Below are 72,089 nucleotides of genomic sequence, written 5' to 3' on the forward strand. Positions count from 1 at the left end.
TACCTTTTGAAATTCTAAGTTTTTACTGCCCCACCTAAAAAAAGTAAAACCACTTACAAGCCCTTTGTTATATAAAAAAGATAAACTCCCTGCCTTTCCTAACGGTGACTAAAAGATACCGATAATCGCCAATTCAAAACTTTGCCAAAAACACCGCTTTATCGTAAGAAAATATACGAGCAGCTGGAAAACCCCCACCCCGTTAGATGCTGGAGAGCTGCAATGGAATGTGACCAATCCAAACGACTTTAGCGGAATTGAACTATTTCTTCGCGAAGAAGCCGCGAAAGGCGAAAAAAAAAAAAACATCGTGACATCCATTCTCAAATCCATCTCTCAGTGAAGTATCAAGGCAGATTGCACCTGGAACTTCTGATCAACGCGGGTAGTGTAAGTTGCAAATTTAACTTAATCCCTACTAGGCTAACTCGAAGAAAGAAACTTCTCTCCGTTATTTCGAACTCTGATCAATTTCGTTGGGTTTGCCTATTATCTTTTAGGCGCTTAGCACCGGTTAATTTGAACACGGTTTTTTCCAACTTTTCGCTCTTTGGAAATATTTCTATCTCCTTTGACCTGCAACGTACTCATCCCTTTTATTTCGAGCTCTAAGGGTAGAATTAAATTTATAAAGCGATGCTACACAATAAAAGGGCTCACTAAATAAGATGTACATATGTTAGGAGGCTGGTTATGTACGGATCAGCGAATGTACATGTGCTTCAGTGCAAAGTTGTGGAAAAATGCTTCAAACTATTAAATATTTTTCTATTCCTCGGTGTTATAAAGAGTAGTACGAGACACCGTGCAATGCTAATTTTTTTAGTATATACTTAGGATTGATCCATAAAGAGGCAATGTCAAGCGCGAATTTAATCTTTAATCTTTAATCTTTCAGACAAATTCCAAATTACATTACATTGAACAAGTCAATCCAATGAATTTGAGGAAAGCTTAACTCAGAATAAGAGATTCCTTAATATAAGCCGCCTTAGTTGATCATTGTATGATTGTCTACCGAGTTAATTACGTAGGATCCAACATTAAATTATTCGCGGAAAAATGCAAACGTCAAAATCTTCCTCTTTATCTAAGACTCAAGACATCTAAGAGTAAGCAATAAATAAGCAATACATTTCCTATAGAACTAAAGAGAAAAAGAAAGGGCATTGTATTCTAAAACCTAGATCCAACACCTACAACCTCAGTTGTTGCAGGAAAAAGTGCCTTCCCACACAAAAACATGTCTTTAGTGATAAGTATTTTTTAAAAAATACAAATAGGACTTCAACGTCTACGATCAAAGTCCACTTGCTTGTGTCTGGCTGGCTGGCTGCCAGCCCCTAAGACTGCAGGGCATTGCCGGCCAAGGCTGTCCTGCAAAGAAAATGAGCAGTTTTAACTGAGAAATGTGCCTCTCTCTGTGACCCACCCCACCCCCCTGGGGTTAGCTCCTGGCAGCCGCGCTTGGTATCAGCGGGTAGCCAGGTCCCAGGGCTATCTTCCCCCACCCTCCTTGACGGAAGCCCCCCAGGCTTTTCAAGCACCGCAAAGGCCTCCCTGCCGGCTATCGCCGGCAGGCAGGCGCGAAAGTTTTGCCCCAAATTTGACACGGTTTTCATAAATTCAGACATATATATATATATATATATATATATATATATATATATATATATATATATATATACATATATATATACATATATAAAACGTTTGATAAAGCAAGGACGGACAACTTCTGACGGTAAAAAAAGTTAAAAAGTTAAAAATTTAATAGAAAAACGTTTTGGTCTTAGACCTTCATCTGGTAACTGATGAAGGTCTAAGACCGAAACGTTTTTCTATTAAGTTTTTAACTTTTTAACTTTTTTTACCGTCAGAAGTTGTCCGTCCTTGCTTTATCAAACGTTTTTAAATTCAGTTTTGGGGTGAGGCTTGGACTGTGAATCTTCATTGATCCTCCTGACGCAGTGGCATTCTTTGTTGGCTTGAGGCATTTTATAACCGTTTATATATATATATATATATATATATATATATATATATATATAAAATCGTTACCGGAACTCTCAGGCCAACAAAGGTGTCACAGCGTCAGGAGGATCAGTAAAGATTCCCAGTCCAAACCTCGCAGCATAAACGAACGTAGAAAGTTAAAAAATTGTGAGGACGGACAACTTCTGACGTAAAAAAGATTAAAAAATTTAATAAAAAACGTTTCGGTCAGAGACCTTCTTCAGTTATTACAACTTTTGAATAAAAACGAGCTTTAAATAAGATTAAGGTGCTAGTGATTACGTAATTACAAGTGACAATTAATAAAAGTACAAAATCACGTGAAAGAGCAAAAAGTGGTGTTAATTAACAAAGAACAAAAAACAAAATCAACAAAGCGCAAAAATATTGAATAAGTCAAAAACAAACTATTATGGAAATAATCGGCAGATAAAAGCTAAAAACTAAAAGACCAAACTGGCTTAAACAAATAAAATAACCGAAGAGGCAACGCGGCAAGCATTGGAAAAAGTAAAACCCTCCCCTACATATAACTGAAAACATCAACTGTAACAAAATCCCAAAACGAGGCCTTTGAAGCCTGAAAGGGCAAATTAGCAACAAAATCCCTGGAGGGGCCCTTAAATAATATTAATCATAATAAGATCCCCTGACAGGGCATTTGAGTCCAATCAACACCTAAAAGGCTGACAAAATCCAAGAAAAGGGCCTTTGAACGATCAATCAATAACGTACAATATAGGAGAGGATTTAATTAATTATAACAAATTCTATTTTTCGAATGAAATTCCTTTCTTTTATTTAAGCCATGGGGTGCCAAAGAGAACAGCTGAGCACTCCAATAAGCCTCTTTTGTAATTAGAAGCCTATCGATCTCCTCAGAGTTGTTTTGGGTCTGTACCTGATCAATACATTGGAACGAAAAGTCATCTAGAGTGTGTGGGATTTTGTTGAAATGTATTGCTACTTCACAAGTTGTTTTGTTTGTGAGCATAGTAGACTTATGATTACGAAACCTAATTCTAAAATCGGTAGTGGTGGATCCCACGTATTGCAAGCGACATTTCTTGCAAGAAGCCAAATAAATTACATTTTTTGAATCACAAGAAAGCCTGGAATGAATGGTGTAGTTTTTGCCCGTCTGAAAACTAAGAAATGATTTGGATTCAACAAAGAAATTTCGACACAGGTCGCATCTATTTCTATCACATTTGAAGCAACAATTGTTTTGATGAATTATTTGTCCTCTTCGACAGTTTTGAAACGATATGGTGCTAATCAACTGAAGATACGACTTGGCATTTTATCTGATGAGTGCCGCACAGGTTGTGCGGTACGAAACTAGTTAGTAATAAAATGCCAAGTCGTATCTTCAGTTGATAGGACTGTCTTCTAATATTTATGCTCTAGTTTTTCTATTGAGCACTCTGACAGCAGTTCTGCAAATCAAATAATATTCTTTATATATATATAGATATAGATAGATAGATAGACAGACAGACAGACAGACAGACAGATAGATAGATAGATAGATAGATAGATAGATAGATAGATAGATAGATTGTTGCACTTACAGGAGTAAATGTAAAATCTACCAACTAGTAAACAATGATTGAATAACAAGGTGCTTTTCACTCCTTTGAGACCTAAACATTGGCAAAAAGTTAAAACTTGTGAGGCTGGTATTAAATCAACAGAGACGAAAAATTGTTGAACGCTATTGCAAAAGGCTTCTGTGATCTGGGATTCCCAGAAAAGATGAAACAACGTGTCTTGTGCTGCTTGACAAAAACAACAAAGATTTGATTCCGAAAATTTAATTTTAAATAGAAAAGAGTTTGTTGCTATTCTCCTGTATAGAAATTTGAACTGGAAGTTCCTTAATTTCGTGCTTAAGGTTACCGTATACCTTCAGGGGTGTCTCGCGTCCAAGCGATGCAGCGCGTCCGGTTTAAGCTGTAGATACCTAAGCCCCTATATCAAATTAAAGCTTATAGAGCTGGCTATCAAACCATACCAAACCTTTTGAAATAAAATGAATTGCCAATTTTTTCACGGCCACTAAATGCAAGCGTCCTAATCATCTTTTGGAAGCTACAAGTCAAAGCGAATTTTGTTTTTCGCCAATTTATATTTTTCCTCGGTTTCAGGACAAAAAGCGCTAAAAAAGCGTGTCTGCGTTTTTCCATATTCAATTGTAGTAAAAAGTTACAGAACATTTTCGAAATAGGATTTAAAAAATGTGAAGTGATCGTACAAAAATCGCTCTCGGAGAAAAAATATTTCGAAATAAACAATTCGCAGACACGTTTTTGTTTTTTATATGTTAATCTAGCTACTGTCCAAATTTGAGGGCAAACAAACAAATTCCGTTTGAGTTGTAACTCTGTAAAGTGTCTGCTTCAAGCGAAAAAATTTATCCGAGAAAACAGCGCTAAGAAAAATATCTTGCTTCGCAAACAAACCCCGCCCACAAACGCCTTCAACTGGGTTCTCAGATCACTGAGCCAATCAGCGCTTGGAAAATTTACTACCAATTAACTCGCGGTGAAATTTACGCGTGAATCTGCAAAAAAACCTAGCCGTTTCGCAATGCGCTCAAGGCGGAGAGATAATTTTTCTGCAGCTGGGTTTTTCTTGAAGCTGGTTTGGCAAAATGGGGAAGACGAAAAAGGATACGAACGCTAGAGTAGCTGGGCGACGAGAAGAAACAAAAGAAAGCGCGGCAGAGCAAATGTGCATGGATAATATTCCAGTGGATCTCGATGAGTTAGACGATTCATCGGTATCGATCTCAACAAAAGAGTCACTGTAAACATCGCTGTTATCGCTGTCGAGTTCCCAAATTTTGCACAACCTTTCTCTTCTCTTGACTCGATCTTTTTGCCCGCTTGATACGTCCGTCGCTTCACCCGCGAGGCCAACTTTCGCTTCTTCACTCATTGATGTATTTTCATTCATTCTTCGCTTTTTCGAACTGGTAAACGGAGTTTTCCGTGGTCCATGTTTACTTATAACTTAACAGAATTGCATCTAATACGAAAAATGCTTGGATTAACAATGCTGATTAACTGAGTAGCCAGCCAATTCGTGGTATCCATATCGGTAATACTCCCGCGAAAGGTAGTCTCGGTTGATTGCATACACGTTATAGGGCTGTCAATCAAGAGGGAACTTTTACTTCCGGCCATAACGTAAAACATCCATTTCTCCGCCAATATTAGGTTTTTTTCAATTTTGTTTTCAGAAATTAGAGATTACTCTTCGACCATTAGTTTGAACCAAAAATCCAAATTTGAAGAAAATTGCCGATCTGAAGGTATACTGTAACCTTAATGTACATATCCTAGGTAGTAGATAAATTGACTCCCAGTCTAAACTTTCCACATCGTCGAGTTCACAGTCTCTAATCCATTTCTTTTGGCTTTTTTCTGGGGGAGTACATTTTTTGGTGATGAGGATTTGGTAAACTGCCTGACTTGGTTTGTTGGACGAGTTTAACTTAAGCAGTACATTTTCTGGAATTTTTTCTCCTGGCAATGTCAATTTCAGAGATCTCGTAGCACTCCTGGTAGCCGAGGTTACTCCACACAGTTCAATAAGTTCTTGGATGAAATCATCTTTTAAATGAAGTTTTTTGGCATCTTTTGGTGCCAAATTACCGGTGGTTCCAAGCCTTACGGACCCTTTTAGACTTTTTCCCCGCCCCCACTAACTGTCCACTAACTCCACTAACTGTCTCCGAGAATGACGTCTATCATGATTGTCTTGAATTGACTCCATGTTTACTAAGAAATTTAGCTAAATTTATAACCCGATAGTGAAAAAGTATTCAAGGTACACCAACCTCTATTAGGCTGCCAACCTCTATTAAGCGGCCACCTCCCATTTCCCCGAAGGTAGCCCACTATATTATATGTAAACCAAAAATAATTGCACAGCGCGAAAAGACCTAGGTACGAGTTTAGCGTTAAAGTATTTACGCAGGGCGTGTAGGTAGCGGTTGTCTAGTAAAAGATGACAACACGGGCAATGGTTGACTATTAATTCTTTTAATTGCTTAATTTAATATCTTCCTACTCAACAAGATTGTGTGCTCCCTGTGGTTCCAAGCCTTACGGACCCTTAGGTATTAGCTATTAGGATAGAAAAAACAGAACAATGGCGTTTAGCCCTGGATGAAAGTAAAGTTATCGGCGTCATCTTTGTCGATTTTCAAAAAGCGTTTGATTGCGTAAATCATTCAGTTCTCGCAAGAAAACTTCACTCTATAGGCATCACTGGTTCTTTTTACGACTGGCTTTTAAACTATCTTCATAATCGTAAACAATTTGTGTCTTTAAATGGTTCAAACTCAGATCATATGGAAATCGTTACTTGTGTGCCCCAAGGATCCTTACTTGGTCCCAGACTTTACAGTATCTACTCAAATGATCTACCCAGAACCACAGTGAATGCCTCTGTTGAAATGTTTGCAGACGACACCACAGCCCTCTGCATTGGAAACACTGTTGATGAAGTATTAATTAACATACATAAGTCAATTGCCGATTTAAACAATTGGGCCAAGAATAACTTCATGACCATTCATTCCGCAAAAACTGACCTAATGTTGTTGTCCAAAAAAACTTTTATTGGACCCTTACCAAACATTTGTCTAGGACCTAATGAGCTGTCCTTTGTCTCCAAAACTACATGTCTGGGTGTTCAATTGGACAACAAGCTATTTTGGTCACCACACGTAAAATCTCTGAGCAAGCGTTTCTCGGCAAGACTAAATAAACTTAAGCGTTTAAATGGTCTCGACAAACACATCTTAGAATCAATTTAATTTAAAGGTATAATTCCAAGTGTTACTTATTCAATTACACTGTGGGGATCTACAAAGTCACTTCAATCCCTCGAACAAATTCACAATAGAGCAGCGACGTTTATCTTTAACATTAAGGAAACCGTTCTAGACACCGAAGTATTAAAAATGGCAAATTGGAAATCGTTAGACCACCTTTACAAGAAAAGAATTGCAAATATTATCTATCAAGCGTTTTACAAGAAAGCTCCAGATGGCATAAACTCTCTATTTACAAGACACTCTTCACTGAGAAATCATAGAGACAACCTGAAACTCTTAATTCAACGACCCAATACTGACTTTCTCCGTTATTCATTTTCACATCGTGCGTCAATTCTTTGGAATAACCTGCCCCTACACTTAAAAAACAAACCGAATTTAAGCTCTTTTAAATTTGCACTTAAAGAAAATTCTGATTTTTTAGACAAAATTACCTTTAACGGACTATCTGGAACGAATAAAGACACAGTTAATTATGTATACTAAAATTTTATTATAATTAATTTTTCAGTATAATTACTTTAATTACTTTATTTTCATTCATTCCTCACGTTATTGTAAAGATTTTAGTTTTAGATTTATTGTAAATTGTTATTTAGAATGTAATATACTAATTGTAGGTCCACATCAGCTTTTAGCTGCCAATTTTATCGACCTACTTATTAAAAAAAAAAAAATTGTCCTACCCCTAGCCCCTTAAATGGGATGACAGCATTGCGTGACGAACAAACAACGAACCGCTGCAAGCAAGGATTCAAGCAGCAATAGATCAAATGATGATGAAACGTGATATTCTGGTGCAGTGCGAAGCAAGCAACTATCTACAAATCACTTAGCCGTTTTTGACTTAGATGCAGTGGTGATCATATGTGTCGAAACAGGGTCATAGATTTACGGTATTCGACCATTAAGGTGGCCGAACACAGTTTTCGCGCGCGCTTTTGCTGATGCAAAACATGCCTTCAATAGAGCGATCATTTTATTTACTCAACACCCGCACTATATGCGCTATTTTTCTCCATTATTGAACGCAGTGTACTGATGCCTTTAGTCTTTTATTACAAAGCTATGTTAGAAAAGGTAACGACGCAAAGAACCCAGCAATTCTCAGCTTTTTGTTTGTTACCGAAAGAACCCAGTTAAATGCAGCGCATGCGCAGTTGCTCGAAAAATTGAGACCGATTGCTTTTGCAGAAACTTGCCGATTTCTAACGATCCAGTCGTTAGAATTTCAAGAAATTTGGCAAAAAAAATAATTCAGAAACCACGCGAATGATCTATCGCAAAAAATCTGAATTTTGACATAGGGAATTTTTAATAATACAGAACATGCAGTGAAAACGATTTACGGCGAATTACGAAAGTCGCCTATGTCAAAATTTTATTAGAACAGTGTTGACAGAAGGGATTTAATGTCAATTCATAGTGGGCAAATGATGAAAAAAATCTAACGACTGAATTTTTTTTAAATAAACAAAAACCATTTTTTAAGCCTTGTTTTTAACCAGCCCCGTTGCCATGGCAACAGCACTCACCTTAGCCAAAATGTGAGAATAAACCCTTCTGTGGTTAACGTTGACTCTTGCAAAAAACGGGCGCCAAAGCATAAATATCTTTAAAGTTATGGTGAATTAGGCAGAGGCTCTTGAAAACTGTGTTCGGCCACCTTAAATAAGTTGACAGTTGGCGATGTACATCGGACGTTGTGTAAACAAAAGCAAACTTCTGCTTTATGTGCGACGAACGGTGACGGAAACACGTCAAATCGGCTTTTGGACCTGCCTTTTACAGCAAATAAGGTTAGAACATTTCGAAATTATCAGCTCTGTGTCTATTTCAACTTAATATAGCTCAAGACATGTGGCGCGTGCTAAAATATATGTCTCACCCGTAAATTGAAATTTGACGACGGATGGTCAAATATCTGCATTTTTAACGGACTTTGAAAAGCTGTCGCGTCGCTCACAATCATTTGCCCAAAGAAATTTTTACAGGAATCTGTAGACCATCCTTCTGCGATTCAACCACCAGAAGCTTAATCCATTTGAAGGTTTCGCACATGGTGAAAATCAATTATTTTTACGAAGTACTTTTAAGCGAATGAAGAACATGTCTTCGAAATTTAATTATTTTGCACCCAACAAAAACCGCTACATTCCCTACAATCAACCCAGTACACAATTGAACATTGCACAAAAAGTATTTGAGTGTTTTAAAGACGGAAGAATTATGTGGTTTTGCATGCGAGGCTCTCAAACTTGTTTAATAAAATGGTGCGTCAAATGACGATTTTAACGGAATTTGGTAATTTGCATATTTCTTTGAAATAAAAGGATATTTTGCCAATAAAACTATCCAGTAGTTTTTGTCATGCCCTAGCCTATATACCGTAAAAATATGAGCGAAATCGAATTTTCGACCTTTGCCGAGTTATTTTCCATATTTATGGACAGGGACTCTTAAGCTTATCAAAATCAGGTATTTGGGAATTTTTTTTCCAAGTTTATGTGCATTTCACATCCCACTCAGAGTTCAGATCAATCGACTAAAATAAACAAGACAAGTATAGAGAGCACAACTTTAATCTAAACTTAACTCGATGTCGGTTGAACGTGGACTACTCAACATGAAAAACTTCAGTGCTATAAACTGCAAAGCTGTGAATGAAGGTCCTGCTTGATTGAACGTTGGATCTCACAGGAGATCTAATCAGCCAAACTTGAAAAGTAAAACGATAATAAGTCAAAGACTACTGCAAGGCTGACACAACGTCATATATTTAAAACAATTATGCGCCTGTCACATTAAACCCCCACCCCGGGGAAACATGGGGCATTAGCCACAGAGCAAAGCCAAAGAAGGATAATGCCCTACATACAGGGGACGAAGAAACTCCTTGTCTACACCCACATTATTACTTTCAGAAGTGTGATTGACATTTATTTTTGAATACTTCAACGTTTGGACAACACATTTTCACATGGAACAAGTGCCAAATTTTCTAGCTTCATTCAGGATACCATAAAAGGACATAAAGTAGTTCGTTATGTCTTCAACTTTTCCGGCAGGAAATGCACAGCCATTATCCTTCTGGCACATTCTTTAGATCAATCCCTGCACACGAAAAATAGTACAGCTTCCCACTGCAATGCAAACTGTTGTGTCCTATCATGTTTTCCTCAGGATTTGGTTGTCCACAGGGACAGAGAATGTCATCTCCTAAATCATCATCTGGATTCTATAAAATGAATTAGGAAACAGGGCACTTTGTTACCACGATGGTTTCTTTTCGAGCCCAATTTAGTGAACCTAAACACTCTTAAGTCTTCAGTACTGGCTAGCAAAAGAATAGGTCACACATTAAGGATTGAAGTTTAACTGCAAATATAAACTCACCATCACAAAATGAAGATGATCCATTAGTACTGTAATCTTCTGCAGTCTGTATCTCCACAACTGGAACTTAAATGAAAAACAAAAAACAGTTCAACATTGTCACTTGATAGTTTATACAAGACCCATACACTGGAATGACAACAATGTTTGGATGTTTAATTGGATACTTACCATTGTTTGCTACTCTTGTTGCTGCTGCCTTTTTTGCTCCTTGCACTCTTCTTTTTCTGATGCCATCCAGGTGCTTTAACCACATAGCAGTTTCCTTTACTACCAGATTTGTCTTCTTTGCTAGGTGCTCTATTTGCTCTGTATCTCCTAGTGTCATTTCCAGATTTTACAGCCTGATTAAATGCATTTTGAATAACCACGGAAGGGGCTTCTGCTTGGACTTTTGTGTTTCCATTCTCTTGAATGTACTTCCAGGCTTCTAGCAGCTTGAGGTAGTGTCCTGATTGGCAACGGACAAGGCAACAAGGCAAAGGACTAAAATATACTAATTCCCCACCCCATAGGGCAAAGCAAAGGCCAACACATACTACCTCTTTGGGAAGGCAACACAAAAACATAGGCACGCAAGGCGTGCAAGAGTTATTTTTTTGTGAACTATAAGTCTCGGAGATAGCAGCATTCATGGAACTGTTTACAGTAATGATTTGGTTGATTTGACAAGTTTTTTGGTTGCGATGTACAGCAAGAAAGAAACTGGGAGTTTATGATGTACATACAATGTTACATTGGTAATGGTAAGATAACTAAATAGTAAGCCATAAAATGTTTGACTGAAGAAACTACAGTAATCTGACACGTCTCTAGATTAATGTAGATACCATCTTATTTTTCTAACAGGCAATTTTATTCGTTCTTTGATACAACCCACACTGTGATTGGTCGGACACTCGCACATGCATAACTCCCTCACTCACCGATCACGTAGCCCTTCCCCCCGGCGGGGGGACTCCCTTATATGGGCTATATAGGTCTGTGCGGCCCCGAAGGGTATGGTTTTTCAGCCGTTTTGGTCATAAATAGGGTATCGATTTTAGCTGATTTTGGCCATTTTGGTCATAAATAGGGTATGGTTTTTGCACTCTAGCCTTGATATGAGTATGCTTTAAGAAGAAGCCACTTTTTCATCATTATCGAAAAGAAAATCAACAAAAGCCCTTCACAAATTTATATGTTTACGGTAATTTAACATTGATTTGAACTAGGGAGCTAATTACAACGCAGGTCTGAAACAGGGTTTTGATTTGAGGGTCAGGTCGTAAATAGGGTTTCGAATTTTTGGTCAGGTCATAAATAGGGTAACGAATATCGCAGATTTTGGTCATAAATAGGGTAAAGGTTTTGGTACACGGGCCACACACTCCCGACCAATTTTTCTGGGAGTACCCCCTCGGGAGCCCTTACAGCCCCCAAGAGGAATTTTTGCTCAAAAATACTCAAGTAAGAGAACTTTTCGCATTTTATATGAGTCGTAAGTTTACCCTTTTTACACAACACTACTTCACCGAAAATTGAAAGAAAGAGAAAAAAAACCTCTCTGGCACTTTGAAAGTCTAATTTAATTGGATTGCACTTTAACTTGGTGCCACACAGTCTTCAAAGAACATTTGAACAGTTTTCATACTTTTTACCTTTAAAAAATATCGGACTGAAAAGAATGTCATAAAATGCCCATCAAATAAAAATATTAAACTGCTACTGCAGAGACGTAAAAACCGTCCAGAAATAAAAGCTTCTTTTTTGTTTAATATCCTGGGAACAATAGCCGATAACTTGTAAGCTCTAATTGAATTTACTCCCACATGAAAAACAAAAGTGTCGAGTTACCATTTGTAACTAAAAATAGCAAACATCTCGTGGGAACAAGTGGTGACGATTAGTCAGCTCTAATTGAATTTACCACCTTGTGAAAAACAAGAATGTCAAATTACCCATTGTAACTAAAAAATAAAAATATCTCGCTATATTTGCATGCAATAAGAACAAAGCAATCGTTACCTGTACTTACTATTGTAAACGTTAGAACTGCTTCAAATCTAAATAGTCTCGTCTCCTCTAAAACATGTCCTAAGAACTAGAACCGACGATTCGTGACCTCTAATTGAATTAACTGCTTGTGAAAAACAAAAGTATCAAGTTACCTTTTGTAATTAAAAATAAAAATATCTCGTGCCATTTGCCTACTACTAACTCATGAACTGCTTCAAAACTCAAGACTCATCTCGTCCATAACTAACCACCATTACACTGAAAATTATGCACTCTAAAACAACCCAATGTACGTAACTGTCACACTTCCGTCCAAACCGACTAAAAATCGCAAACCGGCAACATAAACTTCACTCTTTATTTTTCAATTACCAAAGTCCTTGTGTTTATACATACCTTGTGTTTCTCATGTACCATTTACCTTTACAACAAGAAATTTGATTGGCTGTTCATAGTAGATCCAATCTGATTGGTGTGACATACATACATCTCTCACTCACTCACTCACTCACTCACTCACCCACTGACCCGTCCATAACATACCCGACGCGCCAACTAAGAGGTATTTTTTTTACAAAAAAATAACTCAAAAATGAATTAATCCCCACCCCCTCAGCCAAGGCAAAGAGTCAAAGACCCCACAAAGCCCCACCCATGGCCCATGATTCCCTGGGGTAGGGGGGGGGAGTGGGGGTTTACAGTGACAGGTGCATTAATATTTCTGCTGGCCTCAGGTTTAGATGTTACTTAATTATAAATATAGGCACGCAATACGTGCAAGAGTTATTTTTTTGTGAAGTCTCAGAGATAGGAGCATTCATGGAACTGTTTACAATAACGATTTGGTTAATTTGACAAGTGTTTTTGGTTGCAATGTACAGCAAGAAAGAAACTGGGAATTTCTGATGTACCTACAATGTTACATCGGTAATGGTAAGATAGCTGAATAGTAAGCCATAAAATGTTTGAATGAACAAACTACAGTAATCTGACATGTCTCCAGATTAATGTAGATACCATCTTATTTTTCTCTTTGATTCATTCTTTGATTCGTTCTTTGATAACGCCTACACTGTAATTGGTGTGACACGTGCATATGCATAACTCCCTCACTCACCGATCACATAGCCCTTCCAACCCCCAAGAGGAATTTTTTCTTAAAAATACTCAAGTTAAATAAGAGACCTTTTCGCATTTTATACAAGTTGTAAGTTTACCCTTTTTACACAACAACACAACACAACACTACTTCACCGAAAATAGAAAGAGAAAAAAGACCTCTCTGACACATTGAAAGTCTGATTTAATTAAATTGCACTTTTAATTGGTGCCATGCAGTCTTCAAAGAACATTTGAGCAGTTTTGATACTTTTTACCTTTAAAAATATCGGACTGAAAAGAATGTCATAAAATGCCCATCAAATAAAAATAAACTGCTACTGCAGACGTAAAAACCGTCTAGAAATGAAAGCTTTTTTTTGTTTAATATCCTGTGAACAATGGCCGATAACTTGTCAGCTCTAATTGAATTTACTCCCATATAAAAACCAAAAGTGTTGAGTTACCATTTGTACCTAAAGATAGCAAATCTCGTGGGAAAGAGTGGTGACGACTCGTCAGCTCTAACTGAATTTACTCCCATGTGAAAAACAAGTGTCAAATTACCCTTTGCAACTAAAAAATAAAAATATCTCATTATATTTACATGCAACAAGAACAAAACAATCGTCAGCTGCACTTACTATTGTAAACCTTAGACCTTTTTCTAATCTAAATAGTCTTGTTTCCTCTAAAACATGTCCTAAGAACTAGAAGCGACCATTCGTGAGTGAGTGAGTGAGTGATACATTTGCATATCAGAGTCCCCGCAACAAACACATTTCTATGCTTCGCATGTCCACGAGCTTACGGACAGTGCCTACTTTTGTTAGTGCGCACACGTTCTGCGCATCAGGCAATGCATGGTTGAAGTGCCACGCACACACTGGGTTGCATTGACACAATCAACTACACTACCAAGTACACAACTAAAATGAAAGAAAGATTTTCCTGTTGTGACCAAATCAAGTTTAATGAACCTGTACTTAAACTAAAAACACCAGACTAGAAGCATATCGCTAACCTCTAACTGTTAATGTCTACCAGCTGAAAAACTAGCTGTTATCTGTCGAAAATTATACTGAAATCCAACTGTGAACATGAACCTGCAGATAGTGTAGTGCGCACTGTCAGAGACCTAAAAGCCTGTTGCAATGATTTTGTTATTAAAAACATATCAAAAATGGTTTTTATGTTACCATTTACCATGTACCTTTAAGATCTTTATAAATGTGTTTGCTTCTCAGACTTTGTATGTGAAGGCTAATTCTAAGAAAATCTGTGAAGAAATGTCCTTTCCTTCTTTTTTCAGAAAAATGCTGATAGCATTTTTGTTGAATCATCAAGGATTGCTTTGGAATGTGCACTGCGTTGTGACTGTAGCGCTAAGAAAACAGTTAAATTTTAAAAGCGCGGTTATAAGATCTAACGGATCTTCTTGTTCTTTGTGGATTCCAATAGCCCTTGCAAAGATCTACTTTTTCCGCGGGGTCTTAACCTGGCGCAAAAACCTTTGTATTCAGTAGGCACCGTTAAAAAGGAAATTTTCGTTCAGTGGAAACGGCAAAAATCTGCTGGTGCACACTGGTGCATTATGTTCGCCGTGCAGGAAAACATCTAAGCTTTTGATTCATTGCACTTTTGGGCCAAGTACCAGTACCTGAAAGCCGTGAGCGACCAAAAGTTTCGACCTGACTAGACAAAGACAAAAATGAGAGAATTTTACCTTGTTCGAGAAATGCCATAAGTTACCTTGACAAACTCTAAATGCAAGAACTTCAATACCAAAATCTGACTTAGCTACCTTCAAACTTTCCAAATATAACATTTTGGTATAGAAAAGGTGAGCGAAACCCGAGAAAACGATGAACAGATATAACGCAAAATACCGCTCGTATCAAAACAATCTTCCGCCATGTTGGAAAGCTGGCAATAAAATGCATTGCGGTCCTAGTGTGCAACCCACCTGTGACTACCCAGGTGGGGGCTAGTAAGTGACGTCATACTTTGTTGACGATCATCCAAATATGGTTATGTAATTTTCCAAAACTGACACAGTTTTTGTCTTCTGCACCAATGAAAGGCATGATACTCTATGTTAGGGGTGGTCGATCTATATTTCCAGGGTGCTTATTCTGTTCACACGTGCCTGATCGTCTACACTCAGCCCTTCCCTTTCACGAAGTTATTCTGGCTAGAATTAGCTTGTTAATTCGTCGATTTGTTTGCGCAGCTATGGCTAGACCTAAATGTTTTTTCGATATTACTATTGGTGGTAAACCAGCTGGTCGTATCGTCTTCGAGGTAAGCACACTTTCCTTTGGTTGTCGTTCATATGACAGTTGCACACACCCAGCGTGCTTTTTTCTTCGACAAGTTTTTGCATTGTACTTGTTCGCATATGTGCTATACCTTTACTGTTAGTTGATACTTTCTTTTGTTGTTTACAGCTCAGAGCAGATGTAGTTCCAAAGACTGCAGGTCTGTATAAAGCTTGCTCAGCTTAGTTTTGTACAAATATAACGTACATTCGTTCAAGTCGGCGAGTGACAAGCAAACACATCTTCGCATATGTGGTTTGAGCAAAAGTTTTGCTAGAACTTCCATTAAAGTGCCACTAACCCCAAACATTTTTATTCCTTTAATAAAAGCTACTAGTTTTCCTGATTACTTCAGCGAAAAAATTCTCTCGACTTATAAAGTCCCTGCGCTTCTACAGGCGTTTGAATATGTAATTTCTGTGTTCACGACCCCGCAAAGTGGAATCTGGATCGGGCTAGTAGTGACGTCACTTCGGGAACCGGGCTAAAACACTCGAGAGACTTTTGACTGAGATTCGAGGGCTGTCAAAACATTTTTGGGTTATTTGTGATTCATATTTTGTCAAAACTGGACAAGATTTTTTAGCGAAAGAACTGTATCATCTAGCATTTACAATTTGGAGTCTAGCTACGATTTGGACGGCTGCGATATATATTTTTTCCATTTTGAAGTGCGGGATCGCCGCATTGTAATTTAGGCCAGGATCAAGATCAACACTATGCCCGTCCATTTGGGTCATAAAAGGTACAAATAATGGTTGAAAATGGCTAACTGAGAGCTCTTTAAGAGTTATAAAGATGTCAGTGCACCTGAAGAGTTGGTAATTTGACTTTACGGAATGTGCAGATTTCGGAGTGTCAAAACATCTTTAGATTCAGCACTAATTTCCACCAGAATACAAGTTCATATGCAATGCAATCGTAGTCTACTCCTACCTACTTCTCCAGATCAGTGATTGAAAATAGTTTTAACATAAGAGATAAGCAGAGATGTCAGCCAAAAATATCCAAAGTTGAGGTAACTTTTCGCTTGTTATTAATTGTCAACCGACTGTAGTATATGAAAATTTGCATATTTTGCACTAGTAAATCGTGGAAAATTCTTTGACAAGATCTTGAAAAGAGGTTCAGTATAGCATCACTTAAATGAATACACTTCTACTTCACTGTTATTTTGAATGATATGTCCATTTTACGTACGCTAATAACCTGGGAGTTCTCGACTTGTTAGTTTACGTTTCGGTTGACTGACAAGCGCATTCATCTTTCAGCACAATCTCCATTGGTAACTATAGAGTGGAATCTTATTCATTTGTTTCACTTTCCGTGTATATTTATAAATGCTTGATCCATTCTAAGCTTGTAATTTAGATATATTTTGTTCCTCAAAGACTAAGCTCAAAGAACAAAACAATTATCTATTCGGAATGGTCACTGAGAAACACGGCCAGATTACGACCTCTGGCGTGCGTGTGTTTTCATTAAAATCCACAAATACATAGCTAGTTCACCAGTTTGAAGCCTCGGCAATCTTAATCACCTCATTGTAGGACGTAGGTTTTGTTTACTATTCATTTAGAAAAGTCTCTATTTCAAGTACAAAAAAACGCAATGTGTTTAATTTACTGTGTGATTTCCTCACCTATAGTTTCATCTGAGACTCAGAGGATCGTTTGCGCTGGAATAGTCAGATGGCTTCCAGCTTATCCCAAATTCGTGTCTTACACACAGGGCTGGAAATAACAGTCGGTCATCAGACATTGTCCGACCAAATTTTGAATATGTCCGGTCAATGTCACATTATGATCAGACATGATGTCTGCACATTTCACCAACACCTATTGTCCATTCATAAAATTTGGTTATATAAATTGTTAAAAAGGCTCAAAGTGGTGACCGGTACGGTCGCCAATGCGGCTAAAATTTCATCTTTGGCGACCAAAAATTCTGGTTTAGTCGACTACCGAAAAGACATCTGCGTTCACAGGCTACCATAATGGCGACTACATTTCTCTGTGTTGATGATCAACAATGGTTATTTTCTCAGTTATTATGTCCTTCCAGAAATACATAGTGAAAGATCTTTACTTCTATAACATTCAACATAAGAAAAGAAAGCAGTCTGTCCTTTTGCTTTGCTATAAAGGATTTCCTCACATCGGGAAACTTGCAAATGGATGCTCATGTTTGAAATCACCCCATAATGCATTGCAAACCCTTGAACATTAAGTACGTCATGTATGCCTACCGATTGTGTCTTTTGTAATGCATACACAAAATTAGCGACCAAGAAAGTCTTAAAAATTTTTTCTTTACAAATGTTATGCTTTGAGTTCTTTTCTGAATAAAATTCCACTTGATTTTTATCACTCAATCGCCAAATGGCTACTTGAGCATTTTTTTTAAATTTGGATCTTTGACTCTGACAGTTTGAGCCATATCCAGGAGCCCATTATGGACTTCTGCCATATCATAAAGCAGAAGTGTTCATCTTTCCTGTACTTGCCAAATAAAGTACTTTTCAGAAATCGCCCTATTATGCATTACGTGGATTGCAATATGCTGTTAGCCCTTCATGTATGTACCCTAGAGTCAACTTTGGTCAGGAGCCCATCACTAGGAGCCTGCAACTCCCATACTAAGCCTATGTCACAGTATTTTTACAGACCGGTCTATTTTAAGGCTTCTTTTCCCTTGAAAAAAGTCAGTTCCTGTCTAAATGAGCACGCATTGGTAAGAGGAAAAAATGGAGGCCTCAGGTGGACATGACGACCTAATCTTCCAGTGAAATTATAAAGTCCGTGCTTGTGATTGGTCACTGAAGTTCCTGCGGGGGCTGAATTCGTGGTAAATTCAAACGAAAAAAAGATCAGTCTGTGAAAACACCGGGACAGCAATAATTGAGGAAGTTACACACACCTAGTGATGGGCTCCTACGTAGAAAACTAGGTTTGCTTGAAGAACATATAATCAGGAGATAACCAGGAGAGATTGGTGCAGTCATTTTGTAGATAAAGTCATCTAGTTAATCATAAATGATAAATAAATCACATTTAAATACAGTTTTGAATGATTTGTATTGAAAATCTTTACAGTATGCCAATAATTTTTTATGCTAATTAATTATGCTAATCAATTATGAAAATTAATGTCCGGTCAAATTGATAAGATGTCCGACCAAAATGAAGATTTGAAAGGACACATGTCCTGTTAAAGAAGAAAAATTATTTCCAGTGCTGATGCAGTACCTTGGCAATGTTAAGCTTTCCACTAGAGGTAGAGAAGAATGTACAGACCATGACGATCTCTAGGTTTTTACAGAAGTGGCAAACCCAAGGTTAAAGAAATCCTCGATGGCTCCCCTGCTGTAGCTTTGCACCAATCAGCCCACTTTGGGCTTTTTCTCATTTCTGGTTGAGTTTCGAGATAGAGGAATACTCTATCATACGCATCCTGTATTGCTACAGCCTCCAACAACACATCTTTGCATTCTGCAATGAATTTGACACGCACTGTCACAAGTTCACATATATTCTTGTCAGAAACAAAATATTGTTATTCCCGAAATGATGTCAGAAGCCAACTCGTCCCATTCTCCACTATTCCTTGGTCATGAACATGGAAAAGGGCAATTTTACAAACTTTGAAAATTCATACAAAATTAACGAAGGTAGCTATAACGATAATTTTTTCGCAGTGGTGATCAGGAGAAAAAGGAAATTTATATCAGCGAAAAAAAAAACATTTTTGTGGTTAGTGGCACTTTAAGTAACTTGGTAATTTTATTTGGTAGTAATGTTTTTAACAAACTCTTTTTAACACATCCAGTACAATCTTCATTACAGGAATGGGAGGGTGCATTTTTCTGTTGACAAGTTCATAAGAAGTGGGAGCATTTTTGTGTTTCTATCAAGTTTTAGTGGATAATGCAAATTTTATGCTGCAATCTGATTGGCTGAACCATTGTACGCTATCAGCCATTAGTGTGCAGTGGCTGTAGCTCGCTTGCAAAATGACTACATTTGCATACTTCCTGAAATAACAGAGGAGGATTTAGGAACAATGATTTCCAAGAAGATTAAAATTAAAAAAACGTGGTTGGATTTTATTATACCCGGCAACTCTAAAGGCATAGTAAGTTTTATGACACCGCGGTCTGTGGTCCACACAGTTGATGAGACAACAAAACAAATGCTACCACTGTCCATGGTGTTTAGTCCTGCGGTACAAATCTTTTTAAAAGGAAAGAACCAAATCATTATGGCACAAAAGCAGTAAGATCAGTTAACTTGTACAGCATTGACAGACTCTATCATTGAGTTATTTTTTTGTAAAAAAAAATACCTCTTAGTCGGCGCGTCGGGTATGTTATGGACGGGTCAATGGATGAGTGAGTGAGAGATGTATGTATGTCACACCAATCAGATTGGATCTACTATAAACAGGCAATCAAATTTCTTGTTGTAAAGGTAAATGGTATGTGAGAAGATTTGATCCCGACACAGTTTAGAACGGCCATATTTATTCTTCTATAAAAGAGGAGGAAGTATTCATATATTGAGCTTACTTCGACATTTTCTGTGGGTTAGGCTGAGGATTTTAGTTGCGAACAAGATGAGCCTTGAGGTTTGGAACAGTTCGTGTGTTAGTAGTATGCAAATGCAATGAGATATTTTTATTTTTAGTTACAAAGGTAACTTGATACTTTTGTTTTTCTCAAGGAGTAAATTCAATTAGAGGTCACGAGTCGTTGCTTCTAGTTTTTAGGACATGTTTTAGAGGAAACGAGACTATTTAGATTTGAAACAGTTCTAATGTTTACAATAGTAAGTGTAGGTGACGATTGTCTTGTTCTTGTTGCATGCAAATATAACGAGATGCTTTTATTTTTTAGTTACAAAGGGTAATTTGACACTCTTGTTTTTCACAAGGGAGTAAATTCAATTAGAGCTGACAAATCATCACCACTCTTTCCCACGAGATGTTTGCGATCTTTAGTTACAAATGGTAACTTAACACTTGTTTTTCATATGGGAGTAAATTCAGTTAGAGCTGACAAGTTATCGGCTATTGTTCCCAGAATTATAAACAAAAAAAGCTTTCATTTCTGGACGGTTTTTACGTCTCTTCAGTAGCAGTTTATTTTTATTTGATGGGCGTTTTATGACATTCTTTTCAGTCCGATATTTTTAAAGGCAAAAAGTATCAAAACTGCTCAAATGTTCTTTGAAGACTACGTGGCACCAAGTTAAAGAGCAATTTAATTAAATCAGACTTTCAATGTGTTGGAGAGGTTTTTTTCTGTTTCTTTCTATTTTCGGTGAAGTAGTGTTGTTGTGTTGTGTTGTGTTGTGTAAAAGGGTAAACTTACGACACGCATAAAATACGAAAAGGTCTCTTAACTTGAGTATTTTTGAGCAAAAATTCCTCTTGGGGGTTGGAAGGGCTATGTGATCGGTGAATGAGGGAGTTATGCATGTGCACGTGTCACACCAATCACAATGTGGGTTTTATCAAAGAACGAATCAAAGAAAAAAATAAGATGGTATCTACATTAATCTGGAGACATGTCAGATTACTGTAGTTTGTTCAGTCAAACATTTTATGGCTTACTATTTAGCTATCTTACCATTACCGATGTGACATCGTATGTACATCATAAATTCCCAGTTTTTTTCTTGCTGTACATCGCAACCAAAAAAACTTAAAATTAACCAAATCATTACTGTAAACAGCTCCATGAATGTTCCTATCTCCGAGACTTCACACACACAAAAAATAACTCTTGCACGCCTTGCGTGCCTATGTTTTATCTCTGAAGTAGTGTTCCGCAGAAAGCCTTATTGTAAATTAGCAATTCCCTGGGGTCCTCCTCCTAGTAGGAGTTTTGCAGGCATGCACAGTAAGACCTGTTGTTTGACAACGAGGTTGCGAGTTGTCGGCCATGTTGAAAAATGTACACATTTATCTCCTTGGAAATAAAAATGTTGTATGTTGTAAAGACTGAACTTTTTTGCTGACCTTCAAACCTGGGACATACGGAACAAGTAGGCTCATAACCCAGTTGTTTATGAGAAGCTTTCAAAAATGGTAACGGTGGTGCAATACATGGGTACATCTTTGTGAAATCATTTAACATGCATCAACTATGGACCGTGTGTTGCAGTAGCAAGGAAATGTAGATCTATGCCTCATTATTTAGAATTTGTTGACTACGGACTGTCGACCACAGTGACAGAGAAATGTAGATCTTTACACTGTTTTTTTAAATTTATCAACTACAGACCACGTCAGACCTCAAGCTGTAATGATAACTAGCTATTTTTCTTCTCAGTTTTTTTTTTCTTTGCCCCTTGTCGTCACTGTATTTCTTAATTGTGTAAGTCGAGTAACTGTATTTGTTAGTAATGTAAGTCGTTTAGTTATTGTAATTTAAATAGTGTAAATAATTAGAGCAATATAATGTAAATAGAGTTAGTGTTGTAAGTAAGCATTGGTTTCCCTTGTGTTATTGCAAATAAATAAATAAATAAATAAAAAATAAAAAAAAACCACAGACCACCAATTAGCAGAGAATCAAAATACTTACATTATACTTTCAAGTTAATTGACCACAGACCGCTAAAAAGCCTTAAAATGTAGGTCACTTTGTCGTCCAAAAACTGTCAAAATTTTGATTTGTGTGCATGCTCAAGCAAAAATGTCATAAAATGCGTTGCCCACAGAACAGGTCCCCATCTGTTTTGATCCAAAATTTTGTACACATGATGAGGTTTCCTCCCATCATCCCCAGAATGAGGAACATGTCTTGCACTGGTTAGGTAATGACTAAAGAGATTAAATTAACCTAAACATTTCTGTTTTCAGAAAACTTCCGTGCATTATGTACTGGTGAGAAAGGATTTGGTTTCAAGGGTAGTTCATTCCATCGTATCATCCCAAAGTTTATGTGCCAGGTAAAGTACCTAGATATGAGTGCTATATTGCCAGATTCGTAACAAAAGTAATGAGAAAGTATCGTAGGTACTCATAGATAAGCCGCACCCTGAGTTTGGCCATCTAAATTGCAGAAAAAACAGTTATTGAAAGAAATCAAAATTATTCACAACTGGAGTCTTGAGAAAGATTCCTTACATATACATTTCTTGATTTATTGAATGTAAACCTGTGTAAACTTGCTAACAATGAAGTTAGTCCTGCTATAGTATGGACATGATGTCTACCAACTTCGACATGTGGTATTTTTGAACCAGTGTTTTTTCCATTCCTGTCAGTTTTTTAGAATTTTACATGCAACGACCGGGTCGAAATTAACTTTTTTAGGCGGGTGCCAACTGGCAACTGGAATTTTTTTTCAGTCGCCATGTGGAAAAATGTGGTCACCAAAAAGTGTCAATAAAATTTTTCCTTCACAGCGAAACACAAACCAAAATTTTTGGTCGCCAGATGGAAAATTCTGGTTGCCAATTTTTCTTTTAAGAATCAGAACAAAGATAACGCATTTGGGGCGGCAATGATTGCGATTTTTCCGCTAACAATAAGATTAAATACAAATGCTGATTAATTATACACCTACCACTGAAAAACCACGACAAACGAATCAAATGCCGGCCATATATAGAGCAGAACGCTACGATAAGATAGAGACCTGGATGCTAAATATGATTTGCCCGATAGGGGCCTGGTACGAGTCATTTGTACCACATTGTCCTTGTCATGTGTTCTCGTCATTCTTAAGTGAGAATGCTTGATTATATTGAATATATATCTCTGTTAAAGTGCACCTAACCCCCAAATTTTTTTTTCACTAAAACAAATCTAGACTTTATTTGAAGCATTTGGGCAAAGAAATTTTTGAATTTGGTTGAATCCTCGATTTTCTATGCCCTTTCAAAGTCGCGATTAAGTGTTTCACGACCACGTTTTAGGGAGTCTGGGGCGGCGGTACCTGATGACGTCTACCCAGGAACCAAACACAATAGCGCCTCAGTCAACTCACTGTATTTGCTCGAGAAAATAGAATGCAAAACTAATCGTTCCGATGTATTTTGGGACTAAAACGTCCAAGTTTTGTCTCAGAATCATTTCTTTTTCGTCACTGGAGTCAGAGTTAAGTTTCGATTCGGAAGGCTCCGAAATAAACTTCGATCGAGCACGTTCGACAACTGTGAACTCACTGCTTAGAGCTTTGAGAACAATTTGCAATATTTCAAGCGACGACGGGGAAGATGTCTTTGCGGACGAGCTGCTTGTATATTAGGAATGGAAAGTTAGATACGAAGTGGAGGAGCAGGCAAACAAACAGCAGCAAAGAAAACTCAAGGACTGCTTTGGATGGTAATTTCGTCAACTAAATATAAGATTCCCATGCGTGTTTATAGCCCGTTTACATTTGTCCTTACCGAGAATGTATTTTGTCAAGGTTCTGTTAAATCCAGTTTGTGTTTTACTTTCAGTTGAATGCTTCATGTTTATAAGAGCGACGTACGTGTTGCAGTTTTCGAGACTTGATGACCTCCAAAACATTGGCTTCGATCGATTGAAAATCGTATTGTTTGGACCTGTATTTTTGAAGCTGCGGGAAGCAAGGCGGAAGGAAACATTTCATACAATTACCGATTTCACATTGTCACACGTTTTAAGTCGTAACTCCAAATAACCAATGTAAATTGTTCTCAAAGTTTGCAGTGAAATTCGTCGGATAAGCGAAAAGGATGTGTTCCCTAAGCGGTCCGCAGATAATGTTACGCGGTCATATTTTCGACGCTATTGCACAGAATCTTTGTCACACTGCTGATTTCCAAACCTTCGAAAAACTCTGTGAGTCTAACAATTTTGTTATCGTGTAATTCTAGAGGATTAATCTTCGACTTTCATCTAAATCGAAAGAGAAATAAGTGTTGGTTGGCGGCGTACAGTTGCGATCTATTTACGTATCAGTATAACGCTTCTTGATCATGACCGGATCACACAACTTTGCCGGTTATGTTATAAATACTGCGGGATTGGAAGGTATAGGTTGTCGGTGGTATTTCTACAAATTGCTGGTTAGCTTTAAGCAGAAAATTATGAAAACAGCGTTCGAAAGTCTGCGGAACAAATTCCAGTGAGAGTTCTTCAATGGTTCTCACAGATTCAGTTCGCTTGTTTTGGTTCGACAAAATCAACCATCGTTTACGTCTTTATTGCACCATTAGCCGATCATCGCCAGTAAATTGTACAGTATACCTTTCTTTAAATCTGGAATATTGCTGCAACAGCCGATAGCACCTCTGGAAGGCATTTCTGCGCACTTTTCGAATGTGTATTGCACCATCCTGAAGGAGATGAGAGGAAATGAGATATCCAACCTTCCTGGGTAGACGTCACAAGAGCCGCTGGACCCATTCTCCTCAAACTCGGTCGTGAAACAAAATGGCGGTGTTTTGGAGCTATTTTCGAGATTTTGTCGTGGCACAGAAAATCGAGGATTTAACGGAATCCAAAAATTTTTTCGCAGAACTATTTCAAATAATAAGTAGATTCATTCTGGCGAAAAAAAATTTGGGGGGTTAGGTGCACTTTAAATGGATAAATTCCTATTTAATATACGCAGTTTCGTGCAACTGCCAAATGTTTCAAGTCAACTTTATACCTTCTCTTGTCTCTACCTTTTGGAGAAGAAATGTACCCGACTGAAAAACTGCCGTTTGTTTCTTTGCTCTATGTTCAAAATGATCTTTCCTTTCATATTGTGTCAAGACAATCAACAGATCGCCAAGTGGAATATCGAAATCTTCCACTAATTTCTTCACGGATGTTCCATCTCCACTTTGTAATAAATTACAGAAAGATTTCAGAACATCTTTGGACACCACATCGCCTAAATGAATATTCATGGCAAAAGAATGCACATGGCCTCTTGCACCCGCAACAAGTATGTTATGGGAAACCACTGAAAAAACATGGCAGCGAAGCTTCACCTTGATCGTAGCTGTGAAACGTTGTGGTAGATTAATAATAACAGGAAAATCGGTTTTATACTTCAAAAGCAGCGAAAGGTAAAAAGTAAGTGACCAATTGATGGGCAGCTTTGAATTTTATTTTAATCGATTTGGCTGAAAATCAAAGTTTGTGTAATTATCGTGGCTTGAAATAGTTAATCGCCCACTGGTGACCAGTTGTGAAATTCTGGTTGCCAGTGCAAAATTTTTAGTTGCATTGGTGACCAGGAAAGCGCAATTTCAGACCCTGAACAACAAGAACGCTTTTGTTCCTTTGTTCATAGCTTAGTGGTCAGGCATTTCACCGGGAGATGGAGTACTGGACATGAGTAGCATTCGAAGCTTTCTTTGATCTCAACTAAGTGCAACTATGTAAACAGCTTTGAGGCAGAATGGAGAGTCCTTCCGAGCGACGTTTAGCTGCCCTAGAATGGCGACCTTAAACTGGTTAACAGATAATTTAACTAAAGTTTAATGCTGTTTAGCAGCAAGAAATGTAAGCTTAAGCTTATGAACAAAAACAGCTGTTTTAGCCACTGATGATGCATACTCTGATGTTATTAGTTTTATGAAGTTCTTGTCAGTGAAGAGATAGAAAACATGTATCTTGTTTCTGTCAAGTTGGGGAGAAGGAGAAATGCTGTGGGAACATGTGCAGGCAGGCAGGCAAGTGTTTCCACAGCTTTTTCAAGTTCTCCCAAACTTCCACAAGTGTTTCTATAACTTGATAGAAACATGAAGAACATGGTTTCTATTTATTTCAGAAATTTTTGTGGCGAAAAAAGGAAAGCAACTTATTTACTTTGATCATTAAATGTAAATTCTCTTTGCTTGTGCTACCATTATGCTCGTGCTAGTTGTGAGTTTCTTTCTTTTGGCTACGTTCCAATCTGCTATACAAACTTATAAACTTTTGATGAAAAGTGTTAATCTATGCAAACCTATGACAGGCTGTAAGGCTTGCTACCTAATGGGCTCCCGGTCACCTGAGGCGACTAAAGTTTTTCTCAAGGGCTCCTGAACATGGAGTTTTCATTCCCATCTAATCTGTCTGATAACTTCAATCTTTTGCAACCAGGATTTATATGCAATTCCTAATTGTAACTTTGTTCCACCAGCATAGAAATTCCCAGTAAAGAGCCTGCTGACCATCCCCAATCATAGTATATTTGTTCGGTAAATTTCTGGTTTCCTGGCTATAAACGCACATTATATTCTGACCGGCCGGAATGTTTCTCATGAAATCAGTCAAAAAGTCATTCACACAATAAATTAAACTGAAAACAACAGCCACTCTGGTCCTGTTTTGCTTTTATCACTAGAAATATGGGCCAAAACATGGCAACAAAGTCTCTCTCTGCTAACAAAACAGCTGAAAACAGCGATATTTGAAAATCGCCCTATAATGCATTGCAAGCTCAGTATTGAATAAATAATTATACATCATGTATGCCAATGGATTTTGTCTCTGTTGATACCGCACTGATTCCAGTTGCAAAATAACTACACTTTAATTTGATAACAAATATTTTTGGAATATTTGGAGTTATGATGCAACTGACATTCTATTTGCAATAGATAAAAGATAAATTTGTCTAATTTGTTGGGCATCTTAGATGTATTGAATGAATTTCTTTAGTTTCCAAAAGGATTATTTCCGGCAAAAAAGTTGAAATATTCAAGTAACTAGCCAGCAAACGGAAACATCGTCAGCATCGTCTAATCAGCATGGAGCAAACAGCGTGACTGTTGCTCCTTGGCACACAAAATCCCGGCCATGGAATCCCGGCTACGGATGCTGGTCGCTTCGAAAGCTGCACTTCTCAAAAATTATGTGGCAATTAGTGCTTGGATTTTTGACTGGATCTTCGATGGAATGCCACGAAAAGAAGTGTCAACCTTTCAGTTTGTTTGGTGTTCAATTTGGAAGCCAGGCAATTCTAATTTCTGGGTGAAAATCGGCTTGGTGCTGTAGCGGTCGGACATGAGCTTTCCAGCCTTGTCTCCTTTTTATAACATGTAGTAACAGTCAGTGCAAAACCCACCAAATCGCTCAAATTTGCCATTTTAAGCTGCAGAAACGACAATACACAACAACTGAGGTAGATTCACGTTTACCGGTATTTTGAGCTTTAACATGGACATTACTCGATATTAGTTTATGATATGACTCCTTTGCCTTTTCATATGGGAGTCCCCCGGGTTTCAAAATGTCTAATGGGAAGTGAAGGAGTGATGGAGTGAAATCGTTCCACCACTACAACTTGGAAAATAATATTTTCTAAGTTTAAAAAGGTGTCCTTCGATTCCTGTAAACTTTTTAGTAACTCTGCTGACCAGTATATAGAGCAGTGGCTGTCAGTTGCGCCCAAGTTGGAAGCCCTGTGTGATTGATCTAAACCCAAGTTGCATTTAAGCATATATACGATATATAGGGAAAGACTTCAAGGTTCATCCTCCTCGATTTGATTGTAAGTGAAAGTCTTCATTGTTTTTCCTTCGCAATCTTGTATCACTAGTGATACCTTAAGGCTCAAATAAGGCTAACAGACACAGAGTTTGAGATTGATTGTTGTGCTGGACGAATTCTTGAATTATTAGAAGCTTCAAATGATTATTCATCAGAAGGCAAATGCTGTAATTTTGGTAAGTGTTTTTTTAAGCATCAGAAAGGCAAAGGCTTTGTTTCGGTAACCTCTTTTTTTATATCCGTGAATAAGAAAAATCAAAGGCCCCCTGAGCCAGCTCATGGATGAATAGTTGACTTTTGCCTCTGTGGCAAAATGAGTCTTTGTGCAAAACTATTCGAATGAAAATGCATGTCACCTGTACATTCATTCTCTTGAAATTCAAGTCATTTCATGTACAATGTTTTGCACGAGCATTCGTTCTCAAAAAGAGGCAAACAGCAACTTTGAAGTGAAATCAAAGTCTGCATATGAGCCAGGTGGCCCATCAGGTCAGCACTTATCCTGGTTTCTGTAGCATGAAGTGATTAGGAGTATTTCTACTACCCCCGGATGGGATGCCAGTCCATTGCAGGGTTACCCTGCAATATTAAATTTGCCAGTACTTATTTATACACCTGAGTGGAAAGAAACACTGTGAGAGTTAAGTGTCTTGCTCAAGAACACAATAAAATGTTCCCAGCCAGGGCTTGAACCCAGACTGTTCGAAATAGAAAAGAAATACAAAAATCAAATAACATGTTGATAACACAGACAGCTTAAAAATTTTAAAATGGATAATAATTAATTTTGATTGGAACTGGAACGTTGATATCATACTAACTTGTACATGATGTAGGGTCAAAGAATAACAACAGTCTGTTTCAATATGAAATCATTGAATGAGAGTTCACCATATTTACCAGTCAGTCCAAAATTGAGTCAGTAGTGCATTTTGGGTCAAGGTAAATTGGTTATGGTCCTTGTTCAGTTAACATTATGAAACAGCTGTAGAACAATGATTACTATTATGCAAAAATTACAATACATGATTTTGAATTTATTTTTGGACATCAACTTGAGAATGCCAAGACTGCCAAGATTATTTTGCCCAATTTCACTTAAGTGAGACATGGATATTAGCAAAAACTTGTTTATTTTAAGCTAAGTCAAACATAAACAATTTGATTGTAGCTTGTGGGTAAACAGGAAATCTATTGAAAAAAATAAGTATTTCCTTCAATATTATAAGAATGATTTCAGACAATTTTGTGTCAATCATGAACCTGAAGTGAAGGGAATGTTTTTATTTACAATTTATAAGGTTTTTTTCTATAGAACTATGTCCATAGAGAAGAGGAAGGGAAGTAACAAAGTTTTATACAAGGAGGCTCTGGCCCAACGTCAAAGACCTATCCATTTTACAGTGTTTTTAACAGGAAAGGCTTTCCTTTCATATACATGTAGCTTTTAGCCTGAAACCCCTTTCACAAACCTAATGTGGCCCACTAGATCTTATTTCTGGGATAAATAATCAATTAATGTTTGAAATCACTGTCCTGTTAAGTCTTATAATACCTCCAGCCTAAAAAAAAGTGCACCTTTAGTCAACTGTAGGAAGAAGTCCCCCAGCTTGGTGCAAAACAATAATAAGGGTACTACATATTGTAGTGCATGCAAATAAAATAATAATTATTTTCTTTCTTGGAAACAAACATCACGGTATTTTATTCCTATATATCTTGGTAATTGTTTGTGCTAGTATCACTAGCAATGCAGTAATATTCAAAAGGATTGCAGATATGTCTCTGCTGATAGATTTTTGCAACGATTACAGAACATACTTATGTTGACAAGTATCACGCATTCTCTTCTTCATGATTCAAGTTTTGATGTCAATTTGTTTAAATCTCTCATTTCTGGGAGCAAAAAAAAAAAACTCTACATCACCAGCCACCATGCGTCGGGCTTTTTGACGCAATTGGACAGCAAAAAAATAGATCTACACAATCTCTTGGACTTAATTTGTTCATCCATCACTAAAATATTGCAGTGTATATTTACTTAATCGTACATGTAGGTTGCCTTGCATATCATCCGTGAAGGAATTTTCACTCTGGTCGAACTGCATGGAGTACAAAAGAAATGGAGTGTGAACAACAACAAAACTAAAAGATAAGGCAATTTGAATTTTTTTTTTCTCCCAAGTATTTAAAAACAAGCTTACAAATTTTGAGCTAGCGATACTAACAGAGGCAGAATTTCAATGTGTGCGTACAAAATAAAACAGTAAAGAAACAATGACACCAAAACCTAACAAGAATTTAAGCTTACCTTGAACTACACAACGAGAGAAAGCGAGTGGAAACCATCAAATTCTCTTGCCAAGGAAAAAGCTAATCACGATCTCACTTTCTGGCTTTGTCTTCCCGGGTGTCCTTTATCAATTCTTTGACCTCACCGACCGTGTTGTTGTGAACGATACATGACCACAGTCATAAATACCTCTAACAGCTTTCATCTAGGTGCGAGCAAAAGCCGATAAGCAAAAAACAACATATTTACGAAAGAAAATCACATGAAACCAAAATGGCCGACTTCAATCTTCAAGGTGTTCAATAAACTCGTATCCAGGCTCTCAATTATCGGGCAAAAATGTACGCCTTTCTAGCCCCCCCTCGTCAAAGAACCTTGCGTCACGACTGAACTCTTGGACAAAAACAATACTTAGCAAGGGAGGTAGGAGAAAATTGTTTAATCCAGGGTTAATGAATAAATTAATTAGAATGGAGTGAGTGAGTGAGTGCCATGCGACTGCCTGCTAAGCTCATGGATGTTATGTAATAGCATCCATGAGCAAAAATGAGAAAAAAATTTTTTAAAAAATGTTGTGCCCCGTAGGATTCAAACTCGCAACCTTTCTCTTGTCGGGCGATCATCTTCTCCACTGCACCAGATGGACATCTGAAGACATTTGAAGAAGCTAGTCATAAAAGGGGATAAGTGACGATTTTGGTTGCTTTTCTTTTTTCTTGCTCCAAATTAGCTGAATTTTTGCATGTGGTCTTCAATGTAATAGAAAAACGTGTTCCTGTATTTTTGCCGCTGGTTTTGGCTTCGCTTTATAAAGACGCCGCTAGGAAAACCGAGTGGTTTTTTTGCATACGCAATATCCTGAAAACGAAGCAAGGTTTAGCGCAAAAACTACGGGACATTGCTAAACATACCTAAACAAAACTCTATGCGAAATTTGGAACGTTTTCGACAAAGTTCACTTTTGATTAAAATACCTAACGCCCTTTTCCCGCCGAGGCTGCAAATAAATGAAGCCGGGCCTTTGTTATGATAAACAGAGCCGATCCTTTGTTATAATAACCAAGCCAAGCCTTTGTTATAAGTCGAAGTCTCGCCTCGGTTTATCATAACAAAGGATCGGCCCGCCGCGACCGCAGGGACTTTGATCTCACTTAGAAAGCAGCAAAATGTCAATTTCACGCAACGTATAAGCTCAAAAATGTTGATTTTAGGTCAAAAAAGGTTTAAATGTTGATTTCACGTTAACGCGTGACGGCAAGGATGTTGGTTTCACTTAGAAACCAGCAAACTGTCAATTTTACGCAGCGCATAAGCTCAATGATGTTGATTTCAGGTCTAAGTAGGTTAAAATGTTGATTTCGCGTTAACGCGTGACGGCAAGGAGGTTGATTTCTCTTAGAAACCAGCAAAATGTCAATTCCACGCAACGTATAAGCTCAAAAATGTTGCTTTTAGGTCAAAAAAGGTTTAAATGTTGATTTCACGTTGACGCGTGACGGCAAGGATGTTCGTTTCACTTAGAAACCAGCAAAATGTCAATTTCACGCAGCGCATAAGCTCGATGATGTTGATTTTAGGTCTAAATAGGTTAAAATGTTAATTTGACGTTAACGCGTGACGGCAAGGATGTTGGTTTCACTTAGAAAACAGCAAAATGGTAGGAGCCCATGATGGGCTCCTGAAAACGGTAATTTCACGCAACGTATAAGCTCAAAAATGCTGATTTCAGGTCAAAGAAAGGTGTAAATAAAAATAAAATGAAACAAATAAACATTTCAATAAACACTTTTTCAAATACGGCAACGTCTTCAATGGCTAAAAAATCACGAGATAAAACATAGTTTTCGACAAACGCGATCGTAACTTGATGTCACGCACCGCCATAACTTCCAAGTTCAAAATGCGCTGGTACCTCTTATGCCTGATGAGGATAACAACTTTGGCGGCTGTTTAGTTTTGGATTTAAGAATTTGATGACTCCACGTTTTTCACGCTCTATAAATAGGGCTGACAGATTAACAGATTAACCCTTCTGCGCAACGTACGGGTCTCCATACATCTGCATGTCCCCTGATCCCAGAAGCTCAAAACACTACAAATCATGCCGATTTGAAATAAAATCAACGCAAACTGGATCACAGATCTGTTACAATCGATCGCCACTTGCTGGCCATTATTATGTTTAAATCTAGTTACCAGTTCGAGAAACGTCCGCAGAACGTAATCGCAATGCATGCCGGGAAGGGTCTTTACACCTCGTGCGCAGGAAGACATGGCGGTCGATACAAGACAAATTTTATAAGTCTAAAACCAGTTCTCGCTTTCCAAACTTTGACGCTAGCAACGCTTGGCAAATGGGCCACAACTCACCAGAGGGTATTTTTCTTGGGCAAGAACTGCTCTTGGACTTTGCTACCTGGCTCGACCTGACTTCGAACGCGGATAACACGATTACGGTATATCAGCTGCCTTCGAAGTTTCAGAACACATTTTGATTCTTTAAAACGTGCTGATGACTTACGGGTTTATCGAGGCTTTATGATGCCTCTCAACCACCAGGTAGGCACACAAGGTACTTTAAAACAATGCTTAAGATATTAGTTGACAGAGCTCTAATGCGGCACATCTCTTTTTTGTTTGATGGCATTTCGTTTGACGCTCGATCGATTCACGTGTTGTGTTCACGTCACAATAACCGGTGTAAACAATCCGTTCCCAGATTTCCGCTCTATATGCTGTGGGATTTGGTTTTGACTTCATACACTATAAACAGTCTGCCTGTTTGCTGTTCAACAAATAAACTCCTAAAGACATGGCTAGGAAAAGCCAAGTTTTTTGCCTACGTTTTAACTCGAAAACAAAGCAAAAACCAGGGACAAAAAATACAGAACCACATTTTTCTATTACATTGAAGACCACATGCAAAACTTCAACTAATTTGGAGCAAGAAAAAAGAAAGGCAACCAAAATCGTCACTTATCCCCTTTTATGACTAGCTTCTTCATTTGGTGAAACATCTTCATTATATTGCTCTCTACAAGCACACTAGGTTGTTAGAACAGCATGCTTGTGAGTCACGTGATAGTCCTATGAGTTGGTGGCTGATTCCAGCTTATTTTTCAAATAAGTCGTCGCTGAGCTCATTCAAGTGGAGGTGAATTATTGTCTTTCTGGAATTGTTTCTCATTTTTGCATTTGTGGATCTCTGTAGATGTTTGACAATGGCATTATTCGTCATGAACTCAGTGGAGCTGGAGTAGCAGGAGACTGTACGACTCTGTCATTTCAAACGACTATGAATGGACTCGCATTATTTAATACAAAAACTCCATTCTCAGCCTATCAGAAATCATTATCTGAGTTCAATGGCTCACAGCCACTTTGATTCATAAATCATTTAGACAGTATAGAAATTATGTTTTGTGTTTGTGTTTTTTTCCCTTTAAACTTGACCTTTTATAATTCATTTTCTGAGTTCAGTGGCTCACAGCTACTTTGATAGAAGTATAGTAAATAGCAGAGAAGAGGATTCACTTCCCTCACTTGGTCAATTCTAGTCGACTTCTTTTCTGATCCGCTGACCAGTGCATATCACGGTATCATTTCAAAATTCGTTGATTTGCCACCAGACCTCTGTTGTTCATTTGATCGTGTTGTTTCTGGGCGCAAGGAAGTCTCCTTAGACAGGTGTTTTCACGATTCGATATTGAACTATTTAAAGGTCAGGTAACAGTAAAAACACTGCTTTTAAAGCACGAGAAGTTTGTATTTGTTTAACACCATGCTTGTTATTGTAAATGCCTTTTCTGCCATGTCAGAAGACTTAAAAATCAGACGTTTTCCAGGGAGCATACCTCGGGTCCCTCTGGTTAGTTCACACTAAAGAATTTTGTTTAAGCTCCCCAGCTCTAAACGTTGCTGCCTGGCCCTGTATCTTTGAGTACGGCTTATCCTCTAGTGTTTACAGTACTGCGATCAATTTTGTGATCATTAACAAGAGCATTAACTGTTATTCTGAAATGCTAAGTAAGCGAGATCATCTTTCAGTGAAGTTTAATGATAACTGGTAGGATGTTCTTTTTACATTGCTGGATTATTTCCATAGGGCGGAGACTTCACCAGAGGAAATGGGACTGGTGGCAAGTCCATTTATGGTGAAAAGTTTGCTGATGAGAACTTTATGCTAAAACACACTGGGCCAGGTAAGATTTCAATGGTTGTCAGTACTTACAAGTATGACTGGATGAACTGGTGTTGTCTCTAGTGTTTTAGCTTTGCAATAAGTGTTGTAATTAAGAAAGAGGAAGCATTTTGTGTGTTTCTATTGAGTTGTGGAGACATGGGAAATTAGTCATAAATAGGTATTGAACTAATAGAAAAACCTGATGGGATTAGTGTATTTATTATGCCCCTCCATGTTGTACAGAAAAGAGCATGGTGACCCTCTCTTTTTGTGAAATTCATAACACGATTACCAAGTTTTAGAAAATTTTAAGTACTCTTTCTTTTGCAATGGAAACATCGCAAGTAGAAAACTGTTGCATTTTGGTTGAATTTTTGTTTTGCTCAAGTGCGCAAAATTTTGCATGACACACTTGTAGGTATTTAACTTTTGAAGAGCCTGCCCTGTAAGAACCAAAGACAGAATTTCTTCAAATTTTCTGTGCAAAGCTACCATAAACGTCCATGTATAAGCCGCACTTTTTTACACAAAATTGAAGCCAAAAATCAAGGGTGCCGCTTATCCACGGATACATCTGTGTTTGGAGCTCTCAAAAACCTAATTAGTTGTCCTAAAACTTCTTAAAAATAGCTGACTGTTAAGATCGAGAAACGCCGGTCAACGACCCATTTGGCAAATCGCTCATATTTTGCCCAATGATACCCTTAGGTGACCTTATTCTAAAAATCATATTTAAAGGTTCCAGCGAATTTTTATTTTTCAGAAATTCACGAAAATTTGAAAGCGCGGTCAAAGTGCAGTTTTTCGTGTAATAAAATGACCGAAATAAGGTGCGAGGACGAAGTGCTGCTCAAGTCTTAAAATAACTTCAATTGACTTCAAACTTCACACAAATGTGGAACAACCACTCTAATTTATTCCTCGTTTTAAACTAATCTCAGAGATGTTGATATAGTGGTTTTCCCAACCATTTTAAAAACACCTATGAAGCGTGTGAAAAATAACGGCAAAATGTAGGTCATGTTTAACGGCATCAAAATGCATCTGGTACCTCACTTTCCGATTATTTTACTTTACAGCCTTAAAATATCATTATTAAACATGTACCATGCCAAGTTCGAGCTTCTTTTCATGATCATCTGGCGGTGCCGAAATGTCCCTCCAACGCAGGCCTACGAACATTTCATGCAAGTGCCACTTACCTGTGGAACTGTCTAGACGACAAATTTAAAACAATCGCACATGAAAGAAACTTTAAGAAACTTTTAGTGAACAACTTTTTACAAAGTAATTCAGACCGTCAACATTTTACCGTCTCTAGAACGTTTTGAAAATGTCTTGTAATATATTCGAATACATTTTGTGTGCATGCTGTATTATATTTTAACTTCTTCAATATTGTAACATTTTTAACTAAATATTTTTTTTTATATAGATATAGCCCACAATGTAAACTACTGGGTTACCAGTAATTCTGTCAGCTGTTAAAGTGTTTTGTGTTTAAGTCTCATGCTCTAACTCGCAGTATTTCCCTTTGCAAAAAACGAAAATCTGTCAATTTGTTGGACGCAAATAACACAATAATTATAGACGAGCAAGAGACAAATTAATTTCAATGGCGAAAGTAAAAGGCTGTCATTAATTAAAACCCCGTCAGTTCACTGCTGTCAGTAGAAACATAATGTCCACTACATAAAAACTGTTTTAAGACGTTTTCGGAACATTGCGCGTTAACTTTGTTAATTTCCAGTCCGCCGTCATGTCTAGTTTGTCATCGCGTGTATTTCGGCCTTAACGTAAACAACACTGTGAATGGTTGTCATAACAAACGCAAGAGATTTCCTGGAACCTTAATGTTTACGATTCAGCAAAACGCTTTAAGTTCGTTAAGACACAATAATGGGTCAACTTGGAAAGCTGTTTAGCATTAAGGACATTGAAGGACTGTAAATTAATCGAGTTGAAATATCTTGAAGCAAATCAAAATTGTGCCCTTATTCTAATTTGGTAAACAGCCGATCTTCGTTCAAGTTCAGGAAGTCGAGAGGTTAATCTGGCAATGTACAAAGCTAAATAGTATCATTGTAACAGCATCAGTTCATTAGAATAATTCAGAGGCCTATAAGGGTAAAGTGTAGGGACAATCTCCATTCCTTCCACCAGTGGTTCACTTCACTCTTCTGTTAAGCTTTGGGAGTTGACTGACTTGACTCGTGGCTCCTGGCCACACCCATCTAGTAGTATGTCACCCCAGTGTGTGCCGAAACCTTGAGATTTTATCAAATACAATTAGCATTACAACCAGTCCGATTGCGTGTTGGACAATGCTAAATTACAATGTGGAACAGGCTTTTCCGGTTGAACTGTTTTCCCACCTGTCTATGGTCAATGCAATATGTGCGCCAACAGGTAATTGACTCAGCAGAGCTAAACTCAAAATTATTTAGCTTAGTGATCCCTAGACTTGATAAATGTGAAAGATGGCAACAACTTCTATATCAGTGTTTCGAAACCTTGATTGTTTGTCCCTGTTTGTTTATAGCAATACAACTCTACTGGAACTTCAAACTTTATTGTTTTTATTTTTTCCCAAAATTTGCGCTTCCAAATTGGGGGGTGCGGCTTATCTACGGATGCGGCTTATACACAGACATTTACGGTAGTAGTCCATATGACAAACAAAATAGCAATAATTTTGATTTTGATTTTGATGGTGCACTATGGCTGTGGTCAATGTTGCACACAGGCAGTAAGTAACTGTACATCATCTCCCATAAGTACTAATACAGGAAGGGCTCCCCAAAGCTCTTCTGTATTGGCTCCTCTGCCATTCTTCAATATTTCTGGCGACAATTTCCGAGAACGGTCCAAAACCCACAGAATCATTCTGTTTTGAGTCAAATTTTGGCATTACGCTGAAGGCGCGGAAAAATTATGCTTTTACTCGAATACAAAAAACCTTGGTACAGATCATTTTATTTCATGTTTTGTCTTTTAATTTTGAGCTAAAGGAGTTTGATCAACATAGCTAATATTCAGCCGTGAGAGTGTCCGTGGCACAATTTTGTACTGATTGTTGTTCCTAAGTTTCCCGCATAAAATAATATTGCCTTGAATAAGGCTGTGCTCTAGGGAAAATTCTAGGGTGCCCAGAAGTCAAGCTTGGTGACCCGAACAAAACAAGAAGATCTGCTAGATCTTATAACCATGCCTTTAAAATTTAACTGGTTTCTTAGCACTGCAGTTGCAACGCAGTGCACATTCCAAAGCAGTCGTATAGTCTTAATGTGGAACTTTCTTTGGGATGTGTATGGGCATGAAGATACGAACACTATTAATAACAGCTTTCTTTGTTAAAAGTCACGATTAAATTTAATTGTTTTTTCCTTGGAGTAAAGGGCTAGCAAAGACGTCACACGAGTGACATAATTCAAGAATTGCTTTATCCACAGCTATCTTTAGTACGGTGGTTATTTCCCTACCAATGACATAATCCTTGCATGTTCTGACATGTTCTTTGCTTGGCTTGCGAATATTTAATTTTCCTTCTGATCTATGAGCTCACTGCAATGAAACAGCCAAAGAATTTACTTCATTTGCCTAAAACCACAAGAAATACTCTCAAAATTGCAAATAAATTAATGACCGTCGCTTCTGGCGAAATAAACTTCCAAAGTAAACACAATCTTATTTTTCATGTAGCGAAAGTGAAAGCTGCAACGTCAGCGCATTCCATGGCTGACGTAATACCTTTTTTTAACGTATTTATTATTCCCTTGGAATCCAACGCTTCGAGAAGCCAAAGAAAATATATTTTACACACAACGAAAACAATATCTGTAACATTGTCCATGTATTAACTTTTGAACACCTTTTGGCGAATAAACATCACAGGTTGTGTGATTCAAAATTTGGTCGAGAGGGAGTTTGGGTCTGGTCACCGACAGAACTAAACAAGAAGATCTTTAAGATCTTACAACCGCGCTTTTAAAAGTTAACTGTTTTGGTAGCATGAGTGACCCGAAGAAAAAAAAACGAAAAAAAAAAATATCGGTTTTGAACCTATTTCCAGCAAATTTGGCACACTGGAAGCTGAGAAAATTACTCTATTTCCGGCCATCATTTTTCAGCTCTTTTCGTCATATCCCCCCCTCGGGAGGGTTTTGTAAAGTTAGCGAATTAGTTGCAAGCCACCGTAATGGTGATTGCTGTCGGCGAAATGTTTATTTGCTAAAAAATTGCGGCCAAATCTTTCGGAGATGGAAGTCAGGACATTTGTAAGGATACAGAAAGTAATGTGGGACCAGTTGCTGACTTGTAAGGCTGAAATTATCCAGAAGTAAGGTTTTTTTAACTTGAACGTAACTAAGGCCACGCGGTGAATAAATTATCGGCTCTTCTCACTGTCTCGTTCTGTTTTTTGTTTCGTTCTCTTTTGGAGTCCGCCGAGGTCATTTTTTCGTCTAAATAACTTGAGAAAAGTTTGAAAAAGATGTTCCTCTTGAATTTTCAGTTTTCAGGCAATAATCCTGGATTTTTTTGACCGAAACGTAGGTTCACTGGTTATGTTAATGTGTTTCGGTGGCTATGGGCGACCGTCGCTTCCTTTGTCGACTCAAGCAATGAAGCTAGGTTACAAAAAAAATCTAATAATATTTAGTTCTGGTTTTGTTCGATTTCGTTGAAATTTTAATATGATGATATGTGGTAGCTATTAACGCTAAAGTGATATATCGCTTCGATGTCAGGGTTTTGAAGAGATTTTTTTGCAACGTGTAGGTTCGGCGTGATTTTGTAATCTGAGATTTCTGTTGACCCTGAAGAAACAAGGTTTGGCGAGTAAACATTATAGATTGCGTAATTCAAAGTTGGCCGATTGGAGATCTGCGTCTGGTCTCCGACAAAAAAAAAAAACAAGAAGATCTTTTAAATCTTATAACCGCGCTTTTAAAATTTAACTGTTTACTTAGCACTACCGTCGGAATGTAGTGCACATTTCAAAGCAGTCATTGATGATTCTTTTCTTACTGTAGACATCCCATCACTTGATCAACACAAACTGTATTATTGCACCATCAGTGGTAGCCGTTGACAGATCTCCGATGACGTAATGGTCCTAATCTAGAACTTTCTTCGGGATATGTATGGTCATGAACGGTATGAACCACACGATAATAACACTATTAACAACAGCTTTCTTTCTTTAAAGACATGATTAAATTTGATTGGTGTTTTCCACGAGTAAAGGCCTAGCAAAGTAGTAACGTAATTTAATAATGAAACTCTATCCCGACCGATGTATCGATTTTGGTCACTCCAGTGGCTACAGATTGAAAATGTGACAGGAAATTGGCGTTACTTTCGATTCTCACCAAATTTGGACAGTGGGAAGATCTCATCATTAGCCAATTACAGGCCATTTTTCAGCTCTTTTCGTCACATCCTCCCCCCTCGGGAGAATTTTGTCAAGTTAGCTAATTTAGTATGCAAGCCACCGTAATGGTGGTTGCTGTCGGCGAAATGTTTATTTGCTCAAAATTGGGGCAAAATCTTTCGGAGATGGAAGTCAGGACATTTGTAAGGATACAGAAAGTAATATGGGACCAGTTGGTCGCTTCTAAGGCTGAATTTATCCAGGAGTAAGCTGTACTTTCGTTTTCGTGCCGAAAGCCACGCGGTGAAATATTATCGGTTTGTTCTGCTGTCTTGTTCTGTTTTTTCTCTTGGTCATTTTTGTAGCCCGCCGAGGCCATTCTTTCGTCTAAATGAGTTGAAAAAAGTTCGAAAAAGATGTTCCCATTCAAGTTTAAGCTCTCAGGCGATAATTCTGGAGTTTTTCGGCCGAAACGTCGGCTTTGTTATGTTCGTGTTTTTCGGTTGCTATTGGCGACCGTTGCTCCCTTTGTTAGGTCAAGTCTGGGGAGTGAGGTCACATAAAAAATCCTAATTAATTCTGGTTTTGTTCGATTTCGCTGAAATTTTAGCACGATAAAGCTGGATTGTTAAGGAATAGATTTACCTTCTGCCGATGTGTGGTAGCTATTAACGCTGAAGTGTTATATCGCTTCGAAGTCAGGGTTTTGAAGAGATTTTTTTGTAACGTGTGGGTTCGGCGTGATTTTGTAATCGGAGGTTTTTGTTGACCCCGAAGGAAAAAATATGCGGAAAAGGTCATTTCATCAACTATTCAAAGGAATATAAATATGTATATGTTCCGAGCTAAATTTCTGCTGAAAAAATATAATTTTTGACGAACGATGGGTTTTTAATTTTTTCCCGCGAAAGTCAGTATCGGAGATGAGATTTATTGATGTTTCAACAGCTTTTGGCGAGTAACCATCACAGGTTGCGTGACTCAAAATTTGGTCGAGTGGAAGCTTGGGTCTGGTCGCAGACAAATCTGCGAAAAAAAAAAAAACCACGGGTAAACCCTGAACCGCGCTCGGCCCATGGCTGAGCGGGCAAAAAAAATCCAAAATTAATTAATTGAATGGCTTGGTGCAAGACTGACATAAGTGACTTTTTCGGGTGAAAAATGATTTTTTTGTTCAAAAGCGCCCAAATTTTTGCGTGTCGTCTTTAATTGAGTAGAAAAGCATAGCCCTGTACATTTTTGAGTTATTTTTTTGTTAAAAAAAATACCTCTTAGTCGGCGCATCGGGTGTTACGGGTCAATGAGTGAGTGAGTGAGTGAGTGAGTGAGTGAGTGAGTGAGTGAGTGAGTGAGTGAGTGAGTGAGTGAGTGAGTGAGTGAGTGAGTGAGTGAGTGAGTGAGTGAGTGAGTGAGTGAGTGAGTGAGTGAGTGAGTGAGTGAGTGAGTGAGTGAGTGAGTGAGTGAGTGAGTGAGTGAGTGAGTGAGTGAGTGAGTGAGTGAGTGAGTGAGTGAGTGAGTGAGTGAGTGAGTGAGTGAGTGAGTGAGTGAGTGAGTGAGAGAGAGAGAGAGAGAGAGAGAGAGAGAGAGATGTATGTATGTCACACCAATCAGATTGGATCTACTATAAACAGCCAATCAAATTTCTTGTTGTGAAGGTAAATAGTATGTGAGGAGATTTGATCCTGATACAGTTCAGAACGGCCATATTTATTCTTCTATAAAAAGAGGAGGAATTATTCATGTATTGGGCTTATTTCGACATCTTCTGAGGCGAGGATTTTGTGGGCGGCTTTGATAAACATTTGCAATTGGATAATCAGTCAAAGAAACATAGTGTTTGGCATATAACTACAAGCATTCAATGAAGGGTGAGCTTTTCCCATTAGATAAAGTTTTCAATTAAATGAGTCTTAGCTGCTCTGCTACAGGGTTTTCACTTTTTCACATTAATAGCCAGCACGAATTGCAGTAGGAGAAAAAGGAAATTGTTTTCGTTCATGATAACTTTAGCGAGGTATATGAAGTCTTGGGCATTTTATTGTATTAAACACAAGGACTTTGGTCATTGAAAATAAAGACTGACGTGTATGTTGCCGGTTTGTGATTTTTAGTCCGGTTTGGAGTGGAGTGTGACAGTTACATACATACATTGGGTTGTTTTAGAGTGCATAATGTTCAGTGTAATGGTGGCTAGTAATGAACGAGATGAGTCTTGAGTTTTGAAGCAGTTCATGAGTTAGTAGTATGCAAATGGCACAAGATATTTTTATTTTTAGTAGCAAAGGGTAACTTGATACTTTTGTTTTTCACAAAGAGTAAATTCAATTAGTGCTGACAAATAGTCACCTCTTGTTCCCACGAGATGTTTGCTATTTTTAGTTACAAATGGTAACTCGACACTTTCGTTTTTCACAAGGGAGTAAATTCAATTAGAGCTGACAAATCGTCACCACTTGTTCCCATGAAATGTTTGAACAAACAGATATTGCTATTTTTAGTTACAAATGGTAACTTAACATTTCTTTTTGAGTTATTTTTTTGGTAAAAAATTACCTCTTAGTCGGCGCGTCGGGTATGTTATGGATGGGTCAAGGGATGAGTGAGTGAGTGAGTGAGTGAGTGAGAGATGTATGTATGTCACACCAGTCAGATTGGATCTACAACAGCCAGTCAAATTTCTTGTTGCAAAGGTAAATGGTATGTGAGAAGATTTGATCCTGACACAATTTAGAACGGCCATATTTATTCTTTTATAAAAGAGGAGGAAGTATTCATATATTGGGCTTGCTTCGACATTTTCTGTGGGTTAGGCTGAGGATTTTAGTTACGAACGAGATGAGCCTTGAGGTTTGAAACAGTTCGTGAGTTCGTAGTATGAAAATGCAACGAGATATTTTTATTTTTAGCTACAAAGGTAATTTGATACTTTCGTTTTTCACAAGGAGTAAATTCAATTAGAGGTCACGAATCGTTGCTTCTAGTTCTTAGGACATGTTTTAGAGGAGACGAGACTATTTGGATTTAAAACAGTTCTAACGTTTACAATAGTAAGTGCAGGTGACGATTGTTTTGTTCTTGTTGCATGAAGATATAACGAGATATTTTTATTTTTTAGTTACAAAGGGTAATTTGACACTCTTGTCTTTCACAAGGGAGTAAATTCAATTAGAGTTGACGAATCGTCACCACTTGTTCCCACGAGATGTTTGCTATCTTTAGCTATAAATGGTAACTTAACACTTTTGTTTTTTATATGGGAGTAAATACAATTAGAGCGAACAGTTCCGTTTTTCTTGTGCTTATGCTTATGCTTATGTCGAGCGCGTCACTAGTGAAAACTGCATAAGACAAATAAGTGGGTTCGTTCTTCTTATGTTTCCGCTTATGCTTATGTTTATGTCGCGGCTGTTTTCACTTGTGCTTATGCTCATGCTTGTGCTTGTGCTTGTGCTTATGTTCTAGTGAAAACCAGCCTTATCAAAGAACGAATCAAAGAAAAAAATAAGATGGTATCTAGAGTCTCTGGAGACGTGTCATTACTGTAGTTTGTTCAGTCAAACATCTTATGGCTTACTATTTAGCTATCTTACCATTACCGATGTAACATCGTATGTACATCATAAATTCCCAGTTTCTTTCTTGCTGTACACCGCAACCAAAATAACTTGTCGAATTAACCAAATCATTACTGTAAACAGCTCCAGGAATGCTCCTATCTCCGAGACTTCACAAGAAAAAAATAACTCTTGCACGCCTTGCGTGCCTATGTTTTTAGCTGGTTTGCGCTTTGTCTTCGGAAAAAAAAAGAAAGAAACATTAGGACAACGGTGACTTCAAAACAATAATGCAGGGCCGCAAAACGAAATGGATGAACATGGGCCTTAAAGAAAGATGAGCCTATAACTTGACAGTTACAGTAAAGGTAACATAACCCCACGGCTAGCATTAGACCTAAAAGCAAACCCTAACCCTTGGCCTAGGTTTAGCATTTAGTGTTAGGGTTACCGTTTTAGCGCTAGGGTTTAGGGCTAGGGCTAGGGCTTAGGGTTAGAGTCTCTAAACACTTTGTGCTAGGGTTAGTTCTATTTTTGGTGCTAGCCTAGGGAAAATAATAAAACAAGAAAACGCTTCATTTCATAAACACAGCATGATCGTGAATCTAAATAAAGTCAACAACCAATGTCTATTAGCGGTGGTTACCTATCTTCTGAGAGTGAAACGTTTTGCAATCAGTGAAAACATGAAACTCGTTTAGAACAAAAAAGAGTTCGGTTTGCATTCTTTCAAAAAAAAAAAGTGAAAATCACTAGCGAAATGCGACATTTCATAGGTGCTAACGTTTTGAAATGCAATGTGCTATAACAGCGATGCTTGCCATTACTTTGACTGCGTGACGAGCAACAAATAGCTTATAAAACATATTTCGTGAAATGTTGCCACAAGGATTAACGCTTGACATTCGAAGAAAGACGATTTCTCCGAATTACAGTACTTGAACGGCTGAGTCAATCTAAAATTTCTCCGTCTGCGATAATTAAATACCACGTATATTTGTGAAAACACTGAACTGAATCTAAGCGGGAAAACCGAAAACAAACGGAAAATATATAGCAAAAGGAATGGCATATTTAAAGAACAAAGACTTGTCTCTTTCTCTCGCCATCTTCTAACCTCACAAACGAATCATTCCATTGGGATTCCATGATAATAAAGGCAAGCGATCGAAAGCCGCTAGTCCATAATATGATTGGCGTTTGTTTGCCCCAGTTCCCGAAAGGTCAACTGTCACACTGTAACACAACAATGGTCAACAATCGCGACTTTGGATCAATCATTTCTCTTAGATGAAAACATTGGCCATTTATTCCTGGAAAGAATCGGGGCTTAGGGCTATTTTTGTCTAAATGAAGTAACATTACTTTTCTCAGTGAAAAAATATCTTTTCCGTCGATTCTGTTTCAATTAATATTCCGTTGGCTAAGCGAAATGTAAGTTTGTGACGTTTTCCATTGCCGACTGAGATCGACTGACAAAACCTATCGAGAGGCATTAAAGATTATTATGGGATATCCCTGAGCAACTTCAACACGGCAAGGCCTACGGGCTGACTAAACAGATTTTTTAAGAGTCTAAAAGCACTTCTTTATTTCCAAACATTCTGCACAGCAACATTTGGCAAATGGGCGACTTCTCGCCATCGACTCGTCTTTTTGCATGAGAAGTGCTTTCAAACTCCTCGCCTGGCTTCAGTGTGCCTTCGATCGCTTAGCGATCTTGGAACAGGAACACATCTCGCTTGAGATATGCTAGTGACTTACGGGTTTCCGGACTTAATGAAGTCCTTTCACCACCAGGCGGGCGCAAATATGTGTCAAATAAGCGGACTTCAAGCAACAGGTGAGGTTTCAAGTTGTCTGATAGAAAGCTTGACGTTGTCTTGCGCGCCAAAATAATGCAATTGCAAGCTTATGTCACAACGTAGTTGAAGAAATTCATTTCCAGATCCCGTCTTTGAGCGAGTAAACTTTCCACTTTGTTTTGTACATCAGGCGAAACAAACAAGGAATACAAACACAGGACAATGTTTTCCTATTATGTTGGAGACCACATGCAAAGATTTGGGCGCTTTTGAACAAAAAAATCATCTTTCACCCAAAGAAGTCACTTACGTCAGTCTTGCACCAAGCCATTCAATTGATGAATTAATCAAAATTATATAATAACATTATTAATTAATATAGAATAACCGATTGACCCTCGCATAAAATGTCTTGCATTGTTTCTAGGACATTTATCCTATTTACAGATGCCAAAGATAAAAGGGTTACATGTAATTTTTTGTAATACCGTTGTCAAAAGTCCACAAACAAAAACAAATTTGCACAATTTTTACTTAACCCATTGACGACTGTACTGGCTGTAACCGGCCGTAAAAAATCACATGAGGACAATTGCCTTTGCTACCCTCCCAGAAGACTTTTTGGTTCTGCTTTTGTTCTATTGTTGTTAAGGACAAATAAACCAAGGAGAATAGACTTTCTGAGCATATTTTTAGGGGACTTTAGGGGGTAATGATGGCGCGTTGCAGGCGAAATCTGCAAACTTCAAAGGTCTTGTTTTCATTCCTGAAACGGAGAAATTACTTCTTTGGGACTTAAAATGGAAAGGAAAAGCACAAATCGATGTTTACGTGTTCTCAGAGGGGGAGATCAAGATGTACAGAGATCTCAAATCTTTATGGTGAAGAATTTTTTCCTTCCTTCAACCACTGTGAAAACATGACGATCAGTGCACTTTCAAGTGCTTTTTGAATACAGATCGCGGATCTAAAGCAGCTTCCTGGAATTTAGAAAACAAAAAGGGTAATGTATATTATTACTTCGAAGTCAACTTTTGGAACAATTGGTGAAGCCATGGGCATTAAAATGACTTCAAAAGTAGTCGGAAAAAACTTGAGCTTTCGCTTTAGTTTGGTAAGAATAAGTACTCGAGGGCTTGTCCGCTCTTGAAGTAAACGTTCGCCCAAAAATATCGCTCCCCTGAAAATATCGTCCCGATTAGCAGCCCCTGGGTCTCCAAGGAGGAGACAAAACAAATCTTGTGTTGTTTGCCTACGAGAGCCTAATAACAGAGAAGACCAGTTGTGACAATTCAAACGTCTCACAATGGTGGTTATAACAGGAGCTAGTCACTTGAATGAATCAAAGGAGACCTATGGCCAAACTCATGGATTAAGTAATCTAGAGATGAAACATGTTGGTGAACTTGGAGTTATTGGCGTATTATAAAAGGCTGTTAAAACAAGCCAGGTCCGTATCACGCAAGGTCGCACTCATCTCACAAAGCGTGGACTTTTTTCAATGGCTCTTGTTGCACACATATTACAAACACATACGTCCAGAATAGCTAGGGTGGCAAAATTGCAGCTGAACATGGAGTGATGGGGTTCTTGGGTCACAGAGGACACTCCTGCCAAAAAATCATAGAACACTCTCTCTCCCTCCCTCCCCCCCCCCCCCCCCCTCCCCCGATTGATGTTGGTCTGCCAGCCGGGAAAATTCGCATCTATTCAAGTCGTACAAGCTTACAAACCTTTTTCATTGCATTTCACTCAAGGCTATAGGTAAGGTTTCTTATGAGACAGCACTTCTTTTCCAATGTGGAGCTGCTCGTCTATATATAATGCATGTAAAATACATCAAAACAAAGTAGTCTCTTTTGCAAGCATTTTCAGTGTTGATCCAAAAAATCTGTCAACCTGTAAATGTGTTCCAACAAGCTCGTAGGGAGTTTCTTGCGACTGCCAAATGTTTCAAGTCAATTTTATACCTTCTCTTGTCTCTACCTTTTGGAGAAGAAATGTACCCGACTGAAAACTGCCGTTTGGTTCTTTGCTCTATGTGCAAAACGATCTTTCCTTTCGCGTTCTGTCAAGACGATCGATGAATCGCCATGTTGAATATCGAAATCTTCCACTAATTTCTTCTCGGATGTTCCGTCTCCACTTTGTAATAAATTACGGAAAGAGTTCAAGACGTCTTTGGACACCACATCGCCTGAATAAATGTTCATGGCGAAAGAACGCGCGTGGCCTTCTGCGCCCGCAATACGTATGTTATGGGAAACCGTTGGGAAAACATGGCGGCGAAGCTTCGCACTGATCGTAGCTGTGAAACGTTGTGGTAGATTTATAATAACAGGAAAATCGGTTTTATACTTCAAAAGCAGCGGAAAGGTAAAAGGTGAGTGACCAATTGGCGGGCGGCTTTGAATCTTATTTTAATCGATTTGGCTGAAAATCAAAGTTTGTGTAATTGTCGTGGCTTGAAATAGTTAATCGCTCGCTGGCAACCAGCTGTAAAATTCTGGTCGCCAGTGCAAAATTTTTAGTCGCATTGGCGACCAGGAAAGCGCAATTTCGGACCCTGCTAACGTTGAGCGCTTTTCCTTGTGGTAGAACCCTAATAAGTCGTACGCATGCATTCTAGCATCGTTAGCACAATACAAGAATGCTACTATGACTGGAATTACGCCTAACTTGGTTCAAGAAATATCATCTGTTGTTTTCAAACTATACTAGTGCATTTATTTCATCCTTTAATTGTCTCTATCAAAGAGACCAAAATTGTCATACCCGCAGCCAAAACTCTCCTTAGTAAATGGCGTTAAAATTTGTCAAATTGTACAAAAAAAACCAGGAAACTGCTCAAATATTGCTGCAGTCTCTGTGGGTACTCGTTCGCCGATGAAGGATGTAATCTCGGTCAAGTAGCGCTGTTTACTTTCAACACCTCCCGTTGAAACACTTGTCAGTTGTATTAATCGATATCAGTGTGTATTTTAAATTTAAGTGGTTTTATTGTTAATGCCGTTGGAGGCAACAGAGCGTGCAGTTCTGTGACAATTTGATAATTAGATTAGTTCTTGTTTATCGGTCAAAAGAAAATTTGCGTTTTAAATAGGGCAAATGGTTCCTCTTCCATTTCTTCATCCTACGTTCAATTTTCTTCCATTTATCTCCAGCTGTGAAAAGAATGCAAGCACATCTTCAAGTTACAAACGTTTTCATGAAGAGTACAACTGGCACGTTCGCTACGTAAATGTATTATAATTTAATATAAAATGGGCAAAAATCAACGCAAAACACTACAGTAAAATTCAAGAGCTGTCTTGACAAGCGGTAATTAGTTGTAGGTTTTTCTTGGCCTGTGAATGAATATACACACATCAAACACACACACACTGCTAAGATTGTCTCATCAAAATCCCTAGCCGACTAACAAGGTCAATACAAACTGATACAGGAATTGTGTTATGAGTACTGCGTCAGGGCTATTCATTACACTCTGCACAATCTGAGATTGTCTCACTAGTTTATCTTTTCAATCAGGAAGCAAAAGTGTAAACAAAAGTCAGGGTGGAAATCGTTTAACCTTATCAAAATCACTAGTATTTGGGAATTTCTTTCCAAGTTTATGTGCATTTCATGTCCCACTCAGAGTTCAAATCATTGCACTAAAATAAACAAGACTTAACTCAATGTCGGTTGAACGTGGACAACTCAACATTAAAAACTTAAGTAACGGTCCATATAAGAAGGATAGCACCATTGGCTAGGAATGCAAAAAGGTACTAACTGTTGCGCAACTTTGCTGTATTGTTGTATCATACTTCTGATTGGCTCAATTAACAAACTCTACTAAAACTTCAGGTAGCTGAGTGTATATATATTTATCCGTAATTGATCAACTATCATCTTTCAACAAAACCTCTTCTGAGTCTAAATACCACAGTAATCCTATGAGGGGAACATTGGAAAATTGGAAGCTTCTATTGTCTTTGTTTACGACTGTTGTGATTGGTTGAATGTTTTAACACAGGAAACTATCTTTCAAAATAGAGTTTAAATGCATCATATCATAAACCTGCTTTCCATCGGTTGACACATTCTTCGTATGAAAACACAAGCGCTTCAATGTGGGGAAAGTGTATTGCCGCAGAACAATAGAAAATGCTACAGTTCTTATCTAGATCATTACTTAAGGGTTATAAACTCCAAAGCTGTGAACGAAGATCCTGCTTGATTGAACATTGGATCTCACAGGAGATCTAACCAGCCAAACCCTAAAAGTAAAACGATAAAAAGTCAAAGACTACTGCAAGGCTGACATGCGTCCCAAGAAACACATGTTCCGACAGGACTCGGGTTTAGATGTTACTAAATTATAAAAATGAAATTACATTATTATTGCCCCCACAGGGTTTTGGCCCAGAGGCCAAAACCTGAGAAGGCACCCTAATATTCCCCACGTGTATACATACAAGGAATTTCAAAAAAAGTAAGAAATGTGTTGGAAATATGCGAAGCGTTCTCGATTTGATGAAACTAGGCGCGCACGGTGGTCTTGGGTCATGTGGGGCAAGGAACGCGTGCTCACAAAACGGCTGGAAATCGAGCCAAGGTGGTGTCGGGTACATGAAATTCTTGATTTCAAGGTTCTTGCAACCACGAGTTCGCGTTTCGCCATCTTCTAGCAGCATTTCGAGGCTCTTGTAACCACAAGTTCATGTTTCGTTATCTTCGAGTAGCTTTTCAAGGTCAAAAGTACACTCCAATTACAATATGGCCTGCATGACGATTTTAGCGCAATCAAATAATTTGCTTTGAAATGGCAGAGATTCTCATTTAGGACAAATTGAAAACAATTTCAAAAATCCTGAAGATGGATTTCTGCTTTCAAGATACGTTTGCTCGTATATCAAGACAAATGGTTTGTTTCAGCATCAAATTGGAACAGAGTAGTTTGACTTAATTTTTTGTTTCGCTATAATTTTTTAACCTTTTTTCCCCTATAAAGTTCTATAGAGTGAAATTTTTGTAAAAGAAATATTAGTTTCCATGAAGGTAACCTATTTTTTTCCAGAAAGTACTTTTTGCGTCCTTTCTAACGAGATATGATAAACTGCTCTGCTGTAAATGTTCTCGTGAGAGTACTATGTAAAGAATATCATGTGATAGAATAAGTTAAACAGAATGTGTTGGTTTAGTTAACTTAATTGATTGTTTGGATCATATTCATGGTAAGATGCCTAAGTTACTAGAACAGTATGAGTGATATAGTTTACCAAAAAAAAAATAATAATAATAACATTTTACTTCATACACAAATGTTCAGTAGTATTGTTTTCAGTCAGCATAAATAAAAGAAAGCAGGTCACTTTCCAGCAAACAAATGCTCATCTCCTGGCCATTTTTAATGCGTGGACGATTCAAACGCTCATGAAATTCAGCCTTCAAGTTCCCATAGTACTAATTCGAGCATTCCAAGTCGACTCCACTTCAATTTAGCGAAAGACCTAATACTAGGGTACCTAAAAGATAGTAATGCTTCATATTCTGTTGATAGTGACATACAGTCAAGCTCATGCCGTAAGCAACTATCTCAGAAATTGAAAAGTGGTCGCTCCCTTGAGCTCCCTCAAGCGACCGCATGGTAAAACAATAGAGGGTCGTCACTTATGATAACTTCAGAAACTCATTAAAAAATGTATGATATTGATACTGCTAAACTTATACGTTCAACTTTTTAGACCAAGATAACCATTAACGCAGTGTGCAGTTTCATTTAAGTATTTGTATGCAAGGCTCGAAATTGCGACCAATACTACAATCGCATTTGCGACTTAACTTTACTTATTTGCGCTTAGAAAAATGAGAGTAGTCGCGACTAAGTTTTGCCTTGACTGACACAAATTAAAAGGGCTAGCAGTAATCTCAAAGGAAAAAGAACATTACTTGTGGATGAAAGACAATTTATTCGAATAGATATAATAAAAGAAACCCACGATTCTTTGATCGCCAACTGTATCGCCTTGTATGATTATCATAAGGCACTCTAAAGTAAACGACTCTCTCGAGAAAACTTCAAAGTGGCTACCCCTGTTCGAAATCGCCCTATAATGCATTGCAAACCCTTGAGCATTGAGGACGTCATGTATGTCAATGGATTGTGTATCTTCTATTTGATTTTGCGACTAAAACTCTACATGTAGCGACTATTTTTTACCACTTAGTCGCAAAATGGCAACTTAAGGATTTTGTTAATTTCGAGCCCTGGTATGTAAAAGACTGAGTATTCACTTGCAAGAGCTTAGAAACAAAGGAAAAGTTCGCTTGGATGATGCCAAAAGTGGTCGCGGTTGCTTAGGTGAGCGGTTGTTATGAGAGCTTTTCATTACAAAATTTAAGTTACAGTTCAAACGGGATTTCACAAAGGTGGTCGTAACTAGAGCTGGTTGGTAGCAAGGAGAGCTTCAACTGTATTTTACGAAGTGATTCATCTACCTGCCCGTTCAAATCGTGGTGAACCTGTCCTTGCATGAACTTCCCGCATGATGACGCATCTATGGCGAGGTGTGACAAGGGATCGTGACAAAAAAATCGCATAGTGATCTGAACTATGTTTAGACATAAAACGATACAAATCAACCTCCCCTTAACCAGATCGTGGAAATCAAAAGATGTGGAAATTGTAGGAGTAGAAATCTAACTTATATATTGTGTACTGGTACGCATTAAATGTCTCTAGAATGTCGACTGTGTTGAGGACACGTCTTTGCGATGTGTGAAAATGCTAAAGCTTAAATTCATGTTTGGATGAAAAGATCGCAGCACATGAAGTTAGCGTGTTCTACAGTTTTCATTTGTTTTAATTATTCTACAAGCTTTAGTAATGATGATCATTTCTCTTAAATATTTGACCAAGGAGGCGAGACTGCTAAGAAATGACATCCTAAGTTTAAAATAAAGATGTTACAATTATTGGTCAAGATTTACAAACTTTCGCATACTGCATTAAGAATAAAAGCAAGAGTTGTGAAAGTCAAGCACAATCTCCTTCGTGTCGTTTTTCAGGTAAATAAGAGCAATGCACTCTGGTAAAAAGTGGCGCAGTGTACTCTGGTTAAATGAAATGCATTCTGGTAAAAAGTGATGAATTCGAGGATTTGCACCCCCTTCTATAATATTCATCTTATATCCTGATTATGTTTCTGCTCGCTCGCTCCGCAGCAATAGACCACATTCGATATATCAATATTCTAACATGGCTCTGAGGCTTTGGGGTCAAAATTGTAAATTTTCTAAGTTTGTTTTGTCCCTCAATTCCCAAAAGAGACTTGGATACAAAGAAAACAACACCAAATATAGAAGTTTGTCCTGAAAGCCTCGGAGCCATGTGAGAATTTTGATATATCGAACGTGGCCTATTAATGGTCGTGTAAAGATGCATACTTTGCAATAGTCATTGGACCGAGTAGAGTACAATTCAGGGAGTAATCGCGTGAGTAATTTCAGAATCGGACGAGCGCGAAGCGCGAGGGCGATTCGAAAATACGAGCGCGATTACTCCCTGAATTGTACGACACGAGGTCCAATTACTAGTTAATCGTATCTATAACAAATTTGGAATTAAAAGTTTCTTTTGAGCGAAAACGTCTGTAGCGCTTTTAATAAGGTTTGAAAACTGTAGGAAACATTGCGAAGGAAGCCAGTAAAGCACGCGTAATTGGCGTGAAAATCACGTTGTGTCCAATTATAGGTATCATATTACAAAAAGTTAAAGTTGAATATCTGTTATTGGACACCCACGTTATCGCGCGCCGAGTACGTGACAAATAGGCGCGCGGAGAACCAATCACGATCGAGAATTTTGGGTGGGCGAGCGAGCGACACATTTGCATATCGGAGTCCCCGTAACAAACACGTTTCTACGCTTCGCGTATCCACGAGTTTAAAATGTGGTCGCATGGAGAACGTCAGGTGTATTACGTACCTTAGATGTTACGAAAAGATACAGCAAGTGGATTCTCGGCTTCTTATTTACAAAAGACTTGGATTTATTGTGGTTTATTTGCTCTTCATTTTAGGAATTTTGTCCATGGCCAATGCTGGCCCGAACACAAATGGATCACAGTTCTTTATTTGCACCGGCAAAACTGACCATCTGGACGGAAAGCATGTAGTGTTTGGATCAGTAGTGGAGGGGTATGATGATGTTGTTAAGAAAATGGAGGGTGTTGGCTCTGGCTCGGGCAAGACCAGTAAGCCTGTGGTGATTGCAGATTGTGGACAGCTGTAGAAGAACATTGAGTGCCCTTCTTACACTAGACTGTAGAATGGACAAAGGAAATAGGAAATAAAATTTCAATCTGTGTGATTTGATTATTAGTCTTGTATGCTTCTTTTGTTCGCTGTTATGTTTACACTAGACTGTTCTCAAGTGAATATAGTTTTTTGGAAAATATGTAGTTAGAACGTTTTACAAATCATTCAGAAACGCGTCTACCCGTTAAGCTGCTTAAACTCGAACCTTTCCTGACTACCCTACGGCAGCTACTTCGACAACTGTTTAAACAAAATTGGCGGATGCTTTTTGCGTGAACGCTCATGTTGTTGACGTCATCTATACGTTTCTTTTCCAATAGATCATTAGTAAGGATCACTCAAAATGCGTCAGTAAATTGACTTTTAAGAGGCTGTCTCTGTAAGAACCGACCACTGATTTTACTTCGAAAATTCGATTTTTCTCATAAGCTGGGATTTCGAAGCCCTTACCTAGTCAATCACTAAAATGAGTTTGATTTCATTAAAAATTCCAATTGAAGTTTTCTAGGATTGATTGAAGTTCGGTCCGCTCGACACAAGTTTCATGCCCGCCGGAACCGGAAAAATAGCACATATTGCCGGCGCTCTAAAAAAAATAATATTCGCTCAAAAGTCCCAATTCTTTTTTTCAACTATAGATATATCATAGCAGTTTGTTTAGCCATGTTGCAATTATAATCCAGTGTTGTTCCTTCAACGGTTAAAAGAAGATTTCTACCCGTTAAATCGAGTTTTGAACCAAACGCGAAAATAGCTCTACTTTGAAGGCACGTTTTAAAAATGTGGCACCTGTTTGAAACTCCTGAACTACATGAATAGAAAGTATAAATGGCCCTTAATTTAAAACAATAAAATTTGTCTGCCCACTAGGTTTTCAAAACTAGCGACCGTTTAAAGTTTAGGAAATTTTGAAAATATTCCAGTGAGTAACTAACACACACGCCTTCGTAAAGTGCTCCGATAAATTACCGTAAATCTCTTACCTGGCTTCAAGATTAAATTTTTGGTCCTTTGTAGCGATCCTTCAAACCTAGGTAGCATTAAAACTGCCAGCTTTTCCTTCCAACTGTAGGTTTGTATAGATCGTTTTCACTGTCACGCAATAAAAAAATTAATCAGGAACCATCCAGTGGAAAAAGCTAAGAAATTATGATGTTATAGAAGATAACTAAATAAGACACATCTCCAAGTTTTAGGCCTGTGGGTTTCCCCAAACTTCAGATATTCGTCGAAATGTTTCGCAGATATTTACAGAGCCCAGTATGAAAACGCCATGTTGGTGTACCTCCGTGGTACACCAATATGGCGGCCGGAAAATAGTGTAAACATCTGGAACTTACTTTGGCTATCTAGGCGACTGATTATCAGTAGTGATCAAACAAGCATTTACATAAGCACTTTTGCTAATGCTCTAACTTCTAAAAACGCTCAAAATCATGAGATAAGTGTATATTTTTCGACAAACTCGATCGTAGCCTTGTGTCACGCACCTCCATAACCCTGAAATTCAAAATGCTCTGGATTCCAAACGAAGCACGCTATTGAGCTGCAAAATTGTAAACGGGTATAAATATACCGCCTCATGCCTGATTAGGATGAAAACTTTGGTGGCTCTTTAGTTTTGGATTTTACAAAGTGATGACGTCACGTGAAAACGATCCATGTAAAGTAGACTTATACGTTCCTCATCTGTGTCGAGCGTTACCGTCACATACTTCGATGTTCTTGGTATTACTGACCATTGTTTTCCTCGAAGCCGGTTTAATCATGTAGACTCCTTGAAAGGTTTGTAGAAGCACTCTTCTACAAACCTTTCAAGAGGAGTTTACATGGTTAAACCGGCTTCGAGGAAAACAATGGTCAGTAATACCAAGAACATCGAAGTATGTGACGGTCACGCTCGACACAGATGAGGAACGTATAAATCTACTTTGTATACAAACCTACAGTTGGAAGGAAAAGCTGGCAGTTTTAATGCTACCTAGGTTTCAAGGATCGCTACAAAGGACAAAAAAATTTAATCTTGAAGCCAGGTAAGAGATTTACGGGAATTTATCGGAGCACTTTACGAAGGCGAGTGGGTTAGTTACTCACTGGAATATTTTCAAAATTTCCTAAACTTTAAACGGTCGCTAGTTTTGAAAACCTAGTGGGCAGACAAATTTAATTGTTTTAAATTAAGGGACATTTATACTTTCTATTCATGTAGTTCAGGAGTTTCAAACAGGTGCCACATTTTTAAAACGTGCCTTCAAAGTAGAGCTATTTTCGCGTTTGGTTCAAAACTCGATTTAACGGGTAGAAATCTTCTAACCGTTGAAGGAACAACACTGAATTATAATTGCAACATGGCTAAACAAACTGCTATGATATATCTATAGTTGAAAAAAAGAATTGGGACTTTTGAGCGAATATTATTTTTTTTAGAGCGCCGACAATATGTGCTATTTTTCCAGTTTCGGCGGGCATGAAACTTGTGTCGAGCGGACCGAACTTCAATCAATCCTAGAAAACTTCAATTGGAGTTTTTAATGGAATCAAACTCATTTTAGTGATTGACTAAGTAAGGGCTTCGAAATCCCAGCTTATGAGAAAAATTGAATTTTCGAAGTAAAATCAGTGGGCGGTTCTTACAGAGACAGCCTCTTAATTTGTATGTATTGGTTTGATCCAGAACGTATACAAAGAATGGGTTTTTTAACCATGACGTAGTCATCGCTTAATGCTGGTGCGCAGTATTCCTTTGGATAGTGAATTCGCGCTGCGCTTATGTCACGCACGATTTACCCCTCGGTGGAAGCGAAATGCACTCTGGGAGCTAGTAAATAAGACCAAAAATTCGCCGTCTTTGGTTTCGGAGAGTGAGAAACTTGTCCTTTGCGGCCGTCGTTTGCAGTTTGTAGGATCCGCAGAGAGCCTTTAATTTCAGCATTTAAACAAAAATTTTGAGTGCGGATTGTGTTTTATCCAGTATAGGATAAATTTGTGGTCAAGGACAAACTCGTAATAAGAACATATCGTCCATACATACAACTTTAGATCGACAAGCAAGTCGCACAGACGATAGGTCATAACTGTCCGCGACACCTTGAGGTAGAGACCAATATCCTACCACGAAGCAGGTTACATCTTGCCTAATGGCCTTAGAAAAACATTTTAGTTTTCTTTTGGTGCAATGTCAATCAAATCTGAAATTCTACAAATTAGATTTCACAACACAAGCACGCATCGTGTGTACATAGCTCTTGCTTCAACATTTTCCCAATTGTCACAACGTTATCAGTTGTAACTCTTCAGTATGGCCAACTACTTTAATCCGTACGAATTTCAACGTTTTCAGTTTTCATAGCATAGTGGAAATGACTCAGCTGATTTGTTTTCAGCAGCAAAACGCACAGCCACAAGCAGCTTTGTCGTCACCTCCCAGTCTAGAGCAGCCTTCAGTTTCACAAAAGAAGCATCCCCGGGAGAGAAAACGTCTAAAAAGAAAAAGGCTAGCTGATGATGATGCTTGAACGATGAGAAAGTCCTTTTCAGCTTTGGGCCGATAATATAATGTTATCAGAATGGTATCATATATCTTTTATGTCGCAAACGTGCGACCCCAGTAAGCCTCTGCGGGTAAATGCCCGACAAACTTGCGGACAAAAACAAAAAAATAGGCGCCATATAGGCGCATGTGACTACTGCTTGAAAGGTATGCACACAAAAAGTAGAATTGTCCTATATATGCAGTTATGTGAAGAATGTGTGCAAATGGTTAGATTATGAATGTTGGTGATTAGAGGCACTCTTGAATGCTAATAAGCTATTAAAGAATGTTTGAATTTGTACAAAAAGAAAAAAAATGGTTTTCTAATAGGCCAGTTTCATCCTATTAAAATTCTAACATGGCCACGAGGCTTCGGGGAATAAAACAAAAGAAATTAATTATTCATTCCTCAACCTTAATGTGATTTCTTTTCTTGTATTTCCTCAAGCCTCCAAGTTGGAATTTTGATACATCAAAAATGGCCTATTAGTACATGTGGGTGTCACCAGTGGAACAGTTAACAGAATCAAGTGTAGAACTATCAGCAGTGTATGATGTATGGTGTACGAAAAGTAATCAGTAAACAAACCTGATGAGACAAAAACATTTTTTTAATATTTTAATAAACTGAGGAAACAAGATTTATGGTAAACAACACAACGAGAATGGTACAAATCAGCAACAGTTCTGGGGTTGATCGAGAGTACTTGTATTATGGAAGAAGTAAAGGTAACTTTTGCTACACCCGGCACTACAGGGACGAGTAAGTGAGTGAGTTAAGGCAAACACTCTGGACAGGTACCTCATTGTGATCAGCTAAAATAGTGATAACAGTTACACCAGTGAGTAACCTTGAGGTACAAAGCAGCACTCTACTGTGAAACAACGAGCCTTGTTTTCATTCCCCAGCATTCATCCACACTAAAGCCCTCCATAGTTGTTTTGCTGTAGTCAACCGTTTTGATTACTTCTCTAATTCTTAAATTGCAACATTTCAGGGGCATGCATTTTTGAAAAATCCTGGATCCGCAATAATTACAAAACAACTTGGTCAGATCTTTTTAAAAGAAGTTGTCATATCCTTACTTTGTATATCTAGTAGTAAAGAGAGCAAAACATATTGAATGCATCGTTTAACAATTCAATTGGTTTTTGGTTTTCTCCAGAGACTATTAACAGAGTAAACAGACAAAAAATAGATCACGTGTACTAAATGCATCTGGTTGAGTGTCCATCGATACCCTCAATCAACCTGTAATTGACACTCGATCAAAATCTTGATCGACACTCAATCGACATCCCAGCTGATATTCGTTCGACACTCTATTGACACTTGATCAACAGTCGGTCGAAAGTCCGCCGAGTGTCGACGGACTCATATGCAACAATCCAAAATTAGTTGACTCTCGACCAACTGTCAACTGAGATGTTGATCGAGTGTCAATCAAGGGTCAAGGAAATTGATCAACACATGACCACAGCTGCCTTTAGTTTACATTACCCGCAAAAATAATAAAACAAAACTAACTACATGCATGTATGTAGCTAGATATACATGTAACTAGGTATTACTGTATAAAATAATGACTTTAGCTTTTTTTTTCCTGAAAGCAGGTAGGTTAAATGTTTGTATAATTCTTTTTCTTGTTGCTTTGTTATATGTAACTTTTTCCTCCAATCATTCTCTTTTTGATAGAGAAGAGCTAGTTTTAGACATCACCAAAACTGTGTTACTGACAGCTGACATTGCATTGGTACAAAGTTGAATGGCCCTGTTGATACATAGAGTAATTTATTTATGTGACCTAAATAGCATTGACTTCTGCAATAAGTGGATTGGATTCTGTCTGCGAGAGCTTGAATAATGAGATTATAACATCATGTACATGTACCTTGGTGTGACAAATTTATTCTGGAAATCTCATTTTGCTTTCAATAAACCTAGTGGGATGTTCTAGAGCTCAAATACCGGGTGGGGGTATTCCCTTATATGAGCTGCCCCAAAGGGTGTGGTTTTTCAGCCGTTTTGGTCATAAATAGGGGGTGTGGACAAAACGTGGGGTAGGCCATGGTGTAGACCATGGCCTACCCTATGGCCCACCAGTGGTCAGATTTTAACAACATTAACAAAACATCAGTAAGAGTCGAACGAGTTAGCTAGCATAAAATGATATCCCTCTAATAGGGGTATACTAAAAAGTCACTAACATGATTCTCAACATCAGAGGGAACGAAACAATGGAAACCTTACAGCACTCAGCCTTGAAACATCCTATTTCTCGCTGTCTTCGACATCTAGCTTCCCCAGCCAAGCAATCAACCATAACGGCAGGCTAGGAGGGAGGGGAAAGGCCCGGGTGGGACTCTCATATAAAATAGACGGATGTGCTGGTCGGAGAGTTTAGAAAGAACCCCTAAGAGGTACCAAAACTGCGTTTTTAACCCCTAAAAGGTATGGCAAGCACCCCTGTCATTTATATATGGGATTCCCCCCCCCCCCCCCGGGGAAGGGCCGATATTACGTGGTCGCTGAGAATATCCAAAATGGCTGCTCCACGATCCATACCGGTTGCCAGTTTGTAACATATTGTGGAGTGCTAGTGTAAACAGGTAATGAACGGCGTTAGTGACTGTTAGTGCTGGTGTTAGTGACTTTCCGTATACCCCTATTAGAGGGATACAAGAAACCACGAGGGATATAATTTTATGCCATCTTACTCATTCGACTCTTACTGATGTTTTGTTAATGTTTTTAAAAATCTGACCACCGGTAGGCCATAGGGTAGGCCACATAGTAGGCCATGGCCTACACCATAGCCTAGGCCATGGCCTACCCCACGTTTTGTCCACATCCCAAATAGGGTATCGATTTTAGCCTGTTTTGGCCATTTTGGTCATAAATAGGGTATGGTTTTTGCACTCTAGCCTTGATATGGGTATGTTTTTAAGAAAAAGCAACTTTTTCATCATTATCAAAAAGAAAATTAACAAAAGCCCTTTGCAAATTATGTTAACGGTTATTTAACATAGGTCTGAACTAGGGAACGTACAACACAGGTCTGAAACACGGGTTTGATTTAATAGGGTATCGAATATTTGGTCGTCTTAAAAAGGGTAGGAAATATCACAGATTTTGGGTAAGGGTAAGGGTTTTGGGAAGCAGGCCGCACACCCCACCCAACTTTTCTGGGAGTACCCCCCGGGGGCTCCAATGTTCGAATGAAACGTAGGATCGCCATACATCGGGGAAAAAACACTCACCACCAGGAATTCTGGATGGTTCCCTGTCTCTAGAATTCGAAAGTCGATTGATTTTCCATTGTTTAAAAAGCTTTCTGGCACTCAGTCTGTTCACAGTAATTGATGACTCATTTGAACTACGATCATTTAAATCTATCAAGTACAACAAAGCTTTCATATCATTCGTTATAGTTCACCATTAAATTTTCTCCGATTCTTATTGGTTTGAATTGATAACGTGACGCGATAGTGTTCATCCGCGAGACAATATCGGCCCTCGGTGCCCGTCCAAGGAAAATACCCGGATTGATACTACTTGGCCGTGCACAGTTGAAATTGTATTAAGTGGGTTTTTGTCTGATTTCTCTTTAAAATTTTACATTTGGCTTTCACGGCTTTCATCTAAAAAAGTTGAAAATAATTCAATATAATTTTTGAACTGGCCCGCGGAAGACAATTTAGTGATGAACAATAAAGACAATAGAGTGTTTATGTCTCTTAACTATCGGTCTGATAGTTGCTCCTTGGAAATTTGATGTTCTTAAAACTAGCACATTTGCCCTCGAAACTTCGCTTCTCAGGCAAATATTTGTTTCAAGAGCATCAAATCTCCGCGGGAGCAACTATCAGCCGATAGTTCCTCGACAGAAACACTCTATTATTTAAATAGTTTATCGATCACTACAAGATTATCCCAAAATGGTCGCTCGAGAGTCGCAATTATGAAACATTAGAGCTCAATATCTGCCCCAAAGAGGCTCAATTATCCCACATCGGGGCCCAATATTCCTCCAGAGAGGCCCAGATTTCCTCATACGAGGCTAAAGCTACCTCCAAAATTATCAAGCATCGGCAAGGGTGGGTGTTGTAAATAAGTTAGGGACTGGAGCTGGTTTGACCTGCGAGGTCTGAGTCGAGTCTCGCGATTGACACTTGAAAAACGTGTGCAGGAAAGGAATCGAAGAGAACGGAAAGGAGTCTAGCTTGGACATTAATCTATCTCTGTATTACGGAAAATATCTATCGGAACACGGAATTAACTCTTAGAACAACATTGTCATATCTCGGAATCTATCAAGGGATCAAAATAAAGAGTATGGATTGATACAACAGTGGGTGTCTGGAAAACCCGAATAGCGAATAGCAAATAGTCCCGAATAGTGCGAATAGTTAACCGCGCGGCCATGGGCCGAGCGCGGTTCATATTCTACCCTTGGTTTATTATTATTATTTTTTTAACCGCGCGGCCATGGGCCGAGCGCGGTTCTAGGTTTACCCGTGGTTTATTATTAACCACGCGGCCATGGGCCGAGCGCGGTTCATGTTCTACCCTTGGTTTATTTTTTTTATTTTTTTTTGTCGGAGGCCAGACGCAGATCTCCACTCGGCCAACTTTGAATTACGCAACCTGTAATGTTTACTCGCCAAACCTTGTTTCTTCAGGGTCAACAGAAATCTCAGATTACAAAATCACGCCGAACCTACACGTTGCAAAAAAATCTCTTCAAAACCCTGACATCGAAGCGATATATCACTTAAGCGTTAATAGCTACCACACATCGGCGGAAGGTAAATCTATTCCTTAACAATCCAGCTTTATCGTGCTAAAATTTCAGCGAAATCGAACAAAACCAGAATTAATTAGGATTTTTTATGTGACCTCACTCCCCAGACTTGACCTAACAAAGGGAGCAACGGTCGCCCATAGCAACCGAAAAACACGAACATAACAAAGCCGACGTTTCGGCCAAAAAACTCCAGAATTATCGCCTGAGAGCTTAAACTTGAATGGGAACATCTTTTTCGAACTTTTTTCAACTCATTTAGACGAAAGAATGGCCTCGGCGGGCTACAAAAATGACCAAGAGAAAAAACAGAACAAGACAGCAGGGCTTAACTGCAGAATACCCTGCCACTTCAAAGCTAACCCCCAAAATTGACTGGATACGCGGATACGCGGATACGAGGATGGAAAGAAGAGAGACCCTGGGGACGAAGCTATGAGCAATAGGAGTGGATACGCGGATACGCGGATACGCGGATATGAACTTCGCGGATTAAAAAACAGAACACTACTCTAATAGTTCTGTCGGAAATACTATTTTACCATTACACTTATCCTTTAGTCACAAATTCTAGTTCAACGGTTATAAAACAAAGGATTACTCTGATCGTTCTGTCAGAAATACAATTTTACCATTACACTTATCGTTTAGTCAGAAATACTAGTTCAAAGCAAACTTTCGTGTCCAACTATTCTAATTTGTAAACACGTGCAACATCCTTCAGAAATACGATAAACAAATCTTTTCCACGGTTAACATACCGCCAAATAAATTCGGCCAGATATGACGAATAATGTTCTTTCTTCCTTCCATGCGTAGGAAGGTTCACTTTCATCTGCCTCCAGTGTCCTTCCTGTTTATTTGTGTCATAACCCTCAGGACTAACGAACTCTACAGAGTGGTTTACAGTTTTGTGAATGTATCCGTACTTATCTAGGTTCACATACGCTTTCCAGCAGTCGCTCACTATGAAAAGAATCATCAATGACTGCTTTGAAATGTGCACTACATTCCGACGGTAGTGCTAAGTAAACAGTTAAATTTTAAAAGCGCAGTTATAAGATCTAAAAGATCTTCTTGTTAACCGCGCGGCCATGGGCCGAGCGCGGTTCTAGGTTTACCCGTGGTTTATTTTTTTTTTTTTTTGTCGGTGACCAGACGCAGACCTCCGCTCGGCCAAACTTTGAGTCACGCAACATGTGATTTTTTTCCGCCAGAAGCTGTTAAAACATAAATACACGGACAATTTTACCGATATTGTTTTCTTTTTTGTGGGTAAAATATATTTTCTTTTCGTTTTATCAAAGCGTTGGATTTAAAGGGAATAATAAATACGCTGAAAAAAGGTATTACGTCAGCCATGGAATGCGCTGACGTTGCAGCTTTCACTTTCGCTACGTGACAAATACGATCGTGTTTACTTTGCAAGTTTATTTCGGCAGAGGCGACGGTCATTAATTCATTTGTAATTTTGTGAGTATTTCTTGTGGTTTTACGCAAATGAAGTAAATCCTTTGACTGTTTCATCACAGCCAGTTCATAGATCGGAGGAAAATTAAATATTTGCAAGCCAAGCAAAGAACGTGTCAGAACGTGCAAAGATTACGTCATTGGTAGGGAAATAACCACCGTACTAAAGATAGCCGTAGATAACGCAATTCTTGAATTATGTGACTCGTGTGACTTCTTTGCTAACCCTTAACTCAAGGGAAAAAACAATTAAATTTAATCGTGACTTTAAAGAAAGAAAGCGGTTTGTAGTAGTGTTCGTATCTTCATGCCCATACATATCCCGAAGAAAGTTCCAGATTAAGACTACTACGTCATCGGAGATGTCACAACGGCTACGACTGATAGCGCGATAATAGAGTTTGTGTTGATCAAGTGCTGTGATGTCTACAGTAATCAATGAATCATCAAAGATTGCTTTGGAATATGCACTGCGTTGCGACTGTAGTGCTAAGAAAACAGTTAAATTTTAAACGCGCGGTTATAAGATCCAACAGATCTTCTTGTTTTTTTTTTTGTCGGTGACCAGACGCAGACCTCCGCTCGGCCAAACTTTGAGTCACGCAACGTGTGATGTTTTTCCGCCAGAAGCTGTTAAAACATAAATACACGGACAATTTTACCGATATTGTTTTCTTTTTTGTGGGTAAAATATATTTTCTTTTCGTTTTATCAAAGCGTTGGATTTAAAGGGAATAATAAATACGCTGAAAAAAGGTATTACGTCAGCCATGGAATGCGCTGACGTTGCAGCTTTCACTTTCGCTACGTAATAAATACGATCGTGTTTACCTTGCAAGTTTATTTCGGCAGAAGCGACGGTCATTAATTTATTTGTAATTTTGTGAGTATTTCTTGTGGTTTTAGGCAAATGAAGTAAATTCTTTGGCTGTTTCATCGCAGCGAGTTCATAGATCGGAAGGAAAATTAAATATTTGCAAGGCAAGTAAAGAACTCGTCAGAACGTGCAAGGATTACGTCATTGGTAGGGAAATAACCACCGTACTAAAGATAGCCGTGGATAACGCAATTCTTCAATTACGTGACTTGTGTGACTTCTTTGCTAGCCCTTTACTCAAGGGAAAAAACAATTAAATTTAATCGTGACTTTTAAGAAAGAAAGCTGTTGTTAATAGTGTTCGTATCTTCATGCTCATACATATCCCGAAGAAAGTTCCAGATTAAGACTATTACTTCATCGGAGATTTCACACCGGTTACGACTGATGCTGCAACAATACAGTTTGTGTTGATCAAGTGCTGTGATGTCTACAGCACTGCGTTGCGACTGTAGTGCTAAGAAAACAGTTAAATTTTAAAAGCGCGGTTATAAGATCGAACAGATCTTCTTGTTTTTTTTTGTCGGAGACCAGACGCAGATCTCCACTCGGCCAACTTTGAATTACGCAATCTGTAATGTTTACTCGCCAAACCTTGTTTCTTCAGGGTCAACAAAAATCTCAGATTACAAAATCACGCCGAACCTACACTTTGCAAAAAAATCTCTTCAAAACCCTGACATCGAAGCGATATATCACTTTAGCGTTAATAGCTACCACACATCGGCGGAAGGTAAATCTATTCCTTAACAATCCAGCTTTATCGTGCTAAAATTTCAGCGAAATCGAACAAAACCAGAATTAATTAGAATTTTTTATGTGACCTCACTCCCCAGACTTGACCTAACAAAGGGAGCAACGGTCGCCAATAACAACCGAAAAACACGAACATAACAAAGCCGACGTTTCGGCCAAAAAACTCCAGAATTATCGCCTGAGAGCTTAAACTTGAATGGTAACATCTTTTTCGAACTTTTTTCAACTCATTTAGACGAAAGAATGGCCTCGGCGGGCTACAAAAATGACCAAGAGAAAAAACAGAACAAGACAGCAGAACAAACCGATAATATTTCACCGCATGGCTTTCGGCACGAAAACGAAAGTACAGCTTACTTCTGGATAAATTCAGCCTTAGAAGCGACCAACTGGTCCCATATTACTTTCTGTATCCTTACAAATGTCCTGACTTCCATCTCCGAAAGACTTTGCCCCTATTTTGAGCAAATAAACATTTCGCCGACAGCGACCGCCATTACGGTGGCTTGCATACTAAATTAGCTAACTTGACAAAATTCTCCCGAGGGGGGAGGATGTGACGAAAAGAGCTGAAAAATGGCCTGTAATTGGCTAATGATGAGATCTTCCCACTGTCCAAATTTGGTGAGAATCGAAAGTAACGCCAGTTTTCTGTCACGTTTTCAATCTGTAGCCACTGGAGTGACCAAAATCGATACATCGGTCGGGATAGAGTTTCATTATTAAATTACATGACTTGTGTGACTACTATGGCGTTCCATCCCCGAAAAGTAGAACGTAAAATGGAACATTGAATTTTGGCGGGGATGGAACGCTATAGACTACTTTGCGAGCCCTTTACTCGTGGAAAACACCAATCAAATTTAATCATGTCTATAAAGAAAGAAAGCTGTTGTTAATAGTGTTATTATCATGTGGTTCATATCGAAGAAAGTTCTAGATTAGGACCCTTACGTCATCGGAGATTTGTCAACGGCTACCACTGATGGTGCAATAATACAGTTTGTGTTGATCAAGTGATGTGATGTCTACAATAAGAAAAGAATCATCAATGACTGCTTTGAAATGTGCACTACATTCCGACGGTAGTGCTAAGCAAACAGTTAAATTTTAAAAGCGCGGTTATAAGATCTAAAAGATCTTCTTGTTGCGAATAGTCTCGAATAGTGCGGATAGTGGCGAACATCGTCAAAAATGGCGAATAGTGACGAATAGTCGTCAATAGTCACCGCTTTAGATCTAATATCCTGCGTTAATTAATTATCCTAATAAGCCACAGAATTTCAGTGAATTTATTACCTTTTCTGCTCCAAACTCAGGCTAGGGCTGCCATCGTCGACATTAAAGTGCACCTAACCCCAAAAATGTTTTTTTCGCTAAAATGAATCTAGACTTTATTTGAAGCATTTGGGCGAAGAAATTTTTGAATTTGGTTGAATCCTCGATTTTCTATGCCCTTTCAAGGTCGCGCTTGCTGTGTTTCACGACCGCGTTTTAGGGAGTCTGGGGCGGCGGTACCTGATGACGTCTACCCAGGAACCAAACACAGTGGCGCCTCAGTCAGCTCTCTGTATTTGCTCGAGAAAATGGAAACAAAACTAATCGTTCCAATATATTTTGGGACTAAGACATCCAAGTTTTGTCTCAGAATCATTTGTTTTTCGTCACTGGAGTCAGAGTTAGGTTTCGATTCTGAAGACACCGAAATAAACTTCGATCGAGCACGTTCGGCAACTGTGAACTCACTGCTTAGAGCTTTGAGAACAATTTGCAATATTTCAAGCGACGACGGGGAAGACTTCTTTGCGGACGAGCTGCCTGTATATTAAGAATGGAAAGTTAGATACGAAGGAGCAGTCAAACGAAAAGCAGGGAAGAAAACTCAAGGACTGCTTTGGATGGTAATTTCGTCACCTAAACACAAGACTCCCACGCGTGTTTATAACCTGTTTACATTTGTCCGTGGAATGCTTCATGTTTATAAGAGCGACGTAAGTGTTGCAGTCTTCGAGACTTGGTGATCTCCAAAACACTGACTTCGATCGATTGAAAATCGTAGAATTGTCTGGACCTGTATTTTTGAAGCTACAGGAAGCAAGGCGGAAGGAAACATTTCATACAATTACCGATTTCACATTGCCACACGTTTTAAGTCATAACTCCAAATAACCAGTGTAAATCTTTTTCAAAGTTTGCAGTGAAATTCGTCGGATAAGCGAAAAGGATGTGTTCCCTAAGCGGTCCGCGGGTAATGTTACACGGTCATATTTTCGACACTAATGTATAGAATGTTTGTCGCACTACTGATTTCCAAACCTTCGAAAAACTCTGTGAGTAGAACAATTTTGTTATCATGTAATTCTAAAGGATTAATCTTCAACTTTAATCTAAATCGAAAGAGAAATAAGTGCTGGTTGGCGGCGTATGGTTGCGACCTATTTACACATCAGTATATTTGGTCGTAACGTCCTCTTGATTGATCACACAACTTTGCCGGCTATGTTATAAATACTGCGGGACTGGAAGATATAGGTTGTCGATAGTATTTCGACAAGTTGCTGGTTGGCTTTGAGCAGAAAATTTTGAAAATAGCGTTTGAAAGTCTGCGGAACAAATTCCAGTGAGAGTTTTTCAATGGTTCTCACAGATTCAGTTCGCGTGTTTCGGTTCGACAAAATCAACCATCGTTATGTCTTTATTGTACCATTGACCGATCATCGCTAGTAAATTGTACAGTATATCTTTTTTTAGATCTGGGATATTGCTGCAACAGCCGATAGCACTTCTGGAAGGCATTTCTGCGCACTTTTCGTATGTGTATTGCACCATCCTGAAGGAAATGAGAGGACGTGAGTTATTCGATCTTCCTGGGTAGACGTCACAAGAGCCGCTGGACCCATTCTCCTCAAACTCGGTCGTGAAACAAAATGGCGGTGTTTGGGGCTATTTTCGCGATTTCGTCGGGGCACAGAAAATCGAGGATTTAACCGAATCCAAAAATTTTTTCGCAGAAGTATTTCAAATAACATGTAGATTCGTTTTAGCGAAAAAAAATTTGGGGGTTAGGTGCACTTTAAGTTTCGATTCGGAAGACTCCGAAATAAACTTCGATCGAGCACGTTCGACAACTGTGAACTCACTGCTTAGAGCTTTGAGAGCAATTTACAACATTTCAAGCGACGAAGGGGAAGACTTCTTTGCGGACGAGCTGATTGTATATTAGGAGTGGAAAGCTAGATAGGAAGTGGAGGAGCAGGCAAACGAAAAGCAGGAAAGAAAACTCAAGGACTGCTTTGGATGGAAATTTCGTCAACTAAACATAAGATTCCCACGCGTGTTTATAGCCCGTTTACATCTGTCCTTAGCGAGAATGTCAAGGTGTGATTGTTCTGTTAAATCCAGTTTGTGTTTTACTTTCAATTGAATGCTTCATGTTTATAAGAGTGACGTACGTGTTGCAGTTTTCGAGACTTGATGACCTCCAAAACATTGGCTTCGATCGATTGAAAATCGTATTGTTTGGACCTGTATTTTTGACGCTGCGGGAAGCAAGGCGGAAGGAAACATTTCATACAATTACCGATTTCACATTGTCACGCGTTTTAAGTCGTAACTCCAAATAGCCAATGTAAATTGTTCTCAAATTTTGCAGTAAAATTCGTCGGATAAGCGAAAAGGATGTGTTCCCTAAGCGGTCCGCAGATGTTACGCGGTCATATTTTCGACGCTATTGCACAGAATCTTTGTCGCACTGTTGATTTCCAAACCTTCGAAAAACTCTGTGAGTCTAACAGTTTTGTTATCATGTAATTCTAAAGGATTAATCTTCGACTTCCATCTAAATCGAAAGAGAAATAAATGATGGTTAGCGGCATACAGTTGCGATCTATTTACATATCAGTATAACGCTTCTTGATCATGATCGGATCACACAACTTTGCCTGTTACAGTAAACACCCGCGTATAAGAACCTAGTGATTTAAGAACCTACAGGCTGAAATTGGGCATTTTAATACCCAAATATATAAGAACCTATTTAGGCTGGCAAAGAACAATAGGTTCTTATACAAAAAAACACTCTTATTTTGTAGCCAAAATACTGGATTTCAATTGATAGAAATTGTGAAATTTCTGAGAAACACCATGAAAATTTTTTGTTTAATTGAAAATCTTTTAAATACAGAGTATAGAATACTGTATAAAATTATACTGGTGTAGCCTTGGGACTTGAATCTGTAGAGTGCCCTGACTTTTGCTCATGTGAAATACACATTACTGCTTGTCTTTTTCATTCCAACTGAATGATACTGAATTTCTAATTGTTTAAAAAATAGGGCTTGGCATTTTTGCGGTTTAAAATACAAATGTTCAACCATTATGACATACTAGTACTACAGTAGCTTTCTGAATGGTATCACTATGACAACTCTTACAAATAAGAACCTACTAAGAACCTAATCAGCCTGAGTTCGGAAAAACTACCCCAAAATATAAGAACCCATTCAGCCTGAACCCAAAAATTCTAGGTTCTTATACGCGGGTGTTTACTGTATGTTATAAATACTGCGGGATTGGAAGATATAGGTATTCGGTAGTATTTCTACAAAATGCTGGTTAGCTTTAAGCAGAAAATTTATGAAAATAACGTTCGAAAGTCCGCGGAACAAATTCCAGTGAGAGTTCTTCAATGGTTCTCACAGATTCAGTTCGCTTGTTTCGGTTCGACAAAATCAACCATCATTTACGTCTTTATTGCACCATTAGCCGATCATCGTCAGTAAATTTTACAGTATATCTTTCTTTAAATCTGGAATATTGCTGCAACAACCGATACCACCTCTGGAGGGCGTTTCTCCGCACTTTTCGAATGTTATATTGCACCATCCTGAAGGAAATGAGAGGACGTGAGATATCCAACCTTCCTGGGTAGACGTCACAAGAGCCGCTGGACCCATTCTCCTCAAACTCGGTCGTGAAACAAAATGGCGCTGTTTTGGAGCTATTTTCGGGATTTCGTCGGGGCACAGAAAATCGAGGATTTAACGGAATCCAAAAATTTTTTCGTAGAACTATTTCAAATAACAAGTAGATTCGTTTTAGCGAAAAAAATTTTGGGGGTTAGGTACTCTTTAAGAAAACAGAAAACACAAGGATAACCTAATAAAGACCTATTTACGCTTTTGCAGCGGTTAAAACAGAAGAAATTACGTTTAGAAACACCTTTTGTCCTGATAAGCGTGTGTGCTTTTCAGCGGGAAAATCCCATCCTACGTTGCTGCGAGGTTGACCGCGAGATACTGGGTACCGTATTTGCTACGATTTGCCACCATTTGCCACTATTCGCCACTATTCGAGACTGTTCGCCACTATTCGCACTATTCGAGACTATTCGCACTATTCGTACTATTCGCTATTCGATATTCGGGATTATTCGCTGTTCGCGACTATTCGCTATTCGCTATTCGGGTTTTCCTGACACCCGGCAAGGGTTGTTTATTTACAATGCGTGTCGACAAATCAATGCTCAGTACCATAGAAATTCGCCGTTTATCTCGACCTAAATCCTCACGCAACCTTTCATCTGATCGGTTGGAAACAAAATATGAAAGCTGTGAGAAGTAAATGTTGTGAAATATTTTCAAAACTCACCTCAATTTCGAAGAATACTTCCAAGAGCTGAGATCGAAGGAGGCAGCCATCGATGACTATCGGCAAATCATCGTTGATACGAAGTGTTTGCGAGAGACCGTGAGATGGATATTTGTTGTACTGATTGGCTCCGAAGTATATTCAATTGTTACTTACTTACTTTCGGAAAACTCAGATGATGGCAATAGTGACTGCTGCGCAAGCGCAGTAGTCACAAAAAGTCCACAGTGCAACCCATGTCTTACGTTTAAGCATCAATCTCGTACCTTGAGTCTTCGTTCCTTACTGGGCATGCAGGCTTGACGAAACGAGCTGGTGAAAGGGAACGAAGACGCTGGGTACGAGGGTAGTTTAAGCATCCGTTTGTTTGTTTATTTTCCAATTTGCTAGACAATTTTGGAAATAGCAGTTAAATGTCATCGCTTCTGCATGCATTGCGTGCCGTTTATCTTGATACGCTCTACAACGCTGGAGGCAACTTTTTCAAATCCCCCTGTTCCTCCCATACAGAGTGTGCAAAGCCCCGCCCCAATATCAACTACCAGAATTACCACCCCTTGAGCTCATCGACCGGTCAAATGCCTGGGGGATGTTGATGTCTCGATTTGATTAATACATGAGGCCTGGCCGTCGTTGGCTAAAACACAAAAAGGAATGAGGCTCTAAAGCAGCCGTTTGTGGGGAGTAACGTTGGATGCAATCCAATGTGGTGCATCCTGACTTACTTATGGAATTGTCAACAGCTACCTCTGAAGTTCAGAACATCTTGGCCAATTCTGATGTAAATAAGGCTACAAGACCTGATAACATTCCAGCAAAAATGGGTCCAGGAGCTTTCGTACCCGCTCTCTATTCTGTCGGACTTTCAATCAATCTCGTCCCTACGGAGCCCATTAAGTGCCATTAAAATTACACTTCCAATTTTAAATCTCCCCTGAAGTTTTGCCCGCGTTCTGTCTTTTTTCCCAACTTTTTTCCCGACTTTTTTCCCAACTTTTTTCGTGACCTTTTTACCGACTTTTTTCTCGACTTTTTTCCCAACTTTTTTCCCAACTTTTTTCTCGACCTTTTTCCCGACTTTTTTCTCGACCTTTTTCCCAACTTTTTTCTCATCTTTTTTCTCGACCTCTTTCCCGACTTTTTTCCCGACTTTTTTCCCAACTTTTTTCTCGACCTTTTTCCCGACTTTTTTCTCGACTTTCTTCCCGACCTTTTTCCCGACTTTTTTCCCGACTTTTTTTGGAAGGTTGCTGACCCCAATCTAGTTACTGCTGTGGACTCGTTGAACATTGCGGATTATTATCGTTGCTAAAACGAGATATTTTCTCTTCAGTGGGACGGGTACAAGGA

At 38.5% G+C, this 72,089-nt stretch overlaps 2 protein-coding genes and 1 long non-coding RNA gene across 3 annotated transcripts; 1 reads left to right on the forward strand and 2 right to left on the reverse strand.

Moving 5' to 3' along the window:
• Window positions 1-7,829: 7,829 nt before the first annotated feature.
• On the reverse strand, window positions 7,830-15,323 carry LOC110044095 (uncharacterized). Its single transcript, XM_020749617.2, has 4 exons — window positions 15,087-15,323; window positions 10,436-10,715; window positions 10,265-10,330; window positions 7,830-10,106 (listed from the first exon to the last, which is right to left on the reverse strand). The coding sequence occupies exons 1-3, from the start codon at window positions 15,103-15,105 to the stop codon at window positions 10,288-10,290; spliced, it is 342 nt and encodes a 113-aa protein (XP_020605276.2). The 5' UTR covers window positions 15,106-15,323; the 3' UTR covers window positions 7,830-10,106; window positions 10,265-10,287.
• A 179-nt stretch (window positions 15,324-15,502) lies between these two features.
• LOC110044094 (peptidyl-prolyl cis-trans isomerase-like) lies at window positions 15,503-53,707 on the forward strand. The gene is made up of 5 exons (XM_089270498.1): window positions 15,503-15,664; window positions 15,811-15,841; window positions 22,549-22,637; window positions 34,533-34,629; window positions 53,413-53,707. Exons 1-5 carry the CDS (start codon window positions 15,596-15,598, stop codon window positions 53,622-53,624), a joined length of 498 nt encoding a protein of 165 aa, XP_089126624.1. The 5' UTR covers window positions 15,503-15,595; the 3' UTR covers window positions 53,625-53,707.
• LOC149105270 (uncharacterized) lies at window positions 29,854-30,731 on the reverse strand. Its single transcript, XR_016201117.1, has 2 exons — window positions 30,446-30,731; window positions 29,854-30,236 (listed from the first exon to the last, which is right to left on the reverse strand). It is a non-coding gene; the product is annotated as an uncharacterized LOC149105270 (long non-coding RNA).
• Window positions 53,708-72,089: the final 18,382 nt, after the last annotated feature.

This window comes from Orbicella faveolata, unplaced genomic scaffold (assembly GCF_042242905.1).
Source record: "Orbicella faveolata isolate gen_17 unplaced genomic scaffold, um_ofav_v1 contig_34, whole genome shotgun sequence".
Taxonomy (NCBI): domain Eukaryota; kingdom Metazoa; phylum Cnidaria; class Anthozoa; order Scleractinia; family Merulinidae; genus Orbicella; species Orbicella faveolata.

What these genes read in the sequence shown, in the direction of transcription:
- LOC110044095 (XM_020749617.2), bottom strand. An exon ending in AACAAGAGTAGCAAACAATG is followed by an intron (nt 10,331 to 10,435) that starts GTAAGTATCCAA and finishes TTTTCATTTAAG; the next exon opens with TTCCAGTTGTGGAGATACAG.
- LOC110044094 (XM_089270498.1), top strand. Translation starts at nt 15,596, where the DNA reads ATGGCTAGACCTAAATGTTTTTTCGATATTACTATTGGTGGTAAACCA. An exon ending in CTGGTCGTATCGTCTTCGAG is followed by an intron (nt 15,665 to 15,810) that starts GTAAGCACACTT and finishes TGTTGTTTACAG; the next exon opens with CTCAGAGCAGATGTAGTTCC. An exon ending in TGTAGTTCCAAAGACTGCAG is followed by an intron (nt 15,842 to 22,548) that starts GTCTGTATAAAG and finishes TTCTGTTTTCAG; the next exon opens with AAAACTTCCGTGCATTATGT.